General features: G+C 46.3%; 1 protein-coding gene across 2 annotated transcripts; it reads left to right on the top strand.

The window, feature by feature from the left end:
- The first annotated feature begins 4,474 nt into the window (after window positions 1-4,474).
- Window positions 4,475-50,959, top strand: SLC13A4 (solute carrier family 13 member 4). Of its 2 annotated transcripts, none has more exons than XM_007983034.3 (16): window positions 4,475-5,263; window positions 11,187-11,315; window positions 24,638-24,774; window positions 26,901-27,073; window positions 27,551-27,605; window positions 30,230-30,266; window positions 31,321-31,401; window positions 33,540-33,724; window positions 37,014-37,133; window positions 38,254-38,355; window positions 40,076-40,177; window positions 40,870-40,967; window positions 41,182-41,306; window positions 46,535-46,696; window positions 47,952-48,089; window positions 50,503-50,959. In XM_007983034.3, the coding sequence occupies exons 1-16, from the start codon at window positions 5,165-5,167 to the stop codon at window positions 50,638-50,640; spliced, it is 1,881 nt and encodes a 626-aa protein (XP_007981225.1). In that variant the 5' UTR covers window positions 4,475-5,164; the 3' UTR covers window positions 50,641-50,959. The 2 variants fall into 2 exon arrangements, with proteins under 2 accessions (XP_007981225.1, XP_007981224.1); XM_007983033.3 differs by having other exon boundaries at window positions 30,227-30,266.
- Window positions 50,960-51,882: the final 923 nt, after the last annotated feature.

The following is a 51,882-nucleotide window of genomic DNA, read 5'->3' as shown; positions in this document are numbered from 1 at the left end:
CTACAATCGTTTAACTGTGAGATGCTATAAGGAGAGCACCTGGACCTAAGAAGTCTGCTCAACTGTTTGTACCGACGCTGAGAGGTCCCAGACTCCTCATTCTGTGTTCAGTTCTGAGTTTTTCTGCTGTCTCCCTCACTGTCAGACTATTAGAGCATATTTTTCTTTGTTGCCAATACAACTTGCCCTTCACAGTCTGTTCTTTCTTAGCTGGCCATCGCCTACAAACTAAGATAGCCAGGCTTGTTATAATTCTATGTTAAATAAGAGTTAATAGATGAAGGCCTCTGCTAGGGGTTGAGTATCTGGGTCCTAATAAGGATTCCTCATTAGCTCAGAGATCTTTCTGGCTTCTCCTAAGTTTACGGCTGTGTTCTGCAAGCTAAAGCTGCAATAAGTCTGATCTTTGAATGAGTGAGGATTTATTGGGCTAAATTTGATTCTGAAATGGGTATTTAACAATTGTCATTTGATAATGATGAGGTCTGGACTCCTTCAAAATCTTTGAGCAAATAAGCTTTGCCTAGCAGTGCTACCTGCATGATCTTTTTGGAGAAATACTGGGATGCAGGAAGAAGGTATTCATCATCAGAGAAAAACACAGTTTTGCATCCTGATATTCTCAGGCTCAGAAGATTAGTAAGTCTCAGTCTCTCTCTCTCATTCCTTGACCATACTGCTCTTTTACCTCCTTCAAATACAGATTCTGATATATGCTTTTTTTGTTCAATCTTTCTCTTTCTAAATGTACATGTTCTCTCTGACACGGTCACTCTGCTTGTCTCTTTCTTTCTTTGTTTTATTTTAGTTGGTAGCTCTGCTGCTCTGTATTTGGGCCCAATTCCATATATCTTTGTGTCTGTTTTTCGATGCATCTGCAAGACTCTTCTGCTTGACTTTTGCTCTATCTCTGCTGACCCACACTCTAACACTCACTCTCTGTCAGTCTTCTCTGGGTATCATTGTTTAAATAAAGCAAAAGTCAGTGTACAGACAGTGTTGGGATCGCCCAGAGGCAGGTAAACATGGTAGCCTACCTTCACTGTTTGTATTTTTCCTAGATGTCAGGTGGGGAGTGGATTAGCAATGGCCTCAGTCCCTAGACACTGTGCAACACCCTGATAGTCAGTGTCCCGCCCTGAGGCTCCACTCCCTTGACAATGGATCTGAAAACTTTCTTTTTTTTTTTTTTTTTTTTTTTGAGACGGAGTCTCGCTCTATTGCCCAGGCTGGACTGCAGTGGTGAGATCTCAGCTCACTGCAAACTCCGCCTCCCAGGTTTACGACATTCTCCTGCCTCAGCCTCCCAAGTAGCTGGGACTACAGGCGCCTGCCACCTCGCCCAGCTAGTTTTTTGTATTTTTTAGTAGAGACGGGGTTTCACCATGTTAGCCAGGATGGTCTCGATCTCCTGACCTCGAGATCCGCCCGCCTCGGCCTCCCAAAGTGCTGGGATTACAGGCTTGAGCCACCGCGCCCGGCCCTGAAAACTTTCTTGTACTCAGAATCATCAGATAGAAAGGCCCACCCTGTAGTCCCTGACCACCATGTTATGTAGATGGCTGCTCCCAGTAGTTAAGAAATCCATGAATGGGAGGATGGTTCCCAGGAACATTCACCCAGCAACAAAAAAATTAAACACAAATTGGGGCCTGAATTTCTGTGGCAATCAATGACTGAAAAAAAAAATAGAAAAAAGAAGGACATGACCTTTTTAAAGACAGATGAAGACTCTAGTTACTTTTCAGTAACTAGAATCCTAAAAACTATTTTAATCTGAATGCAGATAATTGGTTACCCACAGTTTTATAACAATGACTTCATTGACACGCAGAATCGAATACTATGATCACCACCAGCAGCCAGAGAACCCTATTCTTTGCCCAAGGAACAGTAGAAATGTAGACTAGACAGACAAACAGGGTCTCCTATTTTGCCTCATTAGTGCCACACTCTACACAACTACAGTCATGAAGGGGTCACATTTGGTTATAATTACTATTAGAATAATATGGGAGTGTGATGTTTACAGTGGAAACTTGCCCATGACTTATGTAACCATTTCTGCTGACAAATTTTAGGATCTAAAAACTTTGTGGGTTTTTTTGTTTTGTTTTTGTTTGTTTGTTTTTTGAGACAGTCTCTCTCTGTCCTCAGGCTAGAGTGCAGTGGCGCCTCTGCCTACAGGGTTCAAGCGATTCTCCCACCTCAACCTCCCAAGTAGCTGGGACCATAGGTGTACATCACCATGCCCTGCTAATTTTTTTTTGTATTTTTAGCAGAAATGGGGTTTCACTATGTTGGCCAGGCTGGTCTCAAATTCCTGACCTCAAGTGGTCTGCCTGCCTTGGCCTCCCAAAGTGCTAGGATTACAGGCGTGAGCCATCGCACCCGGCCCACAATCTAAAAACTTTCTACGTTTCCTCCATCGCTGGCATCCTCACAACTATCTCCAGTGTCACTCAAGAGACATCAACAAACATTTAACTGCTGAAACCTTCATTGCTCTGTCACCTCACCTTGAATCTAACAAATCAAAGCATTTCTGCAGGTCCAACAGTCTAAAATTAAATGCTTGTTAAATTATTTTGTACAACACCCCTTACTTTCCTAATCCATTTCAATATCTTATTTTTTTTTATTGTGGTAAAAAACACATCACGTAAAATTTACCATCTTAACCATTTTTAAGCATATAATACAGCAGTGTTAACTCCATGAATGTTGCTGTACGACAGACCCCCGGAACTTTCTCATCTTGTAATCCTGAAGCTCTATACCCATTGAACAACTCCCCTTTCCCCCTTCCCCCTGCCTGCCCCAGCTCTTGGTGCCATTATTCTGCTTTCTGTTTTTGAGAGTCTGACTACTTAAGATACCTCATACAAGTGGGATCTGGCTTACATTTCTTGAGCATTGTATTCTGGAAAAGTGTTTCCTTCCTCTGAAAAATGGGTAGAGTTCTGAAGGAGAACTACTGGTGTTATTGTATCACTTGCTGTACCTATTTTTATTTAACAAATATTCGTCTATGGTATAATAAAAATGTCATGATTGAGTTGCTCACCGGAATCTTTGTTATCTCAGAGTATCTCACTGAGGAATTTGAAATGGTTCATGGGTTTAACAGTGGATGTTGACTTCCACAGCTGCTTATAATTATCCGGTGTCTTTAATGTTTGCGACCAAAACATCACACGTGGTATTGTTCATTCTGAGTTTCAAAATCATAACCAAAAAAATGAGGCCAGAATGTAGTAAATACAGTAGCCAGTCTTTAACATGCATTTAAAGAGTTGAGTCATCCTAGCCCATCCTACGATGGCAAGATAATTTCAAAGGGGACCTGGGCTGTCCACAGTTGCACCTGCTTTAAAAGTCAAGAAGAATTTGTTTTTTGGGTGACTTCCCTGGTCACTTTAGCCTGGGGATCATTTCCAAGTAGTATAGCTGCAGATCTTGGAACGCCATTCCTGTGTTCTGTGAATTCAAGACAACGTGGGTTTTATAACCCTTTGACTCTGCTCAGCATCTCCCAGATCAAGGTAAGGTCATGTTGCCAGGAACCACTACTTACAGAATGTTTGGGCTTTTGCTTTTGCTTTTCTTCCTTGCCCCAAATCCACATGTCCGTTCTGAGAAAAGAAGCTAACAACTTCTTCCAATCTGTAAGCAGGAGAAATTCCAGAGTTCAACTGCAGCTAAGACCTTGTCCCTGAACTCGTCAACTTCTTCCCTGCCCTCCCACCTCCTCCTTTTGTAACCAACAAAAGAAGGGCTTCGGTTTCCTTTTTGGAGAGCCTCAGAGAGAAGCATTTGAGCACCTACTTTAGCCAGAGAGTCCACTGACATCTGGGCATGAGACTGGCATCTAGACTTTGCCAGGGAGGCAGCTGTACTTCCCAAAAGATCTGGAGTCTTTCTCACGGGCTCATACCCTCGGCTGGCCTAGACCCTTTATATTCCCCCCTGGTGCTGAGGCAAACGATGTTTGCCAGCAGGCAAGTCTGAAAGGCTTAACTTTGTACACTCTGAGGCAAATTCTCCAGAAGGAATGTTGCATTTTCTCCCTGCCACCAGGCACATTCCCTTCCTAAGGTCTAGATCAGCAGGTGGCCCTCCCAGCGAAAGCTCTGTGTCCTATGATCCGAAACAATAAAGCTGTGCTTGGGTACGTGAGATTATGTTTACTATGATGGTCATCACTCCAGCCGTAGGAAGTTGGAGAAACTGAAAAATAAGCTTAGCAGGCTGCCTAGGTTCTGCGGAATCAGCAAGCCCCCGCTGTGACCAATCAAGAGCGGCCTCGGGGAGAGAAATTAACTCTTTCTTTTCAATTTGCTGATTGGCTTTGAGGAGTGGGCGGAGCTACTGCCTCTGTCCCGGCCTCCCATTGGTGGATGAAAGTTAAAGGTGGGCCTCCAGTAAGTTTTTGTCCTTTGATAAAAAGGAATGTCGTGGGGACTTTTCTTTTCTGCTTTGGAGGCCCAGGCTCAAGGCAAATTATAAGTAGGGAACCAATCTGAGGGAAAGACATGTGAACAGAGTTAAGGTACCAGGTCCTGGGAGCGACCAGCAGCCCTACCTGAAGTCCGCCTGCAACTCTGACAAGCTCAGGTGCTTGTTTTAAGGAAAGGGGCTACTAGATTCTTACGAACAGGGAGCCCAGGTAGGAGATGAAACAAGGACTCCCCAAAATAGGTCATCAGAGTGAGGAAAACTGATGAAGAGCACAATATGCTCTGAGCGTTTTTCATGTTTTTAAGCTTTTAAATGATTTTTTCAAGGCCGAGCAGCAGCAGCAAAGGTGTGGTTTAATGGATTAAGAGGGTTTTTGCTGACACCTAGAATGAAGTTACTCTATTACTAATCAAGCCGAGAGAAGGCCCACTATGCCCCCGTTTATCATCCTTTCCCAGTTCCTTTTTGCTGGTCACAAAACGATGCTCATCAATCCCACCTAAAGCAGGAGGCCGGGAGCCCAGCCTCTTGTAGAAACAGCGAGGGTATAACTGCCCTCCAGTTCTGCCCCCAAGACGAAGGAGGACTCTTGGAAGCCAAGAAAGGTTTAAGAAGTCTTTCTGGATAGAGAGCAGTGCCCAGGGAGGAAGCCCTTCGCCGGCAGAGCGGGGTCCGAGGACGAGCTGGAGAGGACAGCGGCGCGATGGGCCTGCTGCAGGGCCTGCTCCGAGCCCGGAAGCTGCTGCTGGTCGTCTGCGTCCCGCTCCTGCTGCTGCCTCTGCCCGTCCTCCACCCCAGCAGCGTGAGTACCGACCTGCGCCCGCCGGGGGTCGGGGAGTCAGTGGGAGGGCAAAGAGGGGAGGTCGATGGGGAACATGGGGTGCTCAGGCAGTCCCCTCAAAGTGGCTTGTGGTGGGTTTAAAGAAATGGAAGGGTTTTTCTGGAGGAAACCAAGATACCTTCTTCCTAAAAGCTGTCATGTTCATCTCCTATCCCAGTCCCAGTGCCCCAACCCCATGACCTCCACCAGGGGTCAGGACAGAGTAGGGGCCTTGGCAGAAGTGACTGATGGATGTTACACCAAGCAGCAGGCCAGCCCGCCCCAGCAGCCAGGGCCAGCGACACTCATGCAAACGACATGGTGCATCTGTGTTTGCCGGGAATTCACCAGGGACCCTGGTTATCTGAGAGCCCCTGGAGACACAGAAAGAGCTCCCAACAGTGGCACTGAGGGGAAGGCTGGGGGAGGAAGAGAACGGTGGGGCCAGTCTGTGGTCTGTGGTGGCATCCTGGTGGGCTTCGATGACCGCAGTTGAAGCTCTAATCCCGAAGGCTTCTATCAGCTTTAGGGAATGAATGATTAGAGAAGGAACGAAAGAAGAGCTTGGCAGGCTGCCCCGGTCCCATGCATGTGGCCTTGAATTATTTGTGTCTTCTGTGTTTTCTTCTCTGTGCCCTTGAAGGACAGAAAAAAGTGACACGATAAAAAAGAGATAAGAGCCCTCAAACTCTACCCTGTGAGCTCATTCTTCACCTGGTTTGTGTGAACAGAGGAACCTGAGCTCTGGCTCCGCATCCAGCTTGACTGTCACACCCTCCCCGTGGTCACCTGCTTCCCTTCCCTTCCCTACGCTGTTCTCTTCCTCCTGTCTGTGGCTTGTCCCCATCCTCCAGCTGGCACTGCCCTGGAGATTTTAGGAAAAGTAAGCTAAAACAGGTTAATCACGTTTGTAGGAGGGGGAGTAATTCTTCTACTCTGCTCCTTAAGTAACTTGGTAACCAAGATTAAGTTAAAAAGTTAAACAGAGGGGATTAGGATGGCTCGTCTCAAAAACAAACTGGCTTAAATCTTTCATAGAATAAATACTCCAGAGTGCCAGGGAGATGCCAATTAAAAATGGGCTGGGATTAGCAGACAGTGATTGCTGCTGACGTTTTTCCTGGACTGTTCCCCAGTCAGTTTTCTGCTTTGTCCAAATAGGTCTGATTTTTTTTCTTGTTGTGTCTTTTCTTGTTTTTGTTTTTTCTCAATGTCAGGTTGATATAAGGGACTGTTACCAAGGGACATATTAGCCTCCTCTCCCAAGCAGTATCAGGAACCTCTCATATCTCCTGGTTGAGTCAGCCCTACCTTTGGGGACCTCGGCCACAGCCCACAGAAGGCACAGACTAGGTGCCCAGCAGATAGAGTGTCTTTCATCCATCTGTCACCCCTTTCATCAAACTTTTTTTTTGTAGACGCAGAGTCTCACTCTGTCACCCAGTCTGGGGTGCGGTGGCACAATCATAGCTCACTGCAGAGCTCCTGGGGTTAAGCAATCCTCGTGCCTCAGCCTCCAGAGTAGCTGGGACTACAGGCAAGCAAGCACCACCACATGCAGCTAATTAAAAAAAAATTTTTTTTCTAATTTTTTTTGTAGAAATGGAGGTTTCACTATGTTGCCCAGGCTGGTCTCAAACTCGTGGTCTGAAGCGATCCTCCCACAAGGTTGAGATTACAGGTGTGAGCTACCATGCCTGGCCTGCATCAAAGTTTTAGATTCTGATATTGAACCCTTAAAATTCCAAATGGATGTGCTTGTTCTGGGCTGGAGTTGAGAGCAGTGACGCAGTACCTGGGCAGGAGCTCCTGGCCTGCGGTTTTGATGGTTCTTCTAAGCGACAAGCCTCAGCTACATTTTAGGAGGAGTCAAAATGACCTTCCCCCTTTTTCTCGCCCAGCTCTCTAAAACAGAGGTCCAGACACTATTTATCATGTTATAGAAGAAGAGGGTACAAGAGAGGGCATCCATAACTAAGCCCTTCCTCAGTGACCCCAGTGGGATAAAAGTTGCATCTCAACCACCCAAGCTAAATTATTTTCAAAGGCGCCCCCTTTTAAACGCCCCCTTTTAACGACTGTTCATGGTAACAGATAACAGACTTCAACCTCCTTCCTGTGAAGTTGGAGTGGGATATCACTGGAGTGGTCAAACTGCGTGGAAAACGAGCAGTTCCGTGCCTAAGTTAGTAGCTGACTAGGAAACGTCCTACATAGGGAAATGCCACTTTCGAACTCTTTCCTTTACTTGTAAACAGAAACCAAAGAATAGTAGATAGCACTGTCCCTTGAAGACACTGTCTGAATACTCACCAATCCCCAACCCCCACACACCTGTTTATAAGGAACCAGTGGCGTTGGTAAAGAGCCTGGGGGTTGCAGAATATTCTCTCCAGATGAGCGAGACCTGACAGCCAGCAGAGAAGTCCAGTGCAGTTCAGCCCACGTGAACTGAGCCACCTGCTAGACATGGGATAGGCACCGAGGACATGGGACTCCTTGTAAGCAAACTTTGTAGTATTTTTGGTTGTCTGAATACAGGCTTACCTCCTGAATTTTGGGAAGGTTTAGAAGGGGAAAAATGAAGTTTATGGAGATTCCATAGGTGAAATAAGTGGAAACTATATGGAAAGACTTTCTAAAGGTGTCTCTTGTCCATTCTTCTACTCTAAGGAAAATCCAGGTAAAAAATGATAGTAATCAATCCTGTCCTTACTACTGCTGGGCGAAGGTGGCCTGATGACTTACTTCCTCCAGTAACATAGTCGCATGTCTAATAATGTTTACAACCAAAATGTTTGCCTTATTTTACCCAAATTCTCCTAATTCAAAACTAAAGTTGCCCGGCAGAGGGAAAATCCTCTCTCTCTTTCTCTCTCTCTCTCTCTCCTCTTCTTCTTCTTCTTCTTTTTTTTTTTTTTTTTAGAGACAGAGTCTCACTCTGTCACCCAGGCTCTGGAGTGCAGTGGCACAATCTTGGCTCACTGCAACCTCTGCCTCCCGGGTTCAAGGCATTCTCCTGCCTCAGCCTCCTGAGTAGCTAGGATTACAGGCATGTGCCACCACATCTGGCTAATTTTTTTGTATTTTTAGTAGAGGCAGGGTTTCGCCATGTTGGCCAGGCTGGTCTCGAACTCCTGACCTCAAGTGATCCACCCACCTCAGCCTCCCAAAGTGCTGGGATTACAGGCTCCTTTCCTCTTTCTCCTTTCCCTTTCTCCCCACCTTCTCTCCCCACCTCCTTCCCCTTAACTTATAACTTGTAGCCCTGTAATGACCAGATCAAGAAAGACTAAGGGTTCCAGGAAGAAGTAAGGGGTCCCCAGTGAGGGGCAGACATTTTGTCTCTCAAATCTTTCTCTTCTACTGGAATTAAGATCTGCCACTCTGTCTCTTTCCCAGAAAAGAGACGAGAACACATGGGCTTGAACTCCTTTAGGTAGTTTTATTTCTATAGCAAACAAGGTATTTCTCTAAACTGAATTCGTTTCCAAGTGGAGCCTTTTTTTTTTCCCACCATTGGTTCTGTTGTCTTATCAGCACTTCCAAAAGTTTTATCTTCCCTCTGATCTTTTGGCCCCAGAGAATATCTCAGTGGGGAGCTACAGTCAACAATCATTGGGCCCAGTTCCCATTTCTCAAACCCCAATCCCATAATCCACGAATATCAGGAGAGCAAAGGTCCTTGCCAGCCCAGCTGATTTAATCACTCCTGCTGCCCCTCACTGATACAGTGACCTTTTGTAACTTTTATGCAAGAGTTTGAGGACGCGTGTTCTGAACTCAAGGGGCGATAAACAGCAAGATTTGTCGGGTTCCTTGATCAGCAGCCAGCCTCAGGGCAAGTCAGACACGAGTCCTGGTGGTTTAGAACTATGTGAAAATTGAGGTGCCCACAGCCAACTTGGGTTTTCTATAAATGGTCTTCTGAGTCATGGAGCTTGGTGATGTTCCCATTAACAAGGCCCTTGAACTGTAGCCTCTCCTCTAGAGCAAGCCGGTAACCTGCAATTCAGGGCCATCAGCATGACTAGAGGGTAAGCTGCTGGAGGGCTGGCTTTTGATAAGAATGTTGTACTTCATTACCCTGTGCACCCCTGGGTTGTCCAGCCAGCAAAGTGAGTGGGCTATGGAAAATGTCGGTGAATTTCCAGGCCTCCCCTTCCAGATAGATGGCTGTCTTTAGTCTTTGAAGACGGATGTTTCCATGGGGTCAGGCAGGTAGAATGGAGTCCAAGAGCAATGAGAACCAGACCCTGGTTAGGGTGGTGGCTCTCAATCAGGGATCATTTTACCCCCCCAGGGACATTTGGCAATGTCTAGAGACGGTTTTTTGGTTGTCACAATGGAGGAAGTGCTACTGGCATTTAGTGGGTAGAGACCAAGGATGCTGCTCCTTTACAGTGCACAGGACAGCCCCCTGCAACAAGAAACTATGTGGCCCTAAATGTCAGTAGTGCCAAGGCTGAGAAACACTGAGTTAGGAGCTGATGCTTCTTCATCCAAAATGAGAGTCCCATGCTCAGGATCGCTGCCTTCCTCCTCAGTCCTCCCTTCCCTCTCCCAGGGAAGGGAGCTCCTTATTAACTCGTACAGAGACCTTTGGGTGAAGGATCAGTCTCTAGACGCAAAACATGATAGAACCTCAGATCCAAAATTGAAGGGGGAATGGTCAACCAGTTCTTGCCTAACAATTTATTTGATTAAAATTTACTACTGAATCAAGTTCTTTCAGCAAATAGTCTAAAACAGGGGGATTTCACTTTGTTTATTCATTTTTAAAGCAGTAAAGCCTTTTTTTTTTTTTTTCCAAATGAAATGTCACATGTAATGTTTGTATCTGAATCAAATGAGAACAAAGCTACTCCATTTGGGACGAGGCTGGAGAGGGGGTCCAGATTCCAAGCCTTGCTCATCTCCCTGGGATATTCTTGAGACACACCCAAGATGCCCAGGGCTGCAAGAACACAGTCCAGAAAACACCTTTTGCATTGTTTGTAAATCTCACTTCTTACTGATCCACTTCTCTTCAGTCAGGCACACACCAATGCCACATATCTTCATATCTTAGGCACATGAGTCAAATTCAGGATGGCTGATCTCAGAGCTTACATGTGAACTAACTGTCCTTTTTTTTTTTCTTTCTTTCTTTTTTTCCCGGAGACAGCATCGCACTCTGTAGTCCTGTAGTCCCAGGCTGGAGTGCAGTGGCACATGACCATAGCTCACTGCATGTAGCCTAAAGCCCCTGGGCTCAAGTGATCCTCCGGCCTCAGCCTCCCAAGTAGCCGGGACTACAGGCCTGTGCCACCACACCTGGTTAATTTATCTTTTATTTTTTAGAGATGGGGTCTTGCTGTATATTGCCCAGGCTGGTCTCAAACTCCTGGGCTCAAGTGATCCTCCCACCTTGGCCTCCCAAAGTGCTGGGATTACAAGTGTGAGCCCCAGTCCCAACCGCACGCAGTGATTCCTATCTCCAACTACCCCAAGAACTTCTACTACCCAGTCAACTTTACACCAGTTACATCCCAGTTCAAGTTAAAGCTTTGAACTCCACTTGTATGGTTTTGTAATCATGGGTCTGGTCACTGCAGTTAAGTTCAATCCCCACCTTGGCAATTTCCAGAACCCTCAGAGCTGCCTGGCTACACACTAGTGCAAACCACAGGCCAGGCATCGGTCCCCCAAGGAGCAGCCAGAATGTCACCCACCAAAGGATGGACTCACCATGTATTCACCATGCTCGCTTGCCAGTCCGGCTTTCGTCCCAGGGCTGTATGCTTGCACCTGCATTAGAGTCCGAGTACCTGCTGCTTCGATGTCAGGGTTGCATCCGGACACTCAGTGGCAGTGACTATTCCTGCTATTCCGGTGAATGACTGCCCCTTTCCTTCCCTCGCAGGAGGCCTCGTGTGCTTACGTGCTGATCGTGACTGCTGTGTACTGGGTGTCGGAGGCAGTGCCTCTGGGAGCTGCAGCCCTGGTGCCGGCCTTCCTCTACCCGTTCTTCGGAGTCCTCCGATCCAATGAGGTTAGACCACTTGTAGCCCCACCCCCCTGCCTGGGTCCCTGCAGGGCCCCTGAAAGAGAGCCTCCAATGAAGGGAGATTCACTCAACACTTGAGAATGAGGGCGCCTTGTCACCCACTGGAATGACCGCTTAACACTGAGCCTTGGCATCTGCAGTTCTAGACCCTGAATTCCTCTCCTTCCACCCATAATCCTCATCTCCCTCAAACTGGCTCAAAACTTGCCTCTTTCAGGAAGCCTTGCTTGATTAAACACATCCAGTTGCTCCCTCCGTCTGAAACCTTTTAGGAGCTGTGTGATTGATGCCGAAAACTCAGCTGCTGTTGACCTTTTTCAGTCTCTGGATGTCTGTTTAGACGATAAGCACACAAAGGCAGGAATCCGACCTCCTATTTTGGGGGCATCTCATTAGAAAGCTGAGCTTGTATCCAGTAGGTGCTCAATGAATGTTTGTTACAGAGAGACTTACCATGTTTCCCTGAGCCCTGACAATGTTTTCATCCACCCCTCCAAAAAACATTTCTGTTTCTTCTCCCCCGACTTAAGGTTACCGCATGTTCTTTCTTTGCGCCTTCCCTAGAGTGAGACCTCTCCATCCATTCACTGTCTGTGGCATTCTCAAAAGCTCAAACGGAAATTGTCAGCGGGAAGCCCAGGTGGTGGCAAAATTTCAGAGCAAATGTTTAAGCCTGCCATGAGTAGGGAAAAAGAAACAAAACAAAACAAAACAGCCAGAACCTGGGAGCAAAATGAATGAAGATCTCACTCAGTAACACCTGGTTCCATTCGAACTGTCTCATTGTTCACACCTGGTCTCTGCTTAGGGTTTCTGATGAAAAAGCCTGAATCGTAGAGACGGGGGTAAGGTTAGGGGCAGAGGCACAGAAGGAAGACGAAAGGAAGCTCATGTTTGAATGCCTACTAAGCGCCAGGCACTCTATCAGCAGTGCTACATTTGTTATGTAATACTCCCAAGGGCTCTACAAGGCACATGCTAGTATTTCCATTTGACAGCTAAGCTCAGAGAATTAAGAGACTCACCCCAAATCACAAAGCTGAAAGTAGCAGAATTAGATTCAAACCTGTAACTATTAGATTTCAAAGCGTATACACTTGATCACTACACCATAAGCAAAAGACTCCATAAAGTGGTATGTGGCTTCATGGCACTGTGAACACATGGAGTTATTACTAAGAACTGTGAGTCTTTCGCTTCTGTGATATGAGGAAGAACAGAGCTGGGCCTATGGATTCTTTAATAGACAACAGAACTTTCCAAAACTAGAATTAGGCCATTCTCCGATAGTTGTACTTGACTGCAAATGAACACTTTGTCTTTCTACTGGATAGATTTAACTGACTAGTTTTTTGTTTGCTTTTAGGCTCCTTTTCTTTCTTTCTCTCTCCCCCACCTTCCCCTGTCTCTCTCTCTCTCTCCTCTCTCTCTTTCCTTCTTCTTTGTATCTATCTATCTATACACACATATATATGTGTGGGTGTGGCTATCTATCTACACACACACACACACACACACACACACATATATATATATAGTGGGCATTGCATAGCCATAGCCTCAGGCTCACCAAAAAGAATAGAATCCCCAAAGCTCTCAGCAGTGCTTTCATTCCTGGAGATAGGTACAACCCCAATATCCTGGGGACTCATGTAAAAGCTAATCTGTGACCAGAATCACCAGGCAGCTGTTCTAATTGTCCCCCTTCTTTTGTGAAAAAAAGAATAGGTAATATGGGGTTTTGTATCCGCCTAAAGAAAAAAGCAACCTAAAATGTGACTTTTCTTACGAGGGCTCTACAAGCTTGTTCTCCAGGATTCTCTTTAAAATTGTGAAATTAAAACCAGCAAGGGCAGGGGTTGAAAATAGAGGGTAGAGGAAAAAAATGACGTTTAGAAAGAACTGAATCCTAAATAACATTTTAAAGTGAGAACACTATTAATTGAGAAACCTAATCTTTGTATTTCACTATAGGCAGCCCAAAAGCCAACAGCATGCCTTAGCTTTCAAGCAGACAGTGTCTCTACTTCTCCAAGGGCACAGCAGAGATGTTGCCGGGCAACAGTTATCCGAGGGACGCCCCTTTGTCCATAAGGAGAGTCTGCAGAGGCAGTCGCTTGGGAGGGTAAGAGGACTCTGTGAGAAGTAAAGGAAGACAGTCCAGGGAGGGGCTGTGTGTCCCTATTGCTGGGGGCTGGAGGAGCCAGAAAGCATGTCTTATCATTTGAGGTGAAAAATCCTAATCCACCTGCCTGATGACATGGCTTTGGCTGATGATGATGTTTAGTAGTTGGGCTACAGGGAGCAGCTTAGTCCAAATATAGTCTGTTTAGCTGAACTTCTTAGCTCAGATTAGAGGGAAATGCCAGTAAGGCAGAGCACATGGGTTATAGCCCTTTCTGAGCCAGTTAACTTTGCAGAAAAAACACCTATTCCACAACCACCTGTGCACCACTGTGACACCAGAATGTGCCATGGCTCATAGGGTGAAGCTGGGCTGGTGCTCTTTAGGAGCCCCTAAATCCTTGTCATTCCCCAAATCCACCTACTTCTTGACCATCCTCTTACTGCAACTTGGGTTATTCTTCCACTTTGGAAAGTTCTCTCCCATTCCTTTGACCTTTAAAGCCCTACTCAATTACTTTCTTTGGTGAAGCCCTTTCAATGACCAAAGGCTGAAAGTATTGATCCCTTCTCTTTGAGTCTATTTGATGTCTTTATCTTTTAAATGGTGCATCAGATACACCAGATGTAAACTTTTCATAGACATGGGCTCTCCCCACCAAGATTCATGCTCTCTGGGATGTACAATGTCTATGGCCTATCTAGCCCAGCGCCATCCCTGCATCAGACCTCTATTCATGGCTCTTGATTGCAGTGTTTCTTGACAATGTGTCAGTAATGTCATCTTCAGTGAGGGAAGGAAGGCACGTGAATGGGATCAGTGTGACTCTGGGACTGTGGCTGTGTTCCCTCATGTTATTCATTCGACATTTAGAAAACATATTTTCTGAGTTCTAGATCTACCAGGTGCAACATGGGATGATACAGGTACCCTGAGGGTGACAAGAATAAACAAAATGTCATCTCTCCCCTCTTGAGTCTCATATCTGAGCTCTCACTGTCTGAAGCTAGATATGTTCTGCAGTTTCTCCAGAGAAACAGAACCAAGAGGAGACTAGCGTGTGTGTGTGTGCGTGTGTGTGTGTGTGCGCGCGCGTGTGTGTGTGTGGGAATTGGCTCACTTGATTAATTATGGAGGCTAAGACATCCCATGAGCTGCCACCTGCAAGCAGGAGACCCAGGAGAGCTGGTGCTGTCACTCTGTGTGAGTCCAAAGGCCTGAGAACCAGCGAAGCCAATGGTGTAGATCCCAGTCCCAGGGCAGGAGATGAGAGATGTCCCAGCCCAGGTAGTGAGACTGGAAAAAGCAGGCAAATTCCTGCTTCCTCCACCTTTTGTTCTAGTTAGGCCCTCGACAGATTGGATGATGTCTGTCCACATGGTGGAGGGCAATCCACTGATTCAAATGCCAATCTCATCCAGGAACACCCAGAAGCAACGCTTAACCTGGGCACCCTGTAGTCCACCCAGGTTGACATGCAAAGTTAACCATCACAAGTACATATAAATGGTCCATTTTTAAAGTGATGATTTGTCAGCCAGTGGGTATTAGGAGTTGTGTGCAAAGCTCAGACTCAGGTGCTGATAAGAGATACAAAATGACAGACGGGCTCCTGACCTGGAGAAGTTTCTATTCAATAGAGAGAAAGTATAAACCATGTGGAAAAATACAGAATGCCCTATGGAATGGTGCCTCGATTTCTGGCATTGTGGAGGATTTATACCACTCCTCAAGAGGGGATGTTCTAGATAAATAAAATTTACACTGCCAACTGCCCAAACTTCATGTTGACCAGTTTTTGATTGCACTCCTTCTAATGGGTTTTATAATTTCCTTGGTCTTTTAAACAGAAGTTATTAAATCTAATTTAACTTTTTCCTTGGAGCCTTCAAAATTTCCAGGGGGAAAGAAAGAATTTCTCACTCGGAGGAGCCAGAGTGGGCTCCATGAGAAAGCACAGTTGAGTAACTTGAGGGTTGGGTGAACAGCTGAACCTAAAGAATCTTGAATAACATGTTGGCATCAGACTGGGGTGAGATTGCAGTTGAAAATGTAAAAGGCACATTATCAGATTTGCAGATGGCTAAGTTGGATGCGCTAGCTGGCTAATGTACGGTGCTAATGTACGGTGGCAGAATGAGACATGTGGACAGGAAGAGACAATGGACTGAAACTGACAAAATGACGTCTAATAAGGATAAATGCCAGCAGTTCATGCGAAAAAGACCCTTGGCTTTCAGCTAAGTACAGGCTCAGCATGAGTCACCATCAGTCCAACGTGGCTGCCAAATTCCGAGTGTTTACCATACGCCAGGCACTGTGGGAGGTCATTTACACACACTATATAACTCAACCCTCTGTGAAGGAGCTATTATTTTTATCTTCATTTTAAAGAGGAGGAAACTGAAGTTCAGAGGTTAAGTAACTTACTTACCCGAGATTATGCAGCTACTAAGTGGTGGAGCCAGGACTTGAATCCAAGATTGTATGATTCCAGAACTTGAGCTCTTAACCCCTAGGCAACGTGACCAAAATCTTCTGTTGAATTAATAAATTGTGGGCTAGGCACGGTGGCTCACGCCCGTAATCCCAGCACTTTGGGAGGCCGAGGCGGGGGGATCACCTGAGGTCAGGAGTTCGAGACTAGCCTGGCCAGCATGGTGAAAACCTGTCTCTACTAAAAATAAAATAAAATAAAAAATTAGCAGGGTGTGGTGGTACATGCCTGTAGTCCTAGCTACTCAGAAGGCTGAGGCAAGAGAATCTCTTGAACCCGGGAGGCGGAGGTTGCAGTGAACTGAGATCACACCACTGCACTCCAGCCTGGATGACAGAGTGAGACTCCATCTCAAAAAAAATTTTTTTAATTTTAAAAATTAATAAATGATGTGTCCAGTGCATCAAATTCTGGATAAGGAGCTCACCCAGAGGTGGGTGGCCAGGATGTCAAAAAGCTGGAACCTGAGTCACATGAGGAATGAAGAGAAGACTTAAGGGGACTTAAGTCCAGGCTTCCATGAGTCCAGGCTTCCATGGCTCCACACTCCAAGCCCAAAGTGTCACACCAGAACCAAGAGTCAGAGCACCATAAAGAAATTCCCCGTTCTGTATAAAGGAAAACTCTGAAATGAGTTGCCATGTGTGGTCCTTGTGTTCCCGTCCCTAGAAGTCTGAGCCAAATGACCATGCCAGATACACTAGACATAGACTTTGTGCCTTGGGAGATGGGTTGGACTCTAAGGTCCCTCTATGATCTTGTGAGCATCCAGCTGATGCTTCCTTTGCTGATGCACAGGTCTTAGCCCTGCATTTTAGGTTTGTGTTTGTCTGTTTTTGTTTTGGTTCCACTGTGACTCTCACTTACTGTCATTATATCTGCCTCTGAAGTCCTCCAAGCCCCTACTAAAGCGTTGCTCCCAAAGTTTATAGCCTGGGCATGATACCTGTGTCAATCAAGTTAACTTTTACTGTCTGTGGGAGAATGGCATAGAGGTGGGCACTGCAGGGCTCTCTGGTGGAGTAGAAAGCATGGGTTGGATGTTGGGGATTGGGAACACACAGCTCTCCAGGAGGCCCAGGGTTAGGGTGCACTTCAGGGAGTAATTGCATGTGCTCTTTATCGCTATCCTTTCCCCAGCGTGCACACACACTCACATACACACTCATACACACTCACCCACTCACACACACTAATACACATTCACACACATTCACAGACACACTCATACACACACACGCTCACACTCATGCACACTCATACACAGTCACCCACTCATACACACTAATACACATTCACACACATTCACAGACACACTCATACACACACTCACACTCATACACACTCATACACACACGCTCACCCTCATACACACTAATACATTCACAGATACACTCATACACACACACATACACATGCTCACTCACATGCTTACACTCATACACACACGTTCACATATACATACACAACACTCACACACACTCATACACATACACTCATACACATGCTCACATATACATACACTCACACTCACAGGCACACTCATATACATACATAAGCTCACATATGCATACACTCACACACACTCATACACACTCATACACATGCTCACACATACACTCACATATACATACACATATACACACTCACATACACACTCATGCACACATACACTTACACACACTCACACACTCATACACACATACCCACATACACACATATACACTCACACACAGACACACACATACATATTCATACACACATTCACATGCATACACATATAAACTCATATACACACATACACACTTATACACACACACATACATTCATACACACATACACACACACATTCACACACACAAATACCCTCACACACACACACATTCACACTCATACACACTCACATATACACAAATACACACATATAGACACACATACACACACCCATTTTCACATACACACACTCACACACACACTCACCTGGGCCCAGACAGCGGTCTCTGGCCCTGTGCTGCAGGCCTCGGGCCGGTCTCACTCAGCTTCCAGGCTGCAGGGGCAGGAGAGGAGTCCAGGCCGTGACCACTGGGATAACCTACAGCCTCTGCCGCCCAGTGCCACTGGAGTCGGCTGTCATGAATCCGCTTCCCTGCTGGGTCCTGATCTTTCTGACCCGCCAGATTCCTGCCCTCTGACTCGTTACCCTGACTTTCTCTGTTTGTTCAAGCCTGGGGGCATTTCATAAAGCACTCTCAGCTCTGCCTTTCCCACCTTTCCTCGCCATGGAGGCTGACCGGCCCTCCGCATGCGGGCCCGTGGGCATGTGGGCTGGACATCCAGCTGGCCACCTGCCTGAACCCCAGGCTGCCCTCACCCTGAGCCACCCGGATGCAGCCCAGGGCTGGGCTCCACACTGGGCTTTCAGTGGGAGCCTACAGACCTTGCAGTCTTTCGAGACCAAGCTAATGCTTCTGTGGGGAGGAGCAGCTCCCTCTGAGCCACCACCTGACCAGCAGCCCCTTGGCTCGTGGCTCAGAGCCCAGCCCCCTGCCTCAGCTTCCCCATCTGGGTAGTTCATACAGTCCCAAAGAAGAAACTGGGGCAGGGTTGGTGGTGGGTATGAATCAGTGTCTCCAGTCATGCAGGAGGTGGGCCAGCTTCTGGGTCATGCCAGCACCCATCTGGGTCTCTCTACTTTAGACTTCTCTAGGGCAGGATTTGCAAAGAATGTTTTTTTAAGCAATGAAATCTTTTCTTTAAACCAAATCTTAGAAGACTCAATATATAAAACAGATGGAACCAGGAATGCAAATCAGGTGATGAGAAGGGTGTCTGAGCCCCTGCTGGGGGCTTACCCAGCAGAAACAGCATTCCTGCCCCCAGGGAAGGTGGAGAGGAGACACTGCTGGCTTGGCTGCGCTGCTTGGACACTAACTGGAATGGAGTCCTGGGGGGCTTCAGCCCTGGCGGGGCTTAGCCTAGCACTGAGTGGGAGCCAGGCCAGGTATCTGCTCCCAGAGTTCAGAGAATTTCACTGCAAAATTGTTCAGATGAGGCTGGGCACAGTGGCTCACACCTGTAATCCCAGTACTTTGGGAGGCCAAGGTGGCCGGATCACTTCAGGGCAGGAGTTCAAGACCAGCCTGACCAACATGGCAAAACCCCGTCTCTACTAAAAATACAAAATTAGCCGGACGTGGTGGTGGGTGGGTGCCTGGAGTCCCAGCTACTGGGGAGGCTGAGGCAGGAGAATCGCTTCAATCTGAGAGGCTGAGGTTGCAGTTAGCCAAGATCATGTTACTGCACTCCAGCCTAAGCGACACAGTGAGACTCTGTCTCAAAAAATATATAAAATAAAAAAAATACAATAAAAAAAAAATAAGAACCCACCTGCATTATCTTACATGTAAAGCCCATGTCACAGCAGATTAAATTAACTATGTAGCATCACTATTGGCCCTTTAAAGAATTGGTGACAGAGGTACAGAGGTTCATTAGCTTGTCCAATAGCAGGTAGCTCGCCTGAACCTCACAGCCCAAGATTGCTATAGCTATTCCTTGTCAGGGTGACCTCCTTGAGCCCATCCTTCCTATAACACAGTCCAGAAACACCTCTGCTCTCCAACTTCAGTGATGTGGTATACTGAGAAAAACCACAGAGCAGAAAAGCAGAAAAAGCAATCAAACCACCAATGCAAATGTCCTAACATCCATGCACTTTACTCCTGGGGAGGAACAGCCATTTAGAATCTAGCTTCTCTTTACAAATAACTCTTAACAAGCTTCGTTATCTGGCTTCCCAGCTCACAGGATATGAGTCTGGGAAATTAGAAAACGGGGAAAGGAACGCTAATGGCAAGCATCCTCACATCGGGAAACTGCAGCCGCCTAAGAAGGAGATGGGAAACCAGCAAAATGCGGACCCAGGGACCAGAGAAGGACCAGCAGCCTGGACAGCTAGTCAAGGGCAAGAGCAATAAGGGGCTCCCTGGGCTAAGGCTATGATGGGGAGAGTTGGCACGTGTCTCACCACGGCTCTTCACAAGAAGCCGGGGAGAATGCACGGGCTCTGTTGATAAAGGCAGGAAATCTGCAACACACTCTAGAAAACAATTACAGTCATCCTCGAGAATCCTGGAAGTCTGGTGTTCCCTGGGAGGTTCTGAATAACCCAGGTGTTATTGTGAAAGAAAAATCAATGGGCTAGAAAACTAACAAACACCAGCACTGAACAGAATTTTAATTTCTGAAATGAAAAAGCCCTGTGGCTTTGCTCTGTGCACGGATGAGCCCACTCTGTGTGCTAATGGCCTCAAACCAGGTCAGCCTTTAGATGGAGTACTTCACAACAGGAAGAGTCACCAGGGATCCTGGCCATCAATGTGGCGGGCCATGCCAGCTGGTTTGCACGTGTCATTTAATAACCTTATGAGGTAGGGACTCACAAAACCTTCCTTTTTGTTGTTGTTGTTGTTGTTTTTAGATGAGAACATGAAGCCCAGAGAGGCCGAATAACTTGTTTAGGGGTCACGCAGTAGAGTCCTGGCTGACTCCAGAGTCCTCCCTCTTCCCCACTCAGTGATGTTACCTCTGTAATTACAAACCATATCCTGAGCCCCAGGCCATGTCTCCCAAGCACATGGTATCACTTAGGAGGGAGCAGGAAAGACATGAGAATAAAGCTGAGCCCACCAAACCCCCAGCACAGAGCCAATATCCCACTGAAGCTGGGCCTGGAGCTCAGACTGGCTCTGGCCGGGGCATTTAAGGCCAATGTCAGGACTGCGATTATAAATGAAGATTAAAAATGTGTACCAGTGGGCTGGGTGCAGTGGTTCATGCCTGTGATCCCAGCACTTTGGGAGAGACTCAGATGAGCAGATCACTTGAGGTCAGGAGTTTAAGACCAGCCTGGCCAACGTGGTTAAAGCTCATGCCTACTGAAAAAAAAAAAAAAAATCCAAAAAAATTAGGCAGGTGTAGTGGTTTCACTGAGGTGATTTCCTTAGTTTTTCTAAGCACCTGTAGCTCCAGCTACTTGGGAGGCTGAGGCAGGAGAATTGAACTCAGGAGGCAGAGGTTGCAGTGAGCCGAGACTGCGCCACTGTTCTCCAGCCGGGGCCACAGAACAACTCTCTGTCTCAAAAAAACAAAAACAAACAAACAAACAAATGACAAGCAATGTGTGCCAGCTCATGCTGTCTGGGAGACCAAGAAAATCCCCTTAGAGTTGAATCAGATTGGGGGTTTCCAGTAGGCCCACGGTGTGGCAGGCAGTCTAGGAGGCTTCGGATTCAGATGGCCCTGCATTGATATCCTGCCTCTGCCCTTACACTGTGACCTGAGAGATGCTCCTTAAACCCTCAGTTTCCTCATCAGTAAACTGAGATATGGATAGTGTTGCTTCATAGGACTTGTTGTGGAGTTCAAATTTGAAAGTGAATGCAACATGCAAAATGCCGACACTAGAAGGCTCTCCGTATTCTTGGTTCCTTTCCTCTGCCTCCAAGTGGAACCCAAAGAAAGTAGCCTACCTGTCATTTAGGCACTGAGTCTCCTAAAAGGCCATCACAGCCAAACCGGTGTTCTAGAAGGGGATATGCTAAAGAGGCAGAAGACGTAGCTGTTGTCAGTCAGTCCTTGGGGAAAGTAACCCCAGGTGCACTGACTGAAAAAGCTTCGCAGGACTGTGTCATGGGGCTGGTGGAAAGACCATCTCCCACATGGGTTTCTCTCCTCGGTAGACAAGAAAATAAAGCCAACTCCTGGAAGCCTGGGAAAGTAACCAGGCAGTGAGAAAGGCCCTTGACCCCCAAGTTCAGCTGCTTCCCTAGGACAATCCTGCAGCGCCCCCCGCTCCCCCTAGGGGGCTGCTTTCCCCCACCACACCCCATCCCCCAACGCTACCCTACCCTACCCCCCCACCATGATCACCGCCCTCTTAGAGTGGACTCTGCCATGGAGTCACAAGCTGTCCAGAGCAGTGGGCCGTCCCTGCCCCCAGGGGGCATTCGTGACAGTAGTCTGCTGAGGAATGGGCTTGGAGACAAGAACTAGGTTAACCAGAAGCAGGGGCTCTTCCTCCCAGGAAATGATCACAGCGAGAGCAGATGTCCCTTCTCCTACACAACCCTCATCAACCAGAGGCAATGAAATGTCCATGGGGCAAAAGAAAGAGAGATGGAGCAGCCTGCCTTTATTTTGGTTTTGATGTTATCAAAGTGTTTCGTGCACAAAGTTTAAAAATCAAATATTTTAATACTGAATGCTTACAATGAAAAGTCAGCAGTCTCTTTCTCATCCCTTCCACTTCTCCCCCTAGCAAGTCCCACCCCACCCTCAGAGTCAATAACTTGTAACTTTGTTAATAGCTTCTTCTGTCATTAAGCTCCATTCCTATATGATATTCTTATATTAGTCCTTGAGTTCTCACTGTAAGCATTTATCAGTTGACTTCTTGTTATAGCAGATGGAGATTTTTTCTTTTTTATCTTTTTTTTTTTTTTGAGACGGAGTCTCGCTCTGTTGCCCAGGCTAGAGTGCAGTGGCGCGAACTCAGCTCACTGCAAGCTCCACGTCCCAGGAAGATTTTTTCTTTTACTTCCCCCACTTTGCCTTCCATGACCATCCTCCCAATATGCTCATATCACAATTTTTGTTAATTCAGTAATCAAAATTAGTATGATTATGTACATATTATTTCAAATGCTATGTATTTTACTATATATTTCCTTTCCTGTTGAATTTTTATTTTTGCTGCAGTTAAAAATGTTCTTGTTTTCTCACTTCAAGAGGGTTTTTCAATTAGAAGTTAATCTTTTCTATATCTTTTCCTCTCAATTTCTGTCATGGTTCCTCCAGCTGGAAGCAATTCTCATGTATGTGACAAATATTTATTGAGCCTCTACTTTTGCATATTATTCTACTGGGTGTTAAGATGTATAGAAGGGAACCATTCACAGCCAAAAAATTTAGTTGAGAGACAAGAGAGGTACACATACAAAAATAAATGGACAACAGTACAAGCAGAAAGCAATTAGTCAAGCATTGCTCCAAGTGCTCTGTGGTGTATGGAATTAATGGTGCCCAGGAGGAATGTTCTGGAGTCAGAGGCTAGGGCCACAAGAAAGGTTTTTCTGGAGGGTGCCACGCCTGAACTGGGCTTCAAAATCTGATTGGAATGTACAGGCAGAGATGGAAAGAGAGAACGTTCCAAGTGAGAGAATCAACAAAGATGTGGTCCATGAACCTCAAACATGTGAAACATCTTTTTAACTACCCTGTGTCTCAACTTCCCCATCATTAAATTAAAAAGTAGAAAGGAGCTTATAATTGGTATTGTGGCTACTAAGGAAGAGAAAATCCCTATTCTTAGAAAATATACCCTGAGCCTGGGAGGTCAAGGCTGCAGTGAGCCGTGATCATGCCACTGCACTCCAGCCTGGGCGAGAGAGTGAGACCCTGTCTCAAATTTTTTTAAAAAAAAGAAAGGAAAATATACACTGAAGCATATAGGGGAAAAGGACAAGCCAAAATTTATGTAACTTACCCTTAAATGGTTCAGGGTAAAAAAAAAAAAAAAAAGAGTATATAGGTATTCCTTGTACTATTTTCATTTTTGGAATTCATTGGAACTTGAGAATTATTGGGAATTATTTAAATTTTTAAAATTAAGGCTGGGTATAGTGGCTCACGCTTGTAATCTCAGCACTTTGGGAGGTCAAAGGGGGCACATCACGAGGTGAGGAGATGAGACCATCCTGGTTAACACAATGAAACCCCATCGGTGAGGAGATTGAGACCATCCTGGTTAACACAATGAAACCCCATCTCTACAAAAAATACAAAAAATAAAAAATTAGCCAGGCATGGTGGTGGGCGCCTGTAGTCCCAGCTACTCGGGAGGCTGAGGCAGGAGAATGGTGTGAACCTGGGAGGCGGAGGTTGCAGTGAGCTGAGATCACGCCACTGCACTCCAGCCTGGACAGCAGAGCAAGACTCTGTCTCAAAAAAATATAAAAAATAAGTGAGACTCTCAAAAAAAATGATGAGGATATTACGTTAAATGAAAAAAAGGTAAGATATAAAAGTATACATACTGTATAAATCCATTTATGTAACTATATAGACATAGGAAAAATGGAAGAAACTATAAGTATTAACAGTAGCATGATTAAGGGTAATGTTGTCTTTAACTTTTTCTATATTTTAAAGTTTTCCATACTGAGCATGTATTAATTTTCTAATAGAAATGAAATGAAAATAATTTTCTAATGTTTTCTAAAAACATTAAAAATTAGGTTTGGGGAGAAACCTAGGGTTATTTTAAAAGATCAATATAAAATCATATGTGTTTATTCTTTTAAAATCATATTCACATCATATTTAAATACAGTGGTTTTATGTTTTCCAAAATGGAGAAGAATATCTATCCTCTAGAGTTACTGGCCAGATTGAATGAAATAATCTTTGTAAAGTGCTCAGCCCAGTGCCTGCCCACAGTGAACGCTCAATAGATATGACTCTAGGATGGTCGGCTATTTCGATAATCGTCACCTCCCTGCTTCCTGTTCGCCAGCTTCTTTGATTGAGAACAGGTTTGATTGGGTATGGCCCATTCTCCCAGCTGGTGCTGGGCCCTGGGTCCTTGGTCCAGGAGGGTGGCTGACCTGCCTGGCCTCCCTACAGGTGGCGGCGGAGTACTTCAAGAACACCACGCTGCTGCTGGTGGGGGTCATCTGCGTGGCGGCTGCCGTGGAGAAGTGGAACCTGCATAAGCGCATCGCTCTGCGCATGGTCTTGATGGCGGGAGCCAAGCCGGGCATGTAAGTCTTATTTGGGATGCCAGGCTATAGTGCATCCTTCTAGCTCCCAGTGTGCCACCAGGGCAGTGGGCTCAGGTCACTGCGGATGTCCACTTCAGCCTGTTTTTTCACCAACAGGGACGGGCTGACATCAGAGCCATAGGACCCGTCCAGGGAGAGGGCCATGGAGTAGAAATTTGAGCCTGTGACCTTGCTATCATTATCCAAAGAACTTACCCATTGACCTAGGCCGCAAGGGCAGCAGCTTACAACATGTAGGGGCCCATTAGGTAAAACAGGATGGACCAATAGAAATTGTTTCCCAGCCTGCTTCCTGTGTATCAGGGAACAGGCTGGAGCGGAAGTGCCTGTCTTCTCCTTTGTCACTGAAAGAGATGTGAATGTTTCCTCCCATCCACCCTGAGTTTTTGTCATCAGTTCAGACCACAGACCCAGTTAGAGACACTGCATTTGACTGTGATACAGGACAGGGTCCCACCCTCGGGGAATGTGTTGCGGTGTCAAGGCTGAGTTTTGTGTTAGCTTCACTGATGCTCCATTTGGATTCCCCTGCCTGTACCTTCCCTTTTGGAATATCCTGCTCACCTCCTCCTAGTTTACAACTTACCTGCTATATTTTATGTAAGCTGCTCGGACTCCTATGGAAGTCAATGTGAATATAAATAAATAATATAGTATTGGTTCTCAACACGAGCCATTTAGATGACTATAGGTTATGCTTAAAAGCATGTTCCTGTCTCCCAGATTGTCAAACAGGTCTGCTAACTACAGCTTAATCCACCCCCTAGCTCAGTAATAATCTTGTCCCCACACTCAACCTCCCAGGCACACAGTAGCATTTCGTCACATCATATGGAGACTCTGTGGCTCTTTAAAATCTCTGTGTACTCTCTGCAAGAATTTTTTTTTTCTTCTTCAATTTTTTTTTTTTTTCTTGTTGAGACAGAAGCTCGCTCTGTCGCCCAGGCTGGAGTGCAGTAGCGCGATCTCGGCTCACTGCAAGCTCCGCCTCCCAGGTTCATGCCATTCTCCTGCCTTAGCCTCCCAAGTAACTGGGACTACAGGTGCCTGCCACCACACCCAGCTAATTTTTTTGTATTTTTTAGTAGAGACAGGGTTTCACCGTGTTAGCCAGGATGGTCTCGATCTCCTGACCTCGTGATCCACCGTCCTCGGCCTCCCAAAGTGCTGGGATTACAGGCATGAGCCACTGTGCCTGGGCAAGAATTTTTATCCTCTCGTATTTCCACTCCTCCCTATTTACATCAGTCAGCAAGTTGCCACCCCCCGAGGCAGTTACCTGTTTGGGTACAGAATCGGCGAAGTCATGTCTCTGTCAGCTGACGGAGTCCACGTGATAAACGCACTGTCCCCAAATTGTGCAAAGTCAGTAATTCCACCTAAAATAATAAACACAGTAGTCTTTATATTGGCTTATCTTATGGAAACTAGGACATGTCTGTACAGGCACATATTGCACAATGTTCTCAAAGCCAAAGAGAAATAATTGGAAGGTTATCCTTGTTAGTGTTTTTCTCCAAGTGTTGACGCTTTACAATGTCAGCTGGAAAAGTGTACACAAACAGTGACAGGGGACACTTCTGTGACTTTGGGGGCTATCCCTTCAGCATGTTGACAGGTAGTGGGCGGAACTGTGAGCTCCAAACATCCATCTCTATTGGGTCACTGATAACTATGGTGACTTGGCAGCAAAGCAAGGAGTACCGTAGCACTACAAAATTACTGACTGCGAGGGCAAACAAAGAATTCCCTTCCACACACAAACACACATCACCGCCAAGCTCCAGCCAATGTCTGCAGAGACAGAAAAGCAACGGTGAGTCTACACCCTGTGGCACTACTACCAGAGCTTCACTAAGGACTTTTTTCTGGCTAAGGCCGCTAGTCCATGAAGCGTAATTCATTCATTCAACAAGTATTGCTTTAATACTTATGCTGTGCCAAGCATGGGAATACAGAGCTGAATGGCACCCTGCAGGACAAGCACCTGCCTTTCCAGCCACATCTGTCTAGACCAGCCCCAGCAGGTTGGCAGCAGGCCCGCTGTGGGGCCGCAGGGATATGTGTTCTGTAGACACTCTGCCCCAACTCTCCCTGCCTTCCAGGCTGCTGCTCTGCTTCATGTGCTGTACCACGTTGCTGTCCATGTGGCTGTCCAACACCTCCACCACCGCCATGGTGATGCCCATCGTGGAGGCTGTGCTGCAGGAGCTGGTCAGTGCGGAGGACGAGCAGCTCGTGGCGGGCAACTCCAACACCGAAGAGGCCGAACCCATCAGTACAGTTTGCTGGAGTTCATCTCTCCTTTGCTCCTCCAACCTCCCCTGGGGTCCTCCTGCCTGGCTCCTCTGGGGAGACTGCCCAACTTGGTGCCCACCCCAGGACCCCCTCAGCCATGCCCCCACCTTCCCCTTCCTCTTCCCTCTCTCCTCTTTCCCATCCCAGCTCTTAGACTCTGAAGCTTCCCTGAACTCCCTGTTCTGGCTCTTCCTTCCTCCTTCACTTAGGGACTCTTTTCCCCCAAATGTTCAAGGGTACACACTGCTCTTTGCCCCCAAATGCTCAAGGATCACTACAAAACCCTGGGGTCAGTTTGCATCCATGAGCCCCACTCTACTCACAGAGCAAAGGGAAGGAGAAATGTCACCCACGCCACATGCCCCACCCCCGCCCTAAGCCCTTGAGCTACGCTCCAACCCACAGGGTCAGCCCCAGCCTCCACCTCTCACATACTGCTTTTCTTTGCTACTCGTAGGTCTGGACGTAAAGAACAGCCAATCTTCTCTGGAACTCGTCTTTGTCAATGAAGAGTGAGTATGACTGCCCTCTTCCCAGACAGAGCCTCTCAGAATCCATAAGGGAGGTTAGAAAAGATGGGACCTGGACCCACAGACAACTCTTTGAGATGTAAGGTCCAAGCTCACCACCTTGCCACCCCCCCACCTCCCCCATTTCCTCTCCACACCTAGGAGCCACCTGTCAGGACCTGGAGGGTCACTTCCTTAACCACAGCGATGCAGTGATGAGGAAGAAATAAAAAGGCCACACTGAATCTCCATGGATATATGAACTGTCCACACAGCCACCATGCAGAATCTCATCTAAATTCATGTCCCTTTTAGGAAAATAATAGGTTTAATTTGTTCATGGAAAACTATTCACATATCGATGTCATATCGATGAAAATCATGAAATATTTTCTAGATATTAGATAAGGTCTTAGTAGATTTGGTCTTGTTAGATACGGCAAAGAAAACTTAGGTGACAGGTAGGGGATGAGGGGACAGGAGGTGAGAGGGCCGTGTGATGATGGGAAGCCGAGCTGGAAAAGGAGAAACAGTCTCAGACATTCCTAGGAGGAAGCTCCATTAACAGCTGATTCCATTTGGAGATTCTGTTTCAAAATGTGACCCACAGGCATGTCACAATGAATAGTCCACATTTAAAAGCTGGATTTGTAATACAGCTCAGCTCTGTCATTTGCCCTTGTAAAAAAGGAGAACACACATTAGGTGAAATCAGCATTCGCAGTGGGACAGATGCGGAAGGGTGCCATCAGGAAATTGCTTTATTTGTCACCACCACTGTCTTCAATCATAGCATACTGGATTTCTTGATGACATCACCCTTGATGATATCTCAGGCAAATCCCGTAGCTCTCCTGGTTCCTTTCAGGTATTATAACAATCTTATGTTCAGACATTTGGGAGACTAGTCCAGATTCATATCAAAACTTCAACTTCTCATCCAAAGCTTCTCTCACACCCACCCACCCCTCACCCTAGGCCTGCAGAAGAAAGAAGGTGAAAGTAAGTGGGGGAGGGAGTTGAGCTTCTTTCTCCCTTCCTCCACCTCCCTCTTCTCCTCCTCCTCTAACCCCGCCCTCACTCTGCTGCTTCTGACCTTTCCGGGCTTACAACAGCAGCTCTAGGGTACAGGAAAGATAAAGGGGTGAGAAAGGTCTGGACGGGGACTATTGAGGTCTACAGTCGGTGCCCTCTCTGAGATTTCAGTCCCTGGCTCTTGCATCTGTGGGGCAACTGCCTTCAGGGGCTTTGAAGCATCCCCTTGTGGCGCCCTCTGCAGGGTCTTAGGCCTGATGGCAGGGCCTTGCTCTGGGATTAACCCTCACACCACCCTCCTGGGCCTGTGCTCTGGCGGTTCACCCCCACAGCCCCTGTGCTGGGGCTGCCTCTGCCTCTGGGCAGGCCTTTCCCAGATGACCCAGGAAAAGGCCATCCTCACTGTGGCCTTTTCTCCTCCCTGTGGCCTCTCTGGCATCACCCTGCTGGCTTCTTGCCTTTGCTCTTTTCCACACAAAAATGTGTCCTCCAAAAGAGAAGCCTGAGTTGTCCCTAGAACTCTAAGCATCTTTTGTGCTGGTGGGAACTGGGTCGTTTGCTGGGCATGCAGACAGCACTCTTGCGGCCACTGCCTCCCATGCTACCTGAGGGTCCTCGCCTGCCCTCCTCACCCAGTTTGGGAAGAAGGAAGGGGAAACATCACAGGACATTTTTCTCCCAGGCGAAGAACTCACTCCAAAGAACACTTCCCTCTGCACACCTGTCAGTTTCTTATCCTTCCCTGACAGAGCCTGGAGAGGGGCTGTGGCCGCAGGACCCACATCCCGCATGTGTGTGCCCAATACGCTCTCCGTCTTCACAGTGGCTGAGCTGGTGGCACCCACTGTCCTCGCAACTAAGACAAACTGGAAACATTCACTGATCACTCAGTGTGTCAGTTACACTGATGGCTAAGTTCTCATCTTCTTCTGTCCTCAAGGCAAAGGGACCAGCAGGGGTGGGAGAGACTCACCCCCTGAAGTGTACTTGCTGATCAGAAGTTCTTCCCCTCCCCCACACTCTCCCTCTCCCTCGACTTTCCCTGGGTAAAATCCAGGCCCTCCTTGCTTCTGTCACCTCAGATACGCATATCACAAGTTCCCCTTTCTAGGTAGTGGTCTTCCCAGAGTCAGCCAGTAAGAGCATGGTCAGGGGGCAAAGGCTCTCCAGAGACACAGACTCCTGGACTCCTACCTTCCTCCACCACTTAGCATCCCTGTGCTAAGTACTGGTGTAAATGGAGGTATGAATGCCAGTACCATAGATCTGTGATGAGGATTAACAATGTCTGGGGGTTAAAGCCCATATATATGTACTCTGTATCTAATGACCACTCCGCATCTGCTGTCAGGACTATCGTTAATATCAAAGGAAAGTGCTGCCCCTGCCCTCAGAAGGAAGCCGGCCCCGGCCCCACTAATCCTTACAGCATCTCAGAAGGCAAGGGAGAGATTAGTCTTCTTTGGAGGCTAGAAAACTGGAGTCCAGAGAGTTTAAGTCGCTTACACCAAATGCCTGATGCAGGGGGGCCTCCCCTCCCAGGAGTCGGCCTCACTGACGTAGCTCCTGTGTCCTCTGCTTGGTTCCAGCAGGTCCACCGCAGACCTCACCACTCTGGTGCACAATGAGGTATGACCTTGGGGTTTTTCTGTGCTTTGGAATCACTTGAAAATCCCTCAGCACTTCTTCATGGAAACCCAAGATTCAGAACCAGATTTTCAACAGCCACAGATCCACCTTAGAGTTCCTTTCACTGAGGATTCCACTGACAAAATGTTATTATTAAAAAGGACACATTGGCTGGGCATGGTAGCTCATGCCTATAATCCCAGCACTTTGGGAGGCCACAGCAGGAGGATCACTTGAGGCCAGGCGTTCAAGACCAGCCTGGCCAACATGGTGAAACCCCACTTCTACTAAAAATATAAAAATTAGTGGTGACGGGCACCTGTAATCCCAGCTACTTGGGAGGCTGAGGCAGGAGAATCACTTGAACCTGGGAGGCAGAGGTTGCAGTGAGCCCAGATCGTGACACTGTACTTCAGCCTGGGCAACACAGTGAGACCCCCATCTCAAAAAATAAAAATAAATAAAAATAAAAAGAACACATTTACAGGGGAAAGCAGAATTTACCTGCACACAGTTACTCGAACTTACTTCACTCCCCCAAGTCTGGTTATACATCTTTTCAGGAGAAGTGTAAAAGGCCAATAAAACATTGGACTTCAGCTGGGTACAAAGGTGTGCCCATGTAGTTCCAGCTACTGGGGAGGCTGAGGTGGGAGGATTGCTGTGGCCCAGGAGTTTGACCCCAGCCTGGACAACAGAGTGAGACCCTGTCTCTAAAACAAACAAAAAAACTGTGGAGTTGGTTGTGATTATTTTTCTTTTTTCTTTTTTTTTTTTTTTTCATCTTTTATATGAAGGGTTCTTCATTAGCTAATAAAGTCCCAGAAAGGCTGCCTCTCCTCTAAGGGCAGAGCCATGTTCTGCCTAGTTTCAACGCCTCTTCAAATGGAGAGCTTGACACCAGGCTGAGCGGGGTGCATGCTCCCCCTGGCTTCTGTCTGGTTCCCACAGTGCTGAGGCATGGGGTGGCCCTGGGATGATTAGGTGGTCCTTCTCGAGGCACCTGACTCACCACTTCCTCTTCCTAACAGTGAGATGGCCTTTGTCCCAACAGAACCTGAATGGTGTGCCTTCGAGCACCAACCCCATCAAAACTGCAAACCAACACCAGGGCAAGAAGCAACAGTCATCCCAGGTAATAGAACGGCCCCTTCTGGCCCTGTTTCCTACATGAAACGCTGTGAGCTGCTTCCCAAGGGCACTGGCCTTGAAGTCGTAAGGGAGTCAGGCTAGTGAGCTGTCACCAGGCATTCATTCCCCACATACATGTCTGGCCTGTGTGCACCACGGAGATGAGACATCAAGCTCACTTGACTGTAGCAAGACAGTCCACTGCCTGAGCCCCAGTGTCTTCAACTATAAAAGCTGGGGGTTGGTGTAGATCAGAGGTCCTCAAACTAGTCTTCAAAAATGCTTCAGGGACACTGCAAATATTTTATTTGAGTGTCCTAAGATTGTAAGGCAACTGCTTTTCTGAGCTAATAATGATCTTCCTGGCACGATTCCTCTGAAATAAAATGCAGAAGTCAAATGAATGAATGTTAAGGCTTCTATAAAATAGCAACTGTCACTTATGACCCTTGATTTCAAATGTCTGGGTTCATCAAAACAGTCTCACTTATTTAATGTCCATCATCATAAATAACTGCCATTTATTAAATGCTTATTATGTACTGATCATTGCACTCAGCATTTTTTTCTCTGGTCTTGGCTCAATGAGGTAGTGATTTTGAGCTCCATTTTTGCAAACAAGGTAAAGATGAAATCATAACCCAAGGCCAAGGAACTAGGTAGGGGAGCATTCTGATTCAAATCCAAGCCTCCTTGACCACATGGAATTAACCCATCCATATACTTCCAATTACAAAATTGGATGCATGCCAGCCAGGTGTGGTGGCTCAGCACTTTGGGAGGCCAAGGCAGGAGGATCCCTTGAGCTCAGGAATTCAAGACCAGCCTCAAACACAGCCAGACCTCATCTCTACTAAAAATAAAAGTAAAAACATTAGCTGGCATGGTGGTGCATGCCTGTAGTCCCAGCTACTCAGGAGGCTGAGGCAGGAGGATCACTTGAGCCCAGGAGGTCAGGGCTGCAGTGAACTATGATGGCACCACTGCACTCTAGCCTGGGCAACAGAGTGAGACCCTATCTCAAAAAAAAAAAAAAAAAAAGATGTATCCAATTGCTACACTTATACTATTCTGTGTAAAATTTCACTAGAAGAAAGGATTGTGGAAAACCACTGGACCAAGGAATCTTTGAGGTCTCTTCCAGCTCTGATAATCAATGGATCTTTTAGAAGTCTGGAAGGGTCCAGCCATACTTCGGCCCCACGAGGAAGACGGGGCAGTGGGAAAGGGCTTTGAGAGATATGGCAAGGTGGCACTTCCCCATTGGTTCTTTCATGACCTGACTTGCTGACAATTGCACCAGGACTTTCCTAGTCTCATGAAGAATCAATGAAGGTGGCCAGGTGTGAAGGGAACAGAAGGAACTTGCTTCTTCAGGCAACACTTGAGACCAGAGTTCAGCAACCTCTCTGAGCCTGAAAGGCCATCATCTGGACCAAGCAGGGCCAGAGAGGACCACAACTAAGCTGAAGTTTATCTGCAAGGGGGAAGAAAAAAGTAGAGAGGAAAAGTCAGGCAAGGAGAAAAGAGTGAGGAAGGGAGGGAGGAAAGAATCACACTTCAACCCTCTTCCCTATGAAGACTAGGGTTTTTATATAATCCAGGTGTATTTTTTAGTCATCTCTCCATCAGGGCTTGATGGACTTGAATGACCAGACTTGAGAGATATTCAGAGGTAGCTTGATGGGTCTTGGTAGGATTAGAAAGGGCCCGAGGGGAAGGCCAAATCCTGTCATTCTAACTCTACAGGAATAACATCTGTTTGTTGTTCAAATACAATGTGGAGCGACACCAGTTTTACTGGAGTTCAAATAAAAAGCCATGCTGTCAATAATAACATTAATCACAAAAATAATAATAGCCTATCATTCATTAAATGCCAGGAAGTGTTTTAAGTGCTTTACATATATTACTTCATTTACTCTTCACAACAATTCAGCAGAGAAAATATGGTTTCCACCATTGTACAGAGAAGAAACTGTAGCTCTGATGCATGCCCAAGTTGATAAATGGTAGAAACTGTGATTTGTCTGACACCCAAGCTCAAACCCTTTCCGCTGTACCATGGTGCCGCCTGCCTCTCATGCTTCCGCCAGAGAGCCCAAGCTGGGATGGAGAGATTCGCTGATTTTCCTTTGCTAGGAAAAGCCACAAGTCCTGACCCCCAGCCCCAGGAAGCAGAAGCTGAACAGAAAGTACAGGTCCCACCATGACCAGATGATCTGCAAGTGCCTCTCCCTGAGCATATCCTACTCTGCTACCATTGGCGGCCTGACCACCATTATCGGCACCTCCACCAGCCTTATCTTCCTGGAACACTTCAACAAGTAAGTGATTCACTTGGTCAACAAATATTTACTAACCACCACTGTGTGTCAGGAACTGGACTAGGTGCTAGAGATATGGTAGAAAATGAGAATGGAAGAGTTTCTGTAGAAAGAGGGAAAAACAGGCTGAGTACAGTGGCTCATATCTGTAATCCTAGCACTTTGGGAGGCTGAGGCGGGGGAATCACGAGGTCAGGATCTCTAGACCAGCCTGACCAACATGGTGAAACTCCGTCTCTACTAAAAATACAAAAATGATCTAGGTGTGGTGGCACACAACTGTAATCCCAGCTACTCAGGAGGCTGAGGTAGGAGAATCACTTGACCCCAAAGGTTGTAGTGAGCCAAGATCGTGCCGCTGCACTCCAGCCTGGGCAACAGAGCAAGACTCCATCTCAAAAAAAAAAAAAAAAAAAAAAAGTCCCAGTGCAGTGGCTCACACCTGTAATCCCAGCATTCTGGGAGGTCAAGATGGGTGGATCACTTGAGGTCAGGAGTTGAGACCAGCCTGGCCAACATGGTGAAACCCCATCTCTACTAAAAATACAGAAGTTAACCAGGCATGGTGGCAGGTGCCTGTAATCCCAGCTACTTAGGAGGCTGAGGCAGGAGAATCACTTGAGCCCAGAAGACAGAGGTTGCAGTGAGCTGAGATCGCACCACTGCACTCCAGCCTGGGTGACAGAGCGAGACTCCATCTCAAAAAATAAATAGATAGATAAATAAAAATTTTAAAGAGGAAAAAAAGGGGAAAATCAAGTCATTATAGCTAAGTGAGACTAAGTAAGTCTAAGACTGTGCAGGGAGAGCCCTGCTCAGGGAGCTCGCCCATCTGCAGGGAGGAAATGCCTCCCTGAAGAGGCGACCATGTGGAAACCTGAAGGACGGGAGTAAACTAGATGAAGGGAGATTATCCAGACAAAGAAAACAGTGCATAGGAAGGCTCCGAGGCAGGACAGCAGAGCACATAAAAGAAAACGACACAGGGTAAGAGGAGGCCAGGGAGCTGGACGGGCAGATCTCCAGGGCTTGGCAAGACCCACTGAGGAACTTGGACCACATCTGAAAGGCTTTGAGATGCTTTTAAAGAATTTTAAGCAGTTAGTGAGGTGGTCAGATTTATAGTTTTGAAAACTCATTCTGGATGAAAAAGACAAAAAAAAAAAAAAAAAAAGGCGGGGGGAACAGATTGGAAAGGAGAAAGCAGACAGCAGGAAGGCAATTCAGGACACTGCTGTAAAGTTGTCCAGGGCAGCCGGTGGCTTGGCTGACAGCACAGTGGGGAGGAGGAACAGTCAGGTTTAAGGGAAACTCAGAGGTCACTTGCTGGGTCTCAAGAAGGTTAGACAGGGCCTGAGAGAGGGAAAGGCTGTGTCTGCCTCTCAGGCCCCTGCCCTCAGCAGGTGAAGGAATAGAGGGGAAAGAGGAGGAATGGGGTCTTGGAAAAAGTGGCATAGAGGCTGAGATGTCCAGGTGAAAACAGACCTGTGAATCTCAAGGGAAATGTTAATGTTTCGGCTGAAGGCATAGATTTCAAGTGAGCGGCCTGCAGGGCTGGGGCCATGGGCATGCCACCTGTACAGGTACACGGGCCACCATGCCCAGACAGACGTCACGCTTGGTTTAATGTTCTGCTGTCCCTGCCTGGATATTCATAATAACCTTTGGGTAAAGGGGCCACATATTCATTTTGCCTCCTGGTAAGGGAAGCTACAGGAGTGGAGGAAATTACCTAGAATATACAGAGTAAGGAGAACAGAGGACATAAATATTAAGCTCACATATTTAATGGACAGAAGGAAACAGTATCAGACAGCAGAGAAGAAAGGGAAATCTGGTGCCACTCTACCCAAGGGAGGAAAGTATTTCAAGAAAAAGGAAGTGCCTACAATATTTAATGTCAATGAATGATGATGCAAAGTAAGGATGAAAAGGTATCCATTAGATTTGGTGACATGGTGATGTAGTGGTGATGTAGGCAAGAGGACCTTGGTCAAGTGGTAGGAGAAGCCAGATTCTCCCAATTCTGGTGAGTTGAGGATTCTGGTGAGTGAGAAAATAGAGAACTGACTGTGAAGGGAAGGAGAGATGTGGGATGATAATAAAAGTAAAGTAGAGGACGGGCACTGTGGCTCATGCCCGTAATCCCAACATTTTGGGAGGCCAAGGCAGGCAGCTCACCTGAGGTCAGGAGTTCGAAACCAGCCTGGCCAACATGGCAAAACCCCATCTCCACTAAAAATACAGAAATCAGCTGGGCATGGTGGTGTGCTCCTGTAATCCCAGCTACCTGGGAGGCTGAGGCAGGAGAATCGCTTAAACCCAGAAGGCAGAAGTTGCAGTGAGCTGAGATCATACCACTGCACTCCAGCCTGAGCGACACAGCAAGACTCTGTCTCAAAAAATAATAATAATTAAAAAAAAAAAAAAAAAAAGGAAAGGAAAGCAGGGTCAAGAAGGAGTTTTCAAGATGGGAGACATTTAAATGCTGGTAGGGATGATCCAGATGAGAGGGAAGTTAAAGATCTGGGAGAAGGGATCACTGATAGAGGGATGTCTCACACCTAGAGGAGTTTTACACCCAGCCCCGAAAACAGAGACCCAAGGAAAACACAGTGTAGGTCATTTAGGCCTGAGCCTTGTCTAGGCAAAAGCCATGGCTCACAGCCTGGTCCATCCAGGCTCCACAGGAAACAACACTTGGGCTGGGGAGCCACAGCTCTGCCTGCGATGAATGAGCAGTTCGCCATACAAATTCCCTCTACCCTGAGACCAGTGGATGTTTAATAAAGATTTGGAGATTGCAAGTCCTGGTTCTCTTATGGGCACTGTAATATCTAAAAACTTCATTAAGCCCTAGAGCTTCAAATTCTCCAGAACTGTGTCCCCCAGTCAAAACTTACATTCCTTTGGTGATTTTAGAAACAAAGTATACCAAGCTGCTCCGTTTTCTGTTGTCTTGAAAACCAGATGAATAAACTTAGCAGAATCTTTAAGGGCAAATACGTCCTGAGTCATTCTCTTGAGTGCAAAGTAAATACACTTTAATAATATGAATTTTAGTTGTTTTGATTCCTTTTCTTAGCTAGTTTCATGATTCTTGTCTGGGCTCTCTCCAGTTGCAACTGTCAACTAAATGAGTCTGTAGACAATGTTTTACCATACTGTCATCATTATCTCCCCACTGAGCCCAGCTGTATGTTTTAGGGAGCATTTGGCAATACTACCCCAAAATACCATATGGAAACCCTCCCTTTTCTAATTGCTGACCTGCTTCTTTACCCTCCAGCCAGTATCCAGCCGCAGAGGTGGTGAACTTTGGCACCTGGTTCCTCTTCAGCTTCCCCATATCCCTCCTCATGCTGGTGGTCAGCTGGTTCTGGATGCACTGGCTGTTCCTAGGCTGCAAGTGAGTCCCAGGGCCCTTTCAGCAAAGCACTGAGGCCCCCCTGTTGATCCAAAGGCCATGGCATGGGCCCCGGATGGCTCTGTGCAAGGGGGACTGCTAGGTAACCACAGAGGATGCCCAAGGAGAATGCAGTGGTCTGGACTGAGAGTCAGGCGCTGTCTCTTCTAGACATTCTAAATATTTGTGAACTCTGTACTTCACTCTCAGCTCCACATGAAATGTTCTTAATTCCAACTAAATGGTTAGAGAGCCTGTCCAATTTATACAAAGTCTGACGTGAAGAGTATTTAATGTCGTTTTATTGCTCTCAAAGCATATAGAGTACTTCCAATTACTCCAAGAAATAAGAAATAAAAAATATGACTCCAAGTAGAATTTGCATTAGGTTTAACTTTATAGGCATGGGTGATTTATACTTAGTAGCCTGAATAAAATATGCTCATATGCCTCAAAATAACAAGTCAGTCTACTCCAAATTTGATCAGTTTCAAACACATAAGGGAAGATAATATAATGTTTTGCTATTAGTCCATATGCTCCCATTGGTCAAGAAATGTTCTCTGATTTTTCTTTTTACTCAGACTGTTGTCAAACCAATGATGTCTATATACTTCTTAACTCCAGTATTGCCAATATAAAACTAACACTGTGTGTTCCATATATGCAGATGTTTGTGTGTTTGTTTGGCTAGAGACAAAGCTTCTCTGAAGTAAAAATGTTAGTTATACATCTAAACACATAGTGGAGTAAAAGTTATAGTTTATATACCTAGACACATATACCACATGACACTAATTATTTTACTTACGTAAAAGACAAGTAGGTAGAAACGACCCCATGTGAATACACGTGCACAAGTCCTTGAGACATCACTTCACACCGATATACCACGGACAGACCCAGATGGATATCCCCAGTAGTCTAGGGCACAAGGTTGATGAGGGTCCGGATAATGTGGCAGATAAAAGCCGTATGAATAGGTGGGGGATAGAGGGATAGAGCATGTGAAAGAGGAGAAAAGTGACTGCAGCAGGCGAGTGGTTCAGTAAATACCTAATATTTGATCTCTGGGCCTCAGAAGTGTGTTTTCTTTAATCATTTGCTCATTCTCCCCTCTCAGTTTTAAAGAGACCTGCTCTCTGAGCAAGAAGAAGAAGACCAAAAGGGAACAGTTGTCAGAGAAGAGGATCCAAGAAGAATATGAAAAGCTGGGAGACATTAGGTAAAAATCAGCCATTCCTCTTCTCTCCTCCTCCAGCAGAAACACAGCAGGTAAAGTGAGCACAGGAGTAGCCTTGTTCTTGACAGCCCCTGACACTGGGAGAATTTTCCACAACTCTGAATCAGGCATTTAGAAGATGTTATTTAATGCCAAAGCCAAGCTGGCCCAGATTTCAGGTGGCCACCCTTTCCCTTTGCTCTATTTGGAGTCCAAGGTATAGCCATGGCATGGGGTGGAGTGCTGACCATGGGGCAGACAGAGGCAGAAGAAGGGAAAGACAGCACAGTCACCCTCTTGGAAAATGTGAATTCCTTCCAAAGCCAGGCCTCCTCTCATTGCTCAGACATGCCACCACAGTGGTCCAGTTATCACTCCCAGGGAGATGGGAGACGCTGTGCTATATTTAGGGCAAAAAGCAGTATCAAAGACAGACTTGGAGACAGAGGGCCCAAGAAATCTCTAACCAACCCTCAGCCACTTCTATCAGCTTCTCCACAGGGACCCAGCTTCCTATTTAGTGCTATTTCTCCTTTTATGGCAATTGGCACACACAACTTTGCATAAAACAATCCAGGTAGACACTGTCTTATTTAAAGCTTTAAGTTATAAAAGGAATACATGTTCATCGTAGAACATTTCAAAAATACAAGACAGTATAAGAAAAAAATTAAAATTGACTGAATTCTTAGCACCCTGTGTTAACAAATGTTGACACTTCTTTCCATGCTTTTTTGTGCAAAACTCTATGTATTTTTGGTAAAATTCAGTCCACACCGAAACCATTGTATACCTTGCCTTTCTCAACTCAACACTGTACTCAACTCAACAGTGTACAATATGTTCCATGTCCTTAACTCTGCTGTGGAAACAGGATTATCAGTAGATGCATCTCATTTTAACATAGAGTTGTATCAAAATGTATTCAGTGTATGAAATATCATTGGATATACAGGATGCTTCCATTTTTTAATAGGTAATAAATGTCTCAGTATGCACTTCTGGTTAGATGATGGGAATGACCAACTTTTTTTTTTTTTTTTGAGATGGAGCCTCGCTCTGTCGCCCAGGCTAGAGTGCAGTGGCACAATCTTAGCTCACTGCAACCTTCGCCTCTGGGGTTCAAGTGATTCTCCTGCCTCAGCCTCCCAAGTAACTGGGACTACAGGCACCCGCCACCATGCCCGGCTATTTTTTGTATTTTTAGTAGAGACGGGGTTTCACTGTGTTAGCCAGGATGGTCGCCATCTCCTGACCTCGTGATCTGCCCGCCTCCGCTTCCCAAAGTGCTGGGATTACAGGTGTGAGCCACCACACCCGGCCAGGGAATGACCAACTTTAAGGCTTCTGATGTATATCATCAAATGGCCTCAAAAAGGTTGTAGCAATTCCTCTTCCCACCAGCAAGCACAGTGTTTGGGGGTGCCTATTTCACTGCACTCTCCTTGTAGGCTGTATTTGAAATTATTTTATAAATGTACAGTGCTGTGTTCTCTTGCCCTTTCCACAGAAGTTTCTCCAGGGAACATGGTTAATGTCATGTTTTCTGGGGCCACTCAGTCTTCTCCTCATCTCACTGTCAGCCATTCATAGTGGTCAGGCAGTGAGTGTGTTTTATGTCTAGGGTATTGAAACTCTAAATACAGAAGCTTCCAGAAGCAAAGTGAAAAAGCTAGGAGAAATTACTCAGTTCCTGAGTGAGTCTTTCTGTTTTATTTTATAGCTACCCTGAAATGGTGACTGGATTTTTCTTCATCCTGATGACCGTACTGTGGTTTACCCGGGAGCCCGGCTTTGTCCCTGGCTGGGATTCTTTCTTTGAAAAGTAAGTGATATAATTTCCTCCTTAAGAACAACTCCCTCACCCCAATTCTTCAGGCAAGAACTACTGGCATCCTTCATAGACTCTCAGGGGAAGATATGAAGCCAGGAAGATTTCATTCCCTGGGGAATCCACTCTTTTTAGGGAGGCTGCAGTGTGAAATCAGGAAGGAAAAACACCCTTTGGAGTCCCGGTCTGGGGCTGGGATCCAGTGCTGCAAGTAGTCTCATTACATAAGCTCTTGGAAGCTTGGTTACCTCATAGGTGGTTATGAGAGTTAAAGGAGAAAACATCTATAAAGTACCAACTGTAAAGAAAAGAGACCAACTTCTCACTTGAGAAGGGAGGCACATGGAGGTGTGGCCTTCATAGGAAAGAGGTCTCATCCTCTTCTATTCTCCTTTATCTAACCATCTTCACTCCTGATCACTCCTTCTAGGACTTGCCCCAATTAACGGGCTCACAAATTCACACCAAGACATCTACTCTAGCCAGGCCCTGCCTCCAGACATTCACCATTGCCCATTAAATCCACTGTGGATAGCATGGCAGCAACTGGCAAGAACTAAGGTTAATTTCACCTCTAGACTAAGTCCTAAAAAGAGGCACTGTGTTTGCACAGACTGCCCCGAGACATCATGTTACTCCTGAAAATTCCTGACCCTTCTCCTCAGCTATGCTTGTCTCTTTACTAGGAAAGGCTACCGCACTGATGCCACAGTCTCTGTCTTCCTTGGCTTCCTCCTCTTCCTTATTCCAGCGAAGAAGCCCTGCTTTGGGAAAAAGAATGATGGTGAGAGAAGAATCAAGGGAAGAAACTGGGGGTGGCTCTAGTTGAAGAATCCCCAAATCAGACTAATACTCCCAAAGAGATTTACCAAGGTCCTTCAGATTCCCACCCCCCGAAATAGCAGTATCCCAAATCATCCACTTCACCAATTAGGTTCCTATCTCCACAAATCACGCCTATCAGGGTTTATCTGGCTTTACATCTCTCTCTAATCCAGGAGAGAATCGGGAGCACTCACTGGGGACCGAACCCATCATCACTTGGAAGGACTTCCAGAAGACCATGCCCTGGGAGATTGTCATTCTGGTGGGGGGAGGCTATGCTCTGGCTTCTGGTAGCAAGGTAATTCTTGAATTCTGATCTTTTTTTTTTTTTTTTTTTTTTTTGAGACAGTCTTGCTCTGTCGCCCAGGCTGGAGCGCAGTGGCATGATCTCAGCTCACTGCAACCTCTGCCTTCTGGGTTCAAGTGATTCTCCTGCCTCAGCCTCCCAAGTAGCTAGGACTACAGGTGTGCGCCATGATGCCGGCTAATTTTTGTATTTTTAGTAGAGACAGGGTTTCACCATGTTGGCCAGACCGGTCTCGAATTCCTGACCTCAAGTGATCTACCTGCCTCAGCCTCCCAAAGTGCTGGGATTACAGGCGTGAGCTACTGTGCCTGGCTTGATTTTGTTCTTATGGGTGAAATACTTTTCCAGCATCTTTACCTAATGAATCATTATGGGCATGGGAGGAAAGACTCAATGGAGCTGAGAAGTAGATGTTCACCGAGTCCCTGGGAAGGGAAGCAATAGAGCAGCATGGATGTCCCCTCCTGCCCTAAGCTTCTCAGTTAGCACTACTGGAAACAGAGGAACAGATCGGCTGTGCCACACAATCATGATACATGGGCAACGATACTTCATCTATGGGGCCCATGCTGCTATAAGCAAAAGGTTTATTGGAGTTTGTAGCCATCTCCTTCTGGGATTTGACAGTGGCAACAGAAGATGGTAACAGGAGATGGACATAGGTAGTAGGAGTGGTAATAGGAGAACTCTGTAAGGGACCAGAGATATTTCAAGTGACACATGGTGAACTATCTGTCCACAATACATAGACTGAACCCCTTTGGAAAATCTAGGCTAAAGCTGATGTAAATGCTTCTTGATTTTCTAATTGGGAGGAGTTTGGATGAGATCTTTTAAGTGGGGTGGGGATGTGAGGGGATGGTTGAATTTCCTAAAGTGTTAGCCCTCCCTAAAATAGAAAAGAGTCCTAAGAATGAATTAGGTTAAGGTTCAGACTATTTCTCCCTCCAGCTTGTCTACATGCATTATCCCATGCTAAACTTGGTTCCCTTTTTTTTTTTTTTTTTTTTTTTTTTTTGAGACAGAGTCTTGCTCTGTCACCTAGGCTGGAGTGCAGTGGCGCCATCTCGGCTCACTGCAACCCCTGCCTCCCAGGTTCAAGCAATTCTCATGCCTCAGCCTCCGAAGTAGCTGGGATCACAAGCACACGCCACCACACCCAGCTTAATTTTTGTACTTTAGTAGAGATGGAGTTTCACCATGTTGGTGAGGCTGGTCTCGAACTCCTGGCCTCAAGTGATCCGCCCACCTTGGCCTCCCAAAGTACTGGGATTACAGGCATGAGCCACTGCGCCCGGCTTGGTTCACTTTTGATGGCCTAAAATACTATCTGCATTATTAATAAGAAGGTCACAGAATATTACACTAAGGAGAACCTTAGAAAGCATGAGTCCTATCTCCTGCCCATGGTGAGATTTCCCTCCATGGCACCTCTGGCTTGGACACTTCCAGTGACAAGGTACTCCCTGTGCAGGGAACAAAGAATAGTTGTTCCTTATTTTCAGCTCAGGTCTTCTGCATGTTGTCTGTCCACTGTTGGCTCTACCTCTGTTCTCTGGGACCCTCTCCTAGCTAATAATTATTAACATGAAAAAATCAAGAAGTAGTGACCCATACCATCTGGGTCTCTCTCCTCAGGACTCACTACACGTGGCCTTATTCAAACATGGTCCACGGGGTGGCCAGTCTACTGCCAAGCAGAGTAGTGATATTACCCAAGCCCCATTTCTCAGCTCTGATTCAAGCAGCACCCTGCATTTTTATGGAAGCTTTTATAAAGCATCCTTGGCACTCATGTCAACAATTATATTACAACTGCAGTCAATTAGAACGCTTCATTCCTTTAACTGTTCATCATTACTAGACTTTCAACCCATCCTATATATATGCTATCAATATTTCTCATTCCAAGTTCGGAATATTTATATTTATCTTTATTTAATTTCAGTTGTTAGTTTTGGCCTTTGACAAGATTGGCCTGGCAATGTTTTACTTTTTTTTAACCAAAATTGGGCTGGGCACTGTGCCTCACGTCTATAATCCCAGCACTTTGGGAGGTCATGGCGGGAGGATTGCTTGAGTCCAGGAGTTTGAGACTAGCCTGGGCAACACAGTAAGATCCTATCTCTACAAAAACAAAAATTAGCCCAGTGTGGTGGTGTGCACCTGTAGTTCCAGCTACTCAGGAGTTTGAGGTGAGAGGATCACTTGAGCCCAGGAGTCCAAAGCTGCGGTGACCCAAGATCCCACCACTGGACTCCAGCCTGGGAGAGAGAGGGAGACCCTATCCCCTGCCACCAAAAAAAAAAAAAAAAAATTGTGCACATATTGGAGATAGTACAGTTATTTCTGTAAAGCCTATGTCTCTACTAATTTTAGTAATAATTTGGGTAGCATATGTCATTCCTACTGAGTTTGAAATAATTTCAGTTTTGACATTAGTGAAGAAAATCCACTGTAAAATGTTTTCATAACAAGAGTTTAAAAAATTGAGACTTCCTTTGATTGTGTTTTTTTCTAACTTTGAAGTCTAATTTATTTCAAATTATAGTATAAAATCGTTCTGCTGGAAAAATGATTGCCACTAAATGATTTCACTTCACTAGGCCGGGCATGGTGGCTCACACCTGTAATCCCAGCACTTAAAGAGGCTGAGGCAGGAGGATCACTTGAGCCCAGGAGTTTGAGGCCAGCCTGGCCAACATGGTGAAATGCTGTCTCTACTAAAAATACAAAAATTAGCTGGGCATGGTGGTGGACACTTGTAACCCCAGCTACTTGGGAGGCTGAGGCAGGAGAATCGTTTGAACCCGGGAGGCAGAGGTTACGGTGAGCTGAGATTGCACCACTGCACTCCCGCCTGGATGACAGAGTGAGACTTCCTCTCAAAAAAAAAAAAAATTTAGCCAGGGATGGTGGTGCACGCCTGTAATCCCAGCTGCCTGAGAGGCTGAGGCACGAGAATCGTTTGAACCTGGGAGGCGGAGGTTGCAGTGAGCTGAGATGCTGCCACTGCACTCCAGCTTGGGCGACAGCACGCAACTCTGTCTCAAAAAGAAAAAAAAAATTATTCCACTTTACCTACCAGTACTATTTGGATAACATGTTAAGAAAAACTCGATTTCTTTATATAATGTACCATTTCCACTCAACTAACTGCTCTTCCTCCCCTGCCTCTGTCCAATGAGTGAGGTTTAATGTGTTATCAGAGGGAACAATTAAAGAGTTCCTGGAGGCCTTGGGGCTCTGAAACAAGCATTAATTGATGCAGTCTGCACAGATTGGGTTTGTAAGCTCTCAGTCAGTTGAGAGGAAGAAAAGGAAGAAAAGTTCTACAAGGTGAAGTGGCTACAACAGAGAGAATTCTGAAGGCCTTTGGTTGTCAGTTGTCTATGAGCTCGCCAGGAGGTAGCCAGGGTACTATAGAGATGAAATGAGCTTTTGATGAATTTGGAAGAGAGGAGAAAAAGTAACATGCTGACAGTGTAGGGAAGGTCTTTAATAGTAAAACATGTGTAGCAGGACTTAAGAGCTTGAGGAATCATAAATGTCTCACCTTGCTTTCTGCCCCTGCTCTCCATATCATCATTATACTTGCAGTTTCTACGGTACCATGGGAAAAGGCAGAGCCTGTCAACATAGAAGAGACAGAGGAAGGGAGGCAGGATGCATATGGCAACCTGGAATTTTTAATACAATACTCAGTGATACCTTTCATTTTGTAGGAGACGGAAATAGCCCTCCCTATTTGCAGGTGAACATCTTGCAACCAGATGAATCATTACAAGTGGAAATATTTATTTATTTATTTATTTATTTATTTATTTATTTATTTTTATTTTTTTTTGAGACAGACTCTCACTCTGTCACCCAGGCTAGAGTGCAATGGCACAATCTCGGCTCACTGAAACCTCTGCCTCCCGGGTTCAAGCAAGCCTCCTGAGTAGCTGGGATTACAGGCACGTGCCACCACGCCTGGCTGATTTTTGTATTTTTAGTAGAGACAGTGTTTCACCATGTTTGCCAGGCTAGTCTCAAACTCCTGACCTCAAGTGATCCATCTTCCTCAGCCTCCCAAGGTGCTGGGATTATAGGTGTGAGCTACCTCACCCAGGCAGAATGTTCATTTATTTAAGTGGATGTGTGTAACTGTTGCTAGTGGAATAAATTTAGGATGGTCAATTGATGCCTTCATATCTGTGTCTTCAAAAAGCACTGGCAGGCCAGGTGAGGTGGCTCATGCCTATAATCCCAGCACTTTGGGAGACCAATGTGGGAGAATTGCTTGAGCTCAGGAGTTCGAGACAGGCCTGAGCAACATGGAAAGACTCTGTCTCTACAAATAAAAAGAGCAGAGCGTGATGGCATGTGCCTGTGGTCCCAGCTACTTGGAAGGCTGAGGTGGGAGGATTGCTTGAACCCGGGAGGTTGAGACTGCAGTGAGCTGTGAGCATGCTGCTGCACTCATCCTGGACCCTGGGCCATAGAACAAGACTCTCATCTTAATTTAAAAAAAAAAAAAAAAATCCTGATAGTAGAACTAATGTCAGCCACGATGGGATTTGAACCTAAAACAGGTTGGGGCTAAATGACCAACCAGCCTCCATGGCACTTAGGAGGCACCTTCTCCACTAAATGGAAATATACTTTTATCCCTCTCTACTTTATTACTCCTGTAAAACCTCCAGTGCTCAGCCCTGCCTGTTCGTCTCCCTAAAAAGACAGGAAAGGCTACTATCTACAGATGTTGATACATTTTTCCCGTTTTTAGGTAACAAAATAAACTGATTTCAAAAGCTGAATAAAGGGCTATACTTGGCCCTCTGTGAAGGGCATTGTCGAATCAATGCACAGGGTAAGGATGTCAGAGGCTAGAGAAAGGGTAATGAGATTGAAGTTGAGGAGCAAAAATCTCCAACCTCTGACAAGTTGTCATGGCCAAGTCCTAAGAAGGATCGTGGCAATTAGGGTGGGTGGCTCTCCATGCTCCATGATGAAACCAAAAGACCAAATGTTGTACAATCATAAAAACCAATTTTCTGAGCTACAAAAATGATCGAATCATAAAAATCATGAACACCTCTGGCTCCATTCAGACTAAAGATCAGAGGATCCCTGGTGGTCCAGCCTTCCAACATCCCTGACCTTCTGAATTCTAAGAACTCTAGCTGGGATGTGTTTCTCCTCCTTTCTTCTTACTGTAACACCTCTTCCTACAGAGCTCTGGCCTCTCTACATGGATAGGGAACCAGATGTTGTCCCTGAGCAGCCTCCCGCCATGGGCTGTCACCCTGCTGGCATGCATCCTTGTGTCCATTGTCACTGAGTTTGTGAGCAACCCAGCAACCATCACCATTTTCCTGCCCATCCTGTGCAGCCTGGTGAGTAGCGTGGGGCTCCCAGATGTCCAAACAGGCTGTCCCAGGGGCCTGGAGTGGCAGGCCTAGCTCAGGGCAGCTTCTGTGACTGTGCCCTCTCCTCTGGTTACTGCCCACAGCCTTCACTGATTGGTGTTCAATTCCTATTTTGAAAAATGAAGTTTTTCAAATAGCAACTAGCAAATAAAAGGATACACTAATAAACCACAGCAAGAGTTCTAGAAACCCTTGTCCAAAAGAGTAGGATTAGTTTAGGGGCAGCCCTGAGTAGAAACCAAAGAACATACAAAATAATCTTCAAACCCTATCATTTCAATTCCCCACAATCATCATCAACCTTTCTCTCCTGAGATAAAACCTGAGTAGGGCCAAAGAGGTAGCCACAGAAAATGGAGGTAAAACACACACAGCTGCAAAGACTGAGATCACAACTCAGACAATCATCATAGCCTCCACTGAGATTCACTGTCCTCTGGGAAGTTCTGAGGATTGGGAGCAAGGTCAGCTTTGCTCCACAGCCTCAGACCAATTTGTTGTGAATGGAATGGGTGGGGGGAGCAACGGCCAGATCTTAGCCTGGCCAAGCAGCCTGAAAGGTGATGCATCTGACCCAATGCTTCATCTGTCCCATTCTGGGAGGCAGAATCCAGGAGATGAAGGCCCCTCCCCACCCCAGCAACATAGTCTCCTACTGCTCTTTCTAACCCCAGCCCCACACTCTCTGCTCATTGCTCAGATGACCCCAACTTCTCCCTTCCGTCATCTTGCTTGTGTGAGCAAGACAGTGCAGTTAAAACTTGGCAACATTGAGAGCAGGACCATGGATTCAAATCCCATATAAAACAATTATCTTCCCTAGGGAAAAAAAAAACCACTTTAGTTCTGTACCCTAAGACTGAGGGATCCCCACTTCAATCAAAGCAACTTATTCATGAGATTTGGGTTTAAGGAAAGGAAATCTTAGCTAAAGAATAAAGTTTAGGAACCACTTCCTTAGAATAACACCAAAAAAATCAAACATCCCTTCTAGGGAGTAACTCAAAGCCATATTTCCATGTGGAGCAAGTGAGCAGCATCAGCCTAGTCAGGTTGCCAAGGGCACTGCATGCCCCCGAGGGCAGGGACCTAACTACCCCTCCACATAGTGTCCTGCTAAGGTTAGCCAGCACCAAGTCATCATTAAAGCATGCTTGTTACGTTAAGCACAGGAAATGCAAGCCTAATCTCGTGAAATGTTTCTGTGAATTCTCTCTTCTAGTCTGAAACGCTGCACATTAACCCCCTCTACACCCTGATCCCAGTCACCATGTGCATCTCCTTTGCAGTGATGCTGCCTGTGGGCAATCCCCCTAATGCCATTGTCTTCAGCTATGGGCACTGCCAGATCAAAGATATGGTGAGTTGGGGTGCCTCTCCCTGCCAGGCCCAGCTGCCATGAGGACAGGGATGACCAGCTCTGCAGCCTTCTTTCAAAGCTTATTTTGTAGCAGTGTCCCTGGCCTGTCAACATTAACCCAGTGTGGTAGCAAGAACAGCACTTATAAAAAGGTTTTCGGTTGGTCTATAAGCACCAAGGATAGCAAGAATGTGTTCTCCCCAGCCCTTCCCTGGAAAGAAGTGGGTACCTAGGTAGAGAAAGCTGGAACACACAGGCTGTTGCCCAGTTCCAGAAGGCATGAGCCTGCGCAAAGTTTTGCCTTCGTTTCTTCATTAGGCCAGTGGAGACATTCATTGAGAAAGCTACTGGTTTCTTCACAGAAGATGAGAATGAGAAAGTGTATGAACATAGGGTGAAAGGTATTTTGAGAAAACAGGATTCTTCTGCTCAACTCACCCCCCAGGCAAGAAACCCCTGAAGCAACAATGGAAAATGAAGCATCCACCATTCATTTTCATTTTCAGCTGGGCTCACAAACGATGGCTTTGAGATATTTTGCTGCTGACTTTAGTGTTGGGTCTATCTACCTTCTACTCCTCTACCTATACACTATACTATGTGTACTATGCTGCTATACTTAATATCCAGGGCTGAGGGGGTAGAGGAGAGGATGGAAAACACTGATACAAATTACTGATGGTCTTACAATTTTTTTTTTCATGGGAGCCAAACTTGTTCTCGCAGCCCTGTAAAGCAATAGAGGAAAGAAAGAAGTTTCAGGCTGGTGGCAGATATTCAGGTCCTTTTTTTTTCCCTTTTTTTTTTTTTTTTTTTTTTGAGACAGAATCTCTCTCTGTCACCCAGGCTGGAGTGCAGTGGCGCAATGTCAGCTCACTGCAACCTCTGCCTCCTGGGTTCAAGTGATTCTCATGCCTCAGCCTCCAGAGTAACTTGGACTACAGGTGTGCGCCACCACGCCCAGCTAAGTTTTGTATTTTTAGTAGAGATGGGGTTTCACCATGTTGGTCAGGCGGTCTTGAACTCCTGGCTTCAGGTGATCTGCCTGCCTTGGCCTCCCAAAGTGCTGGGATTACAGGTGTGAGCCACTGCACCCAGCCTATTCAGGTCCTTTTGACTATTCAAACTGCTCATCTAAGTCATCCGTGATACTTCCTGAAATGGGGTGTCCCAGCCATCCCGCTCCCCTCCCATCTTACTGAGTGACCCTCAGTCTGCTCACACTGAGCTCTACCCCAGCTCTCCTGTCTCCCGCTTCTTCTGCTGTGTGTCCCCACCACTGACCTCTGGCTTTCTACACTGGAATCAAATGATCAGAGGCAGTAATTTTCAAAGGTACCAGGTGACAAGAAGTGAGCCAGTCTTGGGTTCTATTCCCAGCTTGGGCACGACCTTGACTTCAGTTTCCTCATCTGCTAAATGACGAGGTTCCAGCTGGATGCTCCATGGGGTCCCTTTCAACGCTAACACTCCTTAATTTAGCCCTGCTAGAACCTGCCCTTTCACCTGTGGGGAAACATGGGCTGTCCTTCATGCCAAAATGCCCAGGGGGCCCCCACCAGACAGCAGGAGAGAGAGGACATGTCTAGCCATTTGCTTGAAACAATTTCCCAGTATCCATTTTCCCCTTGCAATTTTCCCAACTTAATGCCAGCTAGTGACTTGTTTTGGCTACACGCTCTATGCCTGGTTACTCATTGGGAGGGTGCCAGCTATCCTTACAGGACACATTTTTCCACCTGGCTCTGCCAGCCCATCATCCCTCACCTCCCCCACTTCAGCCGGTGAGTGTCAGTGTCAAGGCAGAAGTGAAAAGGGTCAGTCACTGAGGTGTAATTCCCTCAGAGGAGAGACGCAAAGGCCCCACTCCAGCTAGCACACCTGTGTCTCCTTCCTGAGGAAGAGCTGAGCAGAGGCAGCTGAACTGTTTCCCCAGGTGAACTCAAGGTACACTATTTCCACAAGCTGTTCCTTAAGAAAAGGTAACAGTAGCAAAGGCTTCATGCAATATAGCCCCTCCTACAAGTTCCCTGTATTAGCGCATAGGGGCTGAGAAGTTCCTGCTTTACAGAGATCTGGCTAGTTTTGTTTAGCACATTTCCCTAAGAGTGAGCTGCAGAAATACCTCTTCACGTTCCATAGAGTGGGTGTTCCAAGTAACTAACATACCTTCTAGGCTTCCACTTGAAACCTAGAAAGAGTGCTGTAAGCATGAAGTGGACATGACTCTAATTGTCCCCTTCCCGCCCTACCACAGTCCTGTGCACCCTACAAGGCAATGCTAGAGCACCCCGGACAGCACTGGGAACTAATCTGGGCCACAAGGCATAAGCTGCAGGAGCAGAAGGGGGACTTGGGGATCTGTGCTGCTGCTGGTCAGAGTGACTAGGGTGTGCTGGTTTGTGTCCTGTAGGTGAAAGCTGGCCTGGGAGTCAACGTTATTGGATTGGTGATAGTAATGGTAGCCATCAACACCTGGGGAGTTAGCCTCTTCCACCTGGACACTTACCCAGTATGGGCGAGGGTCAGCAACATCACTGATCAAGCTTAATGCAAGTACACAAACTGGCTCAACCACAGGAGCTGCCAGTACCCAGCAGAATCTGGACCACAGGCCAAGAAAACCACTAGGACCACCAGGAGCACACAACCCCAGACCCACGCCGGAGGGCATCCCTCCAACAGAAGATTCCACCACCTCAAGTGAACTGCAGGAATCCTCCAACAACCACAAACACATGCTTAGCTGTTAGTGTCTTCTTCTCGCCTTCAGCACCACAGCTCAAGAAAACCTAAAGTTTCAATACAAGCCATAGGCTCACAGAAAAAGAAAATAAAAATTAAGTTAAAAAAAGAAGACAAAACCTAAAATTGTATCTAGTGTTTGTAATCCATTCATTCTGAAGACAGGAAAAGAAAGCCTGTCTTACTTGCCCTTCAGAGGCTAAGCCGCGCAAACTCACTAGGTTTTATGTTATTTTTAATACCTTCTTAGGAGTGGAAAGATACCCAAGCCATCCTACCGAGGCAGAGTGAAACCAGTGACATCTTTTTTGGGGGAAACCTCACCCAGAACTTGAAACCTAATTGTCAGCTCCTTTCTCTTGCTCTTTTTTTTTTTTTTTTTTTTTTGAGATGGAGTCTTGTTCTTTTGCCCAAGCTGGAGTGCAGTGACACGATCTCAGCTCACTACAACCTCCACCTCCCAGGTTCAAGCGATTCTCCTGTCTCAGCCTCCTGAGTAGCTGGGATTACAGGCACGTGCTACCATGCCCAGCTAGTTTTTTGTATTTTTAGTAGAGATGGGGTTTCACCATGTTGGCCAGGCTGGTCTCCAACTCCTGACCTCAGGTGATCCACCTGACTCAGCCTCCCAGAGTATTAGGATTACAGGCATGAGCCACCACGCCCGGCCATCAGCTCCTTTCTCTTAAGTGCTTCTATCCTAAGTTCCCTCCACAAGAAGGCGTTCTTAGTAGGTCTTCTTCATGGCAATCAGTACTCTTTCATCACTACTTTGATTCCCTGTTAAGCATCTCTCTTCAATGGCTCCCCTTTACCTTGGCACCAAATTCCCGTAAGGATATAGTGTTCCCTTTCAGAAAAAGGCTGGTGTTGTTCTATTAGTCAAAGGAAAGGGAAGTCGGCCGGGTGCAGTGGAGGCAGAGGTTGCAGTGAGCTGAGATCGCACCATTGCACTCCAGCCTGGGTGACAGAGCAAGGCTCCGTCTCAAAAAAAAAAAAAAGAAAGAGAAGTCAAGAAAGAAGATACATTGAGATTAACATCTCTCTC

This window comes from Chlorocebus sabaeus, chromosome 21 (assembly GCF_047675955.1).
Source record: "Chlorocebus sabaeus isolate Y175 chromosome 21, mChlSab1.0.hap1, whole genome shotgun sequence".
In the NCBI taxonomy this organism is placed as follows: Eukaryota; Metazoa; Chordata; class Mammalia; order Primates; family Cercopithecidae; genus Chlorocebus; species Chlorocebus sabaeus.
This window is presented reverse-complemented; position numbering and strand designations above follow the sequence as displayed.

Coding starts and splice junctions, on each gene's coding strand:
- SLC13A4 (XM_007983033.3), top strand. CDS start 5,165: ATGGGCCTGCTGCAGGGCCTGCTCCGAGCCCGGAAGCTGCTGCTGGTC. Junction 27,074..27,550: donor CGAAGAGGCCGAACCCATCA/GTACAGTTTGCT, acceptor TGCTACTCGTAG/GTCTGGACGTAAAGAACAGC. Junction 27,606..30,226: donor CTCGTCTTTGTCAATGAAGA/GTGAGTATGACT, acceptor GCTTGGTTCCAG/CAGGTCCACCGCAGACCTCA.